The sequence below is a fragment of the Motacilla alba genome, chromosome 2, assembly GCF_015832195.1.
Source record: "Motacilla alba alba isolate MOTALB_02 chromosome 2, Motacilla_alba_V1.0_pri, whole genome shotgun sequence".
Taxonomy (NCBI): Eukaryota; Metazoa; Chordata; class Aves; order Passeriformes; family Motacillidae; genus Motacilla; species Motacilla alba.
The window spans coordinates 81,803,454-81,875,542 of NC_052017.1; the positions used below are offsets into that span (position 1 = coordinate 81,803,454).

Here is a 72,089-nt window from a genome sequence, read left to right on the forward strand (position 1 = left end):
TGGATATAGTACTCCAGATGTCAACTTACAAGTGAGTGAAAAAATCCTGCACTGCACTGCAATACCTTTGCCAGTGCAGCCCAGTGTGTGGCTGGTCTTCCCTGAGCCCTTGAGACAGGGGTGCAGTGCTGATCCCTTGTAAATCCTGTCTTCCCAGGACTCCAAGCTCTTTCCTGCAGTGCTGCCAGACAGCCCCAGCCTGTCCTGGTCAGTTGGGTGGCTCCATTTGAATACAGGGTCTAATGCCTGTCACTGTCAAACTTCATGAAGTTCCTGTTGGCCCATTCCTTCAGCTTCTCCAGGTCCCTCTGAATGCGAGCCCTGCCTTCCAGGATATCAATCACTCCTCCCAGTTTGCTGGGATTATCATAAATTCTATTAATACATTGCAAAAGTATGTTTATGTAATAATCAAATAATTAAAACCTCATCCACTATAAGGCATTACCTGTGTTGTATTGTTACCCTGCATTTTCAGAACTAAATGATCCTGGCATAAATGGTTTAAATTTCTTGTAAGGATGGTCTGCTTTCATTCCTGAGACACATGATAATCCATGTCAGCATGGATTTTGTGCTGAAACTGAAGTCTTGGTTTTGTTGAGGAATATTTAGTAAAAGTCTGCAGATCTTGCTAATGCAAATGGCAGGAGTGAAGTACGCTTCTAGATCACCCAGACAACTAGAATTGGTTCAGTTACATTTCACTGATTTGTGCCAAGAGGACCTGCAACATACTTCACATATTTCTGTTAGTGAACCACAAATAATTTAAAACACAGAAGGTCACTGAATAAGAAAATACAAGAATATTTGACAGGAGAAGATAATGAATGCTATGTGTGGTGGTATAAAATGCAAAGTTTTCCGAGTTTGAGGACTTATCTCTGAATTCCCGTTTGGTGAAGCACAACTGCAATGAATATTTATTGCCACCTTATTTAGCAGCATGAACAAAAGGAACTGTTATAAATAAACAAACGCTATGACAGTTCCACTGCTGTTAGCTTGACGTTCTCGTCTGCAGTCAGTCAAACCGAAAGACAAAGCAATCAGCGAAAAGACAAAGTCAAACATCCAAATTGCAGAGGTTCTATTTTTGTGTTAACTACCGTCATCGCTGATTTGTCCATGACTTGTGCGAGGAAGCTGCTGGTGAAATTTGACAGGCGTCAGCATGGCATTTGCGTGTTTCCAAATTGAAACGAAGGCTTTTAATGTAAATTTACACAACTTGCTTAATGTTTCCTTAGCATATGAGTAAAACTTTGAAGAGGCTAAAATTTACAAAGCAGAGCAATGTACACTGAAGAGGATGCAATTAAGTAGTCAGTAATGTGGGACACACACACATGACAGAGGAAGGCTGTCTTTATAACGTCTTGCAATGTTCTACAGTGACTCTCCCTACAGTACCTCACCTCCACCCTTTCATGTAAGGACGAAACCACCTCTACAGTGCAACTGTTCTGATAACAGCAGGTGACTCACTTCCAACCTATTTGTGCTCAGACCTAGTTTGAAAGCCACTTTATTCTTCAGAGCCAACATAGCAAACTTTAACTGTGTTGCTATCTCACATGAAAACCCACAGTGTGTATTTAGTAACCCATCTGCTCTGCCAGCAGGAACTTGGGTCAGACGGGTACTGAACCCTTCGATTCAATCCAAGTAATATGCATGCTTGTGAAGTGCTTGCAAGGTCAGTATTTGACAACAAGACAGGATGCACATTGCCCAGGTAAGCTCAGAGGCTTTCTGCCCCCCTCATCCCACAGCTGGCACTTTGTAGGGCAGTGCATGGTCTCAGTGCATGTGCACAGTCCTCTCTGTCTCTCTTGTTCACTTAGATCAGGGCTACATTTTCGCCTCTGGAATGCACTGGGAAGGCTGGAGGAGATAATATCCAGGAGTTTTACTTCAGCATTGCTACTAATTGTCATCCTCTGAAATGTGTTGTCTGTAGCAGACTGTTTGAGTTGGTGCTTTTCAGGGAGGGAAAACATAACTGGAAAATTATATTGTGCCAGAGGGTTGGTCTACTTAATTCTATTGTATAGATCATAGCACAGTTTCAGAGGAACTTCTTTGCCAGAAGTTAAGTCCTGCATGGAAGAGACAAACTTTTCACTCTGGCTCTATGCAAATGCTTCCTCATGATTTCAGCTAAGCTTTGGGATGCCTATGCATGCATCACATCTGCCTACGTAACACTGACAAGTAAATCCTCAGTGCGTCTGCCAAGCTCCACACCCAGGCATTCAGCTGGAAGTCAGTTATCCTCTAAAAACTTCTCCAACAAAAAGTGTGTTCATAATCAACCACCTCACCGGAGTCATGTAAATTACCACGCTGATCATACTGCCAGTGTAAGATGAAGACACCTGTGGCTCCATGAGGGTGCCTGAAAATCCTGAAAGAAAAATAAATTAAAAGTGGAGAAGAAAAACCATTTACTTTAAATTAATTCTTTAAACCTGAAAGCTGGTTAATTCTACACTATTTTTCTCTGTACAGTCAGCCTATCAAGAAGCTATTTCTCTCTACTGCAAGTTCCTGTGGAATGGAAATTGCAAGCACATCAGAGCAATGGCCATCACAGCCATTACTGAGTTTTCTAAAAGTATATATAAAAGTATGTGTGTATATATATATATATATATATATATATATATATATATATATATATATATATGTTACATTGTCATATCATGTGTATTTTTTGTTCCAACCCTGCTGTTCACTAAAGAAGTTTAATTTTAGGATCTTATGCACTGCTTTCGACAAGGATAATGAAATGAGTCTCTTTTTTTAACATACTACAGTATCAAAGCACCAAAAAAACCAGACCATTCCTATGACCTTTCTCTGGGCTCAGGACTGAAGTTTAGGCTGGAATGAAGGAGACACGCTCTGTTTGGGACAGAAAACAACTAAGTTCAAGAGGTTTTTGACTGCTGAGGCTTCGATTGTTGAATTTTTAGGACTGATTTCAAACAACACAGAAATACATTCCCATACATAAATCATCAACTCTGTTCTTTGTAGAAATATTTCAGCATTTAGCTACTCAAGGACAGCTTTCTTCCCTTATCATAAGCTTGCTTTTCTCAATGCCTGTATCCATTCAAATAGCTTCCTCAGTCTCAAAGAAGATCCCCCAAAAGGATATATTCTAAAGAAGCCAGGAAGTAACTTCCCAATACAGCTTCACACCTCCCCAGATGATAGGTTCAAATTAATCATCTGTTCTGGGGACAGCAGATGGAAAATAATGTTCCTGATAAAATGGGTCTAATGAGAGCCGGAGGACCTGTGCTGACTGCTAATTTTACAAGAAATCCTAAGGAGACTTTTGATTGGATAAATGGGGAATATTGAGGTTTGCTGTCTGCACAAGAAATCCTCCCACTTTGCTGATTTTGAGGAACTTTGACCAAGCAGATGACTGTCCAATCTGTTTTCATTTTGGCCTCCTGGAATTTAGAATCTGGGAATGACACTTGGGTTTATTTCTCAGTCACAGAAGAGACGTGACGGCCTGATTTGAGTTCCACAACACAGCTCCAAATACTAACATCCTTCTTCTCAGCTGTCAGAAGGATAGAACATGGAAGAAACTCTCACTTTGTGGGATACAATCAAAAACAACATTATTGGATCTTAGGTACCTGGAGCAGCTCTGCAATAAGTTCCTGCAGTATGTCCTACCTAAAATGCTTTTTCTGATGCTGTGCTGCCTCCCTCATTTTATACCCTTCCATTATCAGCCTTTTTTTAATTGTCACGTGTTTTACTTGCCCAGTTATATTTTCTCCAGACCACACTTTCTTCTCAGGTCTTCCTCATTTCCTTCCTCTCAAACATCTTTCCCAATTTCTCCTTCACTTTTCTTTAAGGCTTGAGTGTAGCAGAGAAAGAACTTGTCTAGCATACAGCTAGACAAAAACCATGAACTAATTTTCCCTAAAATAGATAAACTGTCTTTATAGATCTCTTAATTAACCACTCTCCTAGCCATCTCCCTCCCTCCTTCCCTGCTCAGAAGCACAAAGCTTCTGCACTCCCTGCTGTCCCCTTTTTCCTGCATGCCCCCAGCACAGGCTGCTCCTGCCATACGCCATTGTCTCTTTAATAGCAGCAGGATTATTTTTGGTGCAGCAGGGACTTCATCCTGCCCTAGTTCATGCAGTGTACTTTGCCTTCTTTCCTCCTCGCACGAGTTGTTGCCGCAGCTTATCATCACACGCACTCTGCTCCCCTTCTGCTACAGCTTCAAAGCACTCCAGATTTTTTGATTTGCCTCTCCTACTGCTCCAAGACACTGAGTGATGCAGAGAACCTCCTACAGCCAGAAAGTAACTGTGATTTTTAGCGATGATGTTTGCTCTAACTATTTAAAGCACACTTAAGAAGACACATAATAAGTAGGTTTGAGGGAAGTGGTAGCAATCCACCCACTACGTTCCTTTTAGCTAACCCTTTAATTAAATATTAAAGATACGGTTCTCAGGAAGATTTAAAATAACCCACTGACAGAAAAAAAAGAGACAGGTTAAAAAACAGAAAAAATGAAATAATCCCCCCCCCAAAGACTTACCACACCTTTATGCTGTTTTTAACATTATTTTACTGTGCTGATGAGGGAAGAGCTTTTCTGAAGGGAAATAACAAACCTTATGATTTCCAGTGCTAGATCACTCTCTATGTTCTCAGGGAGTCCTGCTAGGAATTACAAATAATTTGATGCTTAACTAAACATACAAGTTTCCTCTTTCACAAGGGAAAGCAAAGAAAGTTTATAAAAATTGAGAAAGTTAATACTTGAAAATGTTATTCCTCACTCAAAAGACACATTCTGCTGCTGGATGCACAGAACTGATATACAGTTTGAGAGGAAAAGTACATGTATACACTGCTTATAGCCTTGTCTCCAAGTATAAAGCAGAGTGAGATAAATGGCAGCAAGATCTGGGCAGATTTGTGGTACGAAGCATTTCTCTTTGTAGCTGAGTTAAGGCACACCACAAGTGATCAGAGGAGAAAGAGAAGTGACTACTGATGGAGATCAGAAGTGCAAGAAACCAGGTTCTTGCAGTGCCCACAAAACTGAGTGGCTCTGACCTGCATATTCCTTTTGGTGAAGGCTTTGATTATTTTTCTCTCTATCTAGCTGACAAAGCTCAACAGCCTCACTGAACAGAGTTTTTGCACCAGCACCGCAAGAATATCTGCTCTGCTGCTTCTTCTCTTGTGTTTGAACTCCATTGTACTCCTTCTGTTCTTCTATGCTGCATGTAGTTTTAAATCAAACTCCAGACCCCCAAGCTCTCTGTATAGTCTCCAATGTTGCTGTAATACAAACAGAAACTGGTCAGCCATTTCGATTTGTTCTTGTGTTAGCCGTATAATGGAAAGTGCTTCCAAACACACACTGCTTTCCCCCTCCAAATCAGTCTTACAATCGATACTGTCCTACTTTCAATTAAAATACCACCACAACAGATACATCTACATGGTGCTTAGAATCTCACAACAGAAAACCCATTACTTTGAATACAAAAGCTGGCCAAAATGATTGAATTCCTGAGGCAACAGAAACGATACTGGTGATTTTATTCAGCACGTGTCCAATACGATTTTCCATTCGGAATTCACATTTTTTAATGCTTTTCTATACCATTCTTAACATTACCTTCAGCTTTTATGGAGTCCCTTAGAAAGTTGTTTTTTTCAATTTGTTTACCAGAAAACTTAAATTTTAATGATTAAATAATAGGACATTTATATACATCAGTGGGTTTTCTCAGATACTGGGCTCTAAGTACATACAATGTCTATTGAGTAAAAATAAAAAAGAAAAATTCCAGTCATGCAAATCATCTTACAAACCATGTTCCATTTGACTTGAAAATTTTTACTCTGTTACTGGCATATAATTTCAAAATTAAACAGATAAAATTTTAAGGTTGCTTTGTCCATTTCCACTTGTTTGTTTTGCTGTTTTGAAGAACTGACTGGCCACATGCTTACTGCAGAAGGTACTGCCAGGGTAATAATTTTTCTGCTACCACCAACCAACCCCTCTGAGCCCTGGTGTGGACGTGTTTTAAAAAACCACCTAACCTTCAGCTAACTGCACTGGTTTATTTCTGAACAGCACATCACAATATCAGCACAGAAAGCACATTGTAACCGGTTGGGTGATTCCACTTAATAATTTTTCAACACTAGGACCTTTCAGCGTTTTAATTCTGGTTTCATTTATGAATTAAAGGTCATATATAGAGCACAAATGAGGTCTAAATTTAGTCACAGCAGACCACAGTTCCACATAAAGACAAATCTTCAAGTTATGTTGACCTGCTAGGAGACAAAGATAAACAGCACAGCAAACATGTACCTGCAATGCACTGCTTCCCTATTAAATATTAACGGTTTCATTTACATTTAAATGAACTGAGCAGTAATGGATAGACTTTCCAGTACTGCTGTTTGGTGCTGCTGTCATGGAAAGAAGCTGAAGACAATGTGGGCTGTATGGGGGCAAATGACGCAATCTCAGCATCCGCTCAAGTGACTTCATAGATGACCATTCTCCAGTCTTGAAATATAATCCTACACAGCATTTTTTTTCTCTCCCTCTGTAAACACATCTGTTCATAAATAACTTAGATGTCTCCTTGACATTCATGGTATGTAACTGAAGCTGAAGTAGAAAAGGATGGGCGGTGTACAGCACTGAGGAGATGTCACAGTACTTTTGTTCAGCATTTTTGTCAAGTGCAGGTTGCTAACATCAGCCATCAGAGACGGGCGGGGTGACCCACCCATATTTTTCATGGGTCTTCACCAAACTCTTAAATGTTGCTTCAGCTTCCTTTCGACTGAATGACTTTTTTGATTTGCCAGCTTTTCTGCAGATACGGCCCTGCGCCAAACACAGAAAGAAAACCTTCATTAAAGATGTGAACACGCATCTGGAAACCACAGCTTAACTTTTCAACTCATCAGGATGAGAGGCATTCACTTACGGGTTTCAGCAAGCATGGTTCCCAAACCTGAGCAGACAAATGCATTATCAGAGATGATTTTAAATTATATTCAGTGAACGGGTAAAAAGAAGGGGAAAAGAGAAAAGAAAAGAAAAAAAAAAAAGAAGGCATCTGCGGGGCTGTTTTTCCCGGCGAGCCCCTGTGCTGGCACGCTGCCCCGCTTGCAGCAACCCGTGGCTGCTGCCGCGGCCGCGCCTCGGGCTCGCCTCCCTCTCGGCTGCTCCCGGACAGCCCCGGCATTCCGTGCTTGGCCTGAGGCCCCTCATGGCCACCCCTCCTGCCCCGCCGGGGCAGCCCTGGCAGACAGCGACTGCCCGGGCAGGGCTGCGCTCAGGGCTGCCCGTGCCTCACCCCCGCAGGGACACCAACGATGACCTCCATCCCGCGGGACACACTCCATCCCTCTTCCTGCCACCTTCCCGTGAGAAACGAACAGCTCTGCCCTTTCTAAGAGGAGTGCCTTAAACCAACTTGCTTCCATCTTAAATCGAAAGTTCTAATTCGTTTATTACTCCTTCATGCCAAGTTTGATAATGAATGAAAATATACCCATTTGCATATACCGTATTTTTATTACCTGGCTATTATTACATTACCTCTAACTGTACAGCTGTGTGAAAATTCAAATCCTTATTTGGCAGTAGAGACTTTTACTGAGTTATCAATATCTTACCTTACTTTTCACACTGGTCTGTGTCAATTACCAACCAACAGAGATAAAAGAAAGAATTACAGCTGCAGATTAATACCACTCTACAACAACGGATACCTTTAAACAAAATAATTAAAATAAAATAAATACCTTTAAAGTATTTATGCCTACTGGATTTGTTACAAAATAGACGTTTATTAAAGTCACTAGTCTAGTAATTTTAGTAATTGTTTGATAGATTGCACTGAAAGCCTTTTTAACAATAAATTGTATTTGATGAGTGGATACCATATTACAGTGTTACAATTACTAAGAACTAAGTTAGTATGTTATAATTTTTTATGTTCAACTTAGTATGTTCTCATTTTTTTCTGTTCTTTAGCTCAAAAACCATCTTTTCCTTCCCTGATTTTACTGTCAATTTGGAATTTAAACCAAAAACTGGCATTTGCAATAGCATGCAACAAATACTGAGAAAATAGTCAGGTATATCGAGGGAAGAAAAGGGAGGAAATGGGAAAAAAGAAAACAAAATCTGTCCTCAGAGTATCGAATTTACTTTTACAGACTAAAATGAGTAAGATTAGTCTGCAGTGTGGACAAACAATTTCTTTGTAGAAAGCTGTCACAATATTGCAGACGCTCTTTTGTGTTCAGTACTGCTCCTGTTACAGCAAAACTACGGACACATGAAAGAAAAAGCTGTTTCCTACTCCCGTTTTAACCAATAATTTTTCGGTGCAGTTTAAGCAGTCTGTCAGGGCACACCTTAACTAAAGATTACGAACACCCTCCAATTCCCACCTCGATTTACTCACAGTCAATTTAAACCCCTTTTGTTTTTCCCCAAAACAGCTGTTTTACCTGTTGATGCTTTTCCTCACCTTTCTCCCTAGCTGCCATTTACAAAATTGAAATCTATTTCCTCTTTAAACCCCCTTGACAGACCAAACAGCAAGACACCTTCTACATCTCCACACAAATTAGGCAATTAAAATGTCCCAAATAAGGATGATCTGAATGGTTCTCAATTGAGTCCTGATCATAAATTTTCTAAGAAAATGCTCATTTCTAGTTGTGACAGATGGAATAATTAAATAAAGCCGGGTAACATATTTTTAAAATCTTACTCAATAATTATAATACATAATTATATAATATATAATTATCAATCATAATTATTCTGCAGGAGTACTTTTGTTGTTACAAAACATTGTGTAATTTCTTCCTAATCTGAGGTTTTGTTAGAAGCACACCCAGAGAAACATAGGAATAGAAAAAACAAAATGCAACAGAAGATTAAATCAGCACAGAAAATGCTGTCCTCAAAATCTCACTGATTAAATACTTTTGAAAGTAAATATAAACTTACTCTGCTGCTTAATATCTGGATTAGATCCATTTGTCATCTCCTGTGTTTTGCACATTATTTTTTATCCTTTAAGGCTTTGATACCTTTCTGAATGGCACCTATGTATGATTCACATCTTGCCCAGCTTTTACAAAGTGTTAATACTAAGCTGTACCTAGAAATAGGACCTTTGCATTGTGAACAGCTCATGTTTGGTGTCGACTATGTACAGCTTTCAAAGCAGGAACGTAAGAATTCTCTGGTGTCGTAATGATGTGGTAAAGATCATCACATCATGTAAAATGTTACTGGAGCCACATCAGATGAAAGGAGCACCATTTCATGAGTTTATTCTGAAACCTTTCTGTTGTTAATGCAACAGATTATTAAATCCACTTCCACTCTGGTACCATATACAGGTTGTATGTGAACTGCCCCATCAAAGGCCAGCTAATTCTACCCTGCTGCAGTCCATGTATTTCTATGCTTATACAGGAACTATGGGTGGCATGGTCGGCACTGTCTCTTATTAACCAATATCCTGTCAGCTGTTTATAATTTGGATAAAATTTAACCTCCTAGGCTGAAGGTTTCCCTATTTGGTGCCTCAAGTAAACCTGGGGTAAAAAGAAAGAAGGCTGGAATTTCAGCTGACCAACTTCAGATGTTTTCAAGCCTATACTTGGGTGGTATCTACTGCCTAACTGATTTTTTAGTTTTTTGCCATTCCCAAGAAATTCTTCCCAAATTTAAGTAAAAAATGTCATTTTGGATGCAATTACAGAAGAAAGTGTCAAATGTTTTACCAGGCACTGCTACCAGCCCTGACTACAGTTTATTTTCAGCCCGCTATTTAAACATGCAGTCATTTTAACTCTGAGCAGGAGCCTGTGAGCTGCTGCATTCTGTAAACATGACAGTGATGGTAAATACAGTATGTAAATATGTGCTGTCCACAGCTCTGTCAGGCACAACTGCATTTTGACCAATGCCCAAACCACATGTGTCACTACTGCCAGGGTAAGGAATACAGATCAATTGCATGGCCGACGTTTTGATGTGTCCAGCACCACATCAAGGAAAGATATCAAACTGGTATCTGAACAAGATCAAAACATTCCACAGGAGGTTAAAAACAACAGCAAAAACTCAAGAAAGTCTTTCATAAAGATATCACTGTCGACTTCAGCTCTGAGAAGTCGCACCAGGAGCTTATTTAAATACTTGCAATACTTTCAGACACTCGCAGAGCGCCTTTCATAAAGGGATAACTGAAAACCTAATTAAAGAGTTGGAGAGAATGTTTCAGATTTTGCCATCTGCTGTGACTTCATGCACTTATCAAGATATAATTTTAACAAGCTAGAAACATATGAAAGGTGAAAGCAATGCCACAGCACCCAACTGGTTTTTATGCAGCCGTGCTGAAGCTCAGGGGGATATGCGCTGCGCTCAGCCTCCTCCCTCGCTCGTGCTCCTGCTGCAGCCAGTCTGCGTGGCACAGCGAGCAATCGCGTGCCACTCATCCAGGCTTTGCCCAAACTAATGAGCCTGCACAAACAGCTGATAAGCATCCAGTCTATAACCCTGATCATGGTGGGCACAAAGACCTGGAACACGATCTGCTGTGGGTAGCCTTCTCAGGACCCCGGCTGTACCGAGGGACCAACCACTCCCTCCTGCCATGCTCAGCAAAAGACCCAAGGTGAATCTCATGTATGATTTGACCCCTGTCCTGGTTTCAGTTGTAATACAGTTCATTTTCTTTCTAGTAGAAATGGTGGCTTGAATTCAGCATGAGAATGATGTTGATAACATGCTAATGTTTTAGTTGATGCTGAGCAATGCTCACACTAAGCCAAGGATTTTTCACAGTGCCTTGTGCTCTACCAGTGAGCAGGCGCACTAGAAGCCAAGAGGGAATATGGCCAGGACAGCGAGCTGAACTGGCCAAAGGGATGTTCCACATCATCAAACATCATGCCCAGTATATTAACTGGGGAGAGTTGGCAGGGAGGGGCCAATCACTGCTTGGGGATGGGGCTGGACATCCGTCAGTGGGTGGCGAGTAATGGTATTGTGCATCACTTGGTTTTCTTGTGGTTTTTTTGTCTCTTTATCTTTAATTACAATTGGGGTTTTTGTTATTATTAGTAGTATTGTCTTTTACTTAGTTTCAATTATCAAACTCCTTATCTCAACCCACAAGTTTTAACCCTTTTTTTCTTATTCTCCTCCCCAGCTAGGGGATGAGGTGAGGGAGTGACTGTGTAGTATTTGGTTGGCAGCTGAGGTTAAAATATGACACATTCACATCTGTGGACCTCTGTGGGCAAATCTGGCAGCTTCTCTACTTCCAAGTGATGCCACAGTAGACTCTGTAAACACATCTCCCCTTCATACTGCTCTGTGACACTGAAGCATATCCTCAAAAATATACAACTCAACAACTATTAGCTCTTTAAAATCTGTCAGTACCACTGTCAGCAATGTGCCATGCCAATTCTTCCCCAGCATGACCAGACCACAAAGTAGTCCAAAGACAGAGTTATGTCCTGTACAGAAACCAAATATAAAGCCTGAAACTCTTGAGCCCACTATGACCATATATTTACCCATGGCTGGCCTATGGTGTCATGAAAAGCAGTCTTGCCATTTCTTCTGGTCCTTCCAGAGCCAGGACAGCCTCAAGAGGATTTCTCTGGACAAACAGAGCTCCCTCTCTTGTCAAATAAATGATAGTAGCTCCTAGATCCAAACCAAATTATTTTAGGACAGTACCGGGTGTGCTTCCATGTGTGTCCTGTTTGCACTCCCTAGAAGGACAGGACTATGTAACAGAGGTCAGCCTTCCACAGGATCATACAATCACCAAAAGTACTGGCTGAAAGGGACCTGTGATGGTCTCCAAGTCCAGCTTAGACACCTGGAGATGAACTGCCCACACAGGCCAGCTGTGGCACTGCACAGCCAGGTCCTGAACCCTTCAAGGTTGTGCTCAATCCACTTCTGATGCTACTCCCTGCTTTTTTAGGTTCCAAATTTTCAGAGATTTAGTGTACACAGCCATGAGCCCTTACAGGGCTGATGTTATTGTGGAAACAATGTAAGCTCCTGTGCTGTGGATCTCTGAGGTGTCACAGCAAACTTTCAGTCACATCCAGGTGTTTTACCTGGACCAGCTAACAAAAAGCTGTGTACATTTCCAGTAGTGCACAGCTAACACAATCTCCTCAGCCCTGTGTACTTTCATTAGTCCTGGCAATGCAAATAACTCCAGGTTGGTCTCCCAAGGGCAAATTGCAGAAGCCTTCTGCACGTGGGGCTAACCTTGGCCCATCATGTAAGCCAGCACAAGGACACAGAGATGGCTGCAGTTTCCTTTTCTGCCCCCATCTCTTAACAGATCTCTACAGCAGGTTCTGCTGACCCAACCCTAGGTAAATGTCAAGAGATGGAAAACAAGCAGAGAGAGAGAAGCACACAAAAGACTGCAGAGAGTCACTATGCCAGACACGGCATCTATGGCGATCCCTCCATGGGCAGGAAGATGATCCACGATGATATGCCCATTTTCCAAGTCTGTTGTGCCAGGTTTCTCCATGTATGACAGAAAATCCATGGATTTCCTAAAACTGAAGCATGCTATGAGTTTCCAGTATAAAAAATGTTCCATAATGTGCCAGTGACTAATTGCTTTGGGGCTCAACTATTCTATGCAAACATGCTCAAACATTTTCTGATAAGGAACAGAGGCACTCAGCGCTCAAGCCTGAAACAGCCATATCCTAGAATATTTAAACAAGCTTTCAGAGGAAAATATTTCCACTGGCTTTAGAGACACATTCAAAAGCAGAGTGATGCTGAAGTGAGCACTGTCATGCTCTCAGTGCAGTGATTGCAATGTGTCACAACATCACTGTTAGAGCGCAGTATACACAGTCTCTCCCCCCAATTATATGGTTTATAATTTTTTTCCTTCATGTACTGATGAGGCACAGTTAATCATGTCTCGAAAACTGCACACAATTTATATTGCACTGTATATGATTATTAGCTATAGCTAAAAAAGGGGTATAGAAAGTGATACAGACAAATACTCATAATGCTGCAGCATAAGTGAATTAAAACAAGGAGGTTTTCCTGCAAATGTGTAATTTCCAAAGCAGTACTTCCATGTCTTTTTCGGTCTCCTTTTTAAGAATAATCCATAAGAGAAGAGAAAACATAGCAAGTTCTGGCTTTAAAGCATCCTATAAATTGTGCCTTCTGGGAGCATAACTGTTCTTTGTCCAGGAAAAAGAAATCTGAGTTGCAGCTGAGTAATTATTCATACTCATTTGTCTGTGCCAGTAGCCTGGTGCCAGTAGCTCTTAATCGATACAAACGCTTACAGCCCCAATCTCTGTCTGACAGCTACAGAGCACTGTGCTGCTCTCCCTCGCCTCTCCCTAAGTCAGCACTGAGCTGGCAGCATGATCTCAGCACAGATGAGGGTTAAGAAACTCCCTCCCTGCATTTTATGGATGGGTCAAACTCTGTGCTGGCAAAAGAATAAGAAAATTTGAGTGGCTGGCTACATCATTGGTGACTCAAGCATCTCCATGGCTGAAGGTATGACAACATGGTGGGCTTCTTCCAAGAGTCCCTGTTCCCTGCCACCTTGCTAGTCTAGGTGACAGAGGGATGTTTTCTCTGCTATGTATTCTCAGTCTTTTGCTGAGCTCCCTGGACTATCTATATGTGGAATCAGGCACTGGCAGAGTTCCTGAGGGCCAGTCCAGGTGAGAAGGCTTGGAACATGACAGCAACTCTGCATAAGCCCACAGGTCCTCCACATCAGGAACCTGAAGCTACCCAAGTCAAACATAGTCATGGGTGTGAACCCAACCAAAGCAAAGCCAACCCAACCATCCTTTGAGACAGGCTGTAAAGACAAAGGCACCACAACAATGCCTATCTTCAAATCCCCCTAAGTTTTACAATGCTAAAACAAAAAAGAAACAAGAACAAAACAGTAGTAAAAAACAGGTTGCCTCTGGGAACATCTAATCAAGTTAAACCCAAATTTAGTAAGATCAGAGTCACAAGTGGATGTGCTTTTCTACTGCTATTTATATGGATGTGCCAATCTCTTGACTGCAGTATGTATCATACTGATGCACATGGACATCTACTCAGAGAGCCCTCTGAGCGCTTCAAGCACATATCCTCAAATGACCTTTGGGTCATTTATAAATTTGTCTGTACTTTACGTGTGGGAAAGAGGAATATAGTGAAGTTATATGACTGCACCTGAAGTCAGTGGCAAAACCTGGAAGCTAAACTCAGATCACCTTTTCTCAGGCTAACTGTTCCAACCTCCTCCCACAAATAATTATAGAACACTTCAATGCCAGGTATATTTTAATGGAAATAATATTATCAGATTCACAGAAAATTTATTATTTGTAGAAATTAACAGAAAATTTGAAAAACTAATAATATCAATTTCTTCTGTTTCATGATGCTTTGGTTTTTTCGTGGACATGTATTACGGAAACAAGTCCTTCCTACTGCAGCTGGGGGCTTGTTACCATTTGTAGCACAAGCCTAGAAACAGGAGAAATACCAAGTCATTCCACAGCTCATAAAGCCTGACTATGACAAGCATCTGAGCTCCGGGCCATTTCATAACACAGGCTTATGTCTTCCTTCCTCGGGTTTATTTTCACTCATCTTTGAATGCAGGTTTGGGATTATAGCTGACTTGTAACTCTATCAAGGAGTCACTGCGGAAGTTCCATGGGTTTTGGAGAGCCTGTGCAGCAAAGGATTAAATCAATGAGGATCATTGATTTTAACAAAGCAAACTCACAAGATCGTGAAGCAGATAAAAAGACATTTTCCAAGGACAGACTCTGCACGTGCACGAGGCAGGCACGCATCTGCCACATGGGGCTGAGGACGGACATGCCTGATGTATCCTTCCTCAGCGTGACTTTTAATGGGAATAGGGCAAATTAGACTGGCACCTTGATCCTGCTTCAGAAGAGGAATCACCTGAACAACTGAAGTATGGCGCCCACTTACCTGTTCTGTGCACACTGGAAAGGACTACAATTTCACTTTCATCAAAACACACCTACACTTCTCCCTAGCTCAGGTACTTTCTGTTCCCAGTGCAGAGCTCATTTCACTGTGAGCCACATTAGGTAACAGTATCACATCCTTCCTGTAAAGCTTGTCCTGAGACTTTCAGGATCTACTCAGTTACTGCTGTTTCCAGATGGAGTTAAAGGCCAACACTGCGTAATGCTCAGCAGCCTTCAGAAATGACTTGTGGAGTACAACACAGACCAGACCCCGCACTTTCAAAAAATACAGTGATATCCAAGAGAAACCTGCTATTTCATTTACAAGTGCAAAAACTGGATCCTGTGCTCCTTACAATTAAGACACATTTTGAGCCATTCAGCCAGCATAACTACCACAGCATCTGAGGTTCTCCCTGTTTAACTGCAGAGGAATTGCACCCAGCAATCCTCCCACCGCCCATCTCCCTTTGCACTTAATGTCAGCATTACCTTTTTAGGCATTTACAGGGGAAAACTGGAAACTGCATGTGAAGGACTGAATGCGTCAAGGAAAAGAAGAGCCCTTCACTGACTCTCTCACCAGCCCAAAGGAGCTGAGATGGGAAAAAGAAACGCAGTAAATGTTATGTTACTTAACCACCGTCCCACTTTGTGAGAGCAGATGCCCACAGGGGGACATGGCACAGATCATGCCTGGCAATCAGACTCCTAGGATATGAGGAGATGAACTGCTGTGGAGTTACAAATCTTCAATCTGGAAGTATCCAGTCATGCATGGAAATCCCTGGGCATTGTGTGGATGGTAGGAAAGCTGCATATTTTCGAGGCTAGCCTGTAAAAGGAAGAGTAAATCTTCCTCACAATAGAAAGTGGGTTATTTAGGTTAGTCCTTCAGGACATCACCCTTCGTGACTAGGCTTTCTGTATTTGAAAAAATACAATTTTCAATGAAGTATCTGACAAAGCACCCCAATGCTCCATGGTTCTCTCTGCCTGAACACTCACACTGAAGAAAATGAGCACTTGTTATATAATTCAGGGAAGAAGACTCTTGCTCTTTTCAGCAAATTCAATTTTCTCTCAAAATCCAAAGCCACAATTCTTTCAAATTTTTATTTAGGAGATCAGCTAAGTATTGCCAAGAAGAATAAAAGCGTGTTTTAAAATTAGTAATTTGGCTTAATTTAGGGATTTCCTTTATTTGATAACTATTTTAACAGTAATAAGGATAGTTGAAAGTATTTTAAAATTTTCATTTTTATGCTTTGAAGGAGAAAAATGGAGCTTATGTTCCCTCTGCTTTTTAAAAGAATTAAACCAACCTCCTATTTCAATGAGCTGGAATCCCTGTGTCTTCATTCCTCTCAGCAGAATATATTTGCATAATAATAGTGGATGGTCAGAACACCAATATATCAGAGTACATATGAACAATTATTTTTTCCAGCCCGTTTATCAGGCCCAGCATCTCAATACATATGCTCCTACTTAAACTTCAGCTTCCAATCCTACGTTTCTCAAATGAAATGAAGGAGACATCTTAGAAGGCCAACAGATCTGGTTTTTCACTGTAGACAAACAATATTCTGTTATCTCTTTGGCCCAGCATTTATACTTTTTTATGGGAAACAAGTCCCCTAACACAGTCTGGGTCTCCTCTGTCATCCTCGTATAGGAGTCGATGTTTTTCACCCGTGGACCTAAAGCAACATTTCCCCTCTTGAGGATAACCATAATCACTTGCTCAGGCAACTAATCAAAAGCAAAAAGTAAAACAATTCAATTTTTTAAGGGCCTAATAGGGTACAATGGCTCCAAATAATTCAGAGACCACTGTGCTCTCTGCACATTTCTGCAGCCTTTGAGATTAGCTGATTTATTCATGGCTACACTCCTCAAACCCAGCATCTGGAGTATGAAAACCCATGGATCTGCAATTAATTTCTGCTATACATATTTGAAAGACCTGGAGTCTGCTGACCTCCTGGACACTGTGCAAGTCCCATCTGCTATCTGCTCGCTCACACTTTTGTTTGAAAGGATGAAGAGGGAGTAATTTAGACTATGATTAACAGCTACCTTCTGTAGCTGTTTGTCATAAAACAAGCCCATTTCTGCTGTTTCAATCTGGTAAAACTCAGCTGAGAAATTTGAATCTTTAAAATGGAAAGATAAATCCATTCAATAGTTATATGAGGCAGACAGCATTTGAAGCAAACAAACAGGGCTCCACTGAGGTATTTCTAATGTTGCAATGTGAGGGATCAGAGACATCAACATATTTTATTTCAATTCAGGAACTTTTCTGACACAAAGTTAAAGCTTAACTATAAACTGTCTTTTGATTCTTATTTAAATTATTATATAAAAGCCCACAACAGCAACAATACTCAGAATTAGGGGTACTCTCTTCCTATTGTAATATGTCCTGTCAAATTTTCTGTGGTTTTTTTCATTCTCTGCAAGAATCCTGGAAATTTTTTTATGTTCCTTCTCTTCACTGGAAGAACAAGGGAGTACTTCCCTCAAACGAAGACCTTTTTTCATGACAATCTGCAGAGCTGACAGTTACCTGACAGCTGCCTTTGTCTGGCAGTCCGGTCCCCAGCCTCCATGGACAGAACAAGGGACTTGCAAAAAAGAGGACAAGGCATCTACTGGTCAGCACTACTGCAAGCTCACATCTTAAGTCCCCAAGGCATCAGGTGCAGCTGTTTGTTGCTCTCAAAAAAGGAAAAAAACCAAAACCCTGATGCATTACTTGGACACTGGTGTATATAGCTTTGTCCTCTTTTAAGCACCCACCAAACCATTCTGTCCAGTGAGAAACAACATATCTATTAGAAGACACAAAACCCTCTCTTACTTTTGGACAAAGTCCACCCCTTTTCCTTTGGGACCACATAATCTACCATGTTTTCAAAGGAGAGAGACAACTCCTGTCTGAAACATGGGCATTGGTCTCATCTGTGTGCACTATCCCTCAAGGAGAGCCATGATGACCCTCCTGCTGTGACCCGGTACCATTCCTCCTGCTTTCCTTCCTTCCATTATTGATATTATTGTGACAATGACACCATTATCTGGAAGTGGAGAGCAACTGACTAATTTTTAAACCTCTCTCTGAAATTATCAATAAATCACTTTAAAGGGCTAAGAAGAAGTAACACTCCATGGCCCACCTCCACGGCCTGGACAGACACAGAGAGACAGGCAAGGGAAGCTCTGCCTAGACAGACACGTCTAACAGTTGCCTCCAGGACGATAAACAACTGGTATTTAAATTATTTCATTAGCATCACCCCACCTCCCTGGCTGGCACCCCAGCTCCACGGCGGCTCACGGCGACTGTTTCGCTGGTTCAGCAGGGCCAAGCTCTTGCCTGTGATGACAGGAGCCAGAGAGCAGCTGACTGTGCAGGAAGCAAGTACAAAGTCATCCCTTTAAAAGCAAGGCTACAGTTGAGTTAAGGACAACACCAAGTTTTTTAAAATAGGATTCTGGATCCCAGACAGATAAACAGTCTTTGGCCTTTGATGTACTGAGAATTCCCCTCAAGATACTGACTAGAGCTGTGTGAATAATTGATTTTCTCAGTTGAATAGCTGAAGCAACCAACCAAACAAACCCCAACTTGTTTGTTAATTAACATTTTTTCCTTGAAAACTGAGGAAAAAGAAAGTTAAATTTGGGGCTGTTGAATTGTTATATTCAAACAAAAGTCATCTCTCTTCCATTTGGAACGTTTTGGTTTTTTTTTTTACAGACAAAAAAATTCTAAAAATACAATGCTAGATTCATTATGAGAAGCTAGGGTGTGCATCCCATAAGGCAGGGCATCTCTCAAGCAAGGTCACCTGAGGTGTATGGTTCCTACTTGGTGAAATCTAGAGAAACAGCCACCCTGCTTAAAAATCCAAGCCCCGGGAGATATGCTCAGGTCTGGGAACTTGGGACACAGGTTTTGCCACTTACAAGTGCAATGCTGAAAAGCAACAGAAAAGTGCTAACTCTTAATTTCTCTGTTACACATTTAAGTTTCCATACAGACACAACTCCTGAGTGACATCCCATGAGATGTCAGAATGACTTATCTCAATTTCTCTTCTACTCTGCGAAAAAGTCTGTGAAATCCATGAAAAAACTTTTGAGTTTGTCAAGAATCTTCACTGTCTGAAAATGTATTTTCAATGTTACTTTTATCTGCTTTTGGAACGCTTTGTCAAAAAACAGAAGATCATACATGCTCACAGCTACTACTAGTTCTACCAAGAGATGAAGAAGTGCTGTTTCTCTTCGAAGAACCAGCAGAGAATGACAGTGCCACAGCTGGCTCAGCAAAATGGGACTGACGAGAAATGTCCAACGAAATGAGCCACTTTGGTTCGGTCCCCTGAACTGCCCCAAGGAGGAAGGTGTGCCAGCAGAATGCTCAGCCCTGCCCACTCACACCGGCACCCGTGCCAGCCAGGCGCACTCTTGGATGCGTCACAGGCGGGAGTAATCATGGTGATTTCATGCTAAATCACTGCTGGGAAGCAGTGACATTTCTCTGGAAGGTCCCTTTGACTCACTGGTGGCAGCAGTGCCCCATCGCGCCCTCAGCGCAATGGCTGCTGCCATTTGCTCAGGCAGGTTCATTCTGACACGATGGAGAATGGCCCTCACCCTTCCAGCCTTGCTGATGAACTGCATCTTGAATATTTCATGCTATTGAAGGTTGCAGGCTGCTTACAGAAATTACACAATTAGCTGTGGCTGTCACCAGGTTATTTGTTTGGGACAGCTCCTTGCAGGCACCAAGACTGCCCACGGCACGGCAGGAGTCACCCAAACCTGGCCACACAGCACTGGGGAATGCAGCACCTCAGCCCTCGATGCTCTGTCGGCTCCATTTTTATTTCTAAGAACTAAGTGGTCTAAAGTGGATCACCTGTAAAATGAAACAGGGATAGGGGAGCGCCAGTCGTATTTTGAGCCCTATTATGCAATGGAGTGGGGATTACATAACAAGGAGAGTGCAATTACAGAAACGTGGCTCCCATGACACAGAGCCCATCTACGGTGACAGCCCAGCAAACACATCCCAGGCAACATCTCTCTAACCCAGAAAATAAATGTATTGACTGTACTGCCTAATAACCTTTCCACTTGGATTGAACAATCTGAGAGGTTGACACATGCCATGTTATATCAATTTAACTACTAAGTTACTGTCAGCAGTTTATTTCTGCCTTTTTTTTTTTTTAATCCCAGTTCTCCTTCTGTCATAACTGACTTTGCAAACTTCTGGAAGAATGTTATTGAAACTCTTGCTTTTTAAATGCATTTATTAATGATGCACACATAAACATCCTCTGGTAATCAAAAATTGCTACTACTTTCTGGAAATCTCTTAAGTGGTTTAGGGAAGAAAATGGTCAGATTATATAGCTGAGAATTTATTACTAATAAAACAATACAGTGCTTCTCTTCACTGAGCCATTTTATGATCCCAGTAAATATTCATTGAACCCCTTTAACATTCAACAGCGCAGAAAGAGGTTGAATTGTTAAAAAATGAGAGAATTTAGCATTGTCCTTCTAAATTCTTGTAAAAAATAACAAGAACTATGACCTCTCTAAAAAGTGACAGGTTAACAAACAGTATAATGCAGTAAGAGGAGCAGCTACAGAATTTCAACGTACCTCAGCCTCTGTGTTAATTAAAACTCTTTTTTTTTCTTCTTGGTAGATGTTTTTTTATATCCCAAGGTGACCTAGGAAACTTGACCTCTTGAAATGAAGTGCAGAGAAAAATATTATCTGATTTTAAAAAAAGCAGCAGTAGGCCCAAAACAAATAGGTTAAAGGGAGGACATGCCACTTACAAAAGAGCCTGTTGAAAAATCAAAATTCATTTCAGTCTTAAGAAGAAATAAACCTTTACTTCCGCTCAGGCAAGCAGTTCTACAGAAGCAACAGGAGTAACCTCATTTTTAAGCAAACAAAAAGTAAGTTATTATTTACTCTTTCCCCATCTCCTTGCCAAGATAGAAATTTTAGAAGTTACTTAGTATAATTTACTGACAGACACGGAACTGTGCAGGTCCCCCTGGTTCAAGGGCATTCACGAACAGGAAAACCACCCTGTCACAGCCAAGTGTGCACTGCCCACTATAATACAAAGGGTAATATAACGCATAAAGAACTACTGCCTACCAGCAATATTCACCCATTTATTAAACGCGGCTTATGAAGTATTTGTCTTCTACGGATATTCTGCAGGAGAAAAAGGGGGGAAAAAAAAGCAGCATAAAATGCACCGATTCACATCAGACGAGATCCTCTGTCGGGAGAACCGATCACCTCGTTAGAAGAGGAGAGCTGGCAGGAACCGTCTGGCTGCTGCAGCTGCAGCACCTAGCCCAAATGAGTTGTTCCTTTCGGGCCGAACGATTTGAAACCTGTACAAGTTTGCCAGCAGCTCGGGCAGCGACTCCCGGCATGACCCCGCGGTACACCTCAGCGGAGTGTGCCAAGCCCCAAAGCCGGGGTCACCCCTCGTCCCCGGAGGGATGCTATGCGGGACAGCACAGACAAAGACCTGGGGGCAGCAGCTCCAGCGTCGCGCCCTCCGCCAGCGGCAGCAAGGCACGCAAGGGACCAGCGAGTATGGCCGACTGCTTGGTGAAGGACAGGAGGCACCAATCCCCAACCCCACCGGAGCCCGGAGAGCCCCCTTTTGCTGTGGGGCGAAGGAGGAGCCCATCAAGGGTAACGAGCATGCTATCTTGGAGTGCCACAGGCGGCAGAGCCAGGCACAGGGACAAAAGCCGGGCGGGAGGACACGATGGATGCATGTGCTCCTCGTCCCTCCAAGCTACCCCGCACCTCTGCCGCACCTGCCGGAGAAAGGACCTCGGAACCAAACACGTGTGTCCCTGCCTTCGCCCCACCGGTGACACCAGATACTCGGGGAGGACCGGGCCTGGTGGCGCACAGCCGCGGGCTGGCCGCCTTTGGGGTTCCCACCCGAACACTGCTCAGCCCCGCACCCCGAGCGATGGATGCGTGTGCTCCTCCCCGAGCAGGGAGCCCTACCTGCCCCTTGACTAGGCTGGCGGCGAACTGCCTCATGACGGCCTCCACGGTGTAGGCGCTGGACCAGCCGCGGGGGGTGAGCAGCTCCATGCAGATGGCCCCGCCATCCAGGACGTAGCCGTTCTCCAGGCGGGGGCTAAGCACCCTCATGAAGGGCGGCGAGAAGGGGAAGTTGTCGGGGAAGGTGAGGTTGAGCAGGATGTACTCCGTGTTGGTCTCCTTCATGTCCTGCCACAGCACCGAGTCCTTGTCCACCTGGTGCAGCTTCACGTTCCAGTCGAAGAGGCTCTCGTCCACCAGCTCCACCGAGATGAAGCGGTCGCTGAGCCGCGCGATGTCCTGCAGCTCCTTCATCAGCCGCCGGGTCCGCACCTGCGTGCAGTGCTGCTGCCGGCCCGCGGGCACCAGCGCCGTCGGCCCGGACCCGCACCCGGGGCCGGAGCCGGGGCCGGGCCGCTGCGCCGCCTCCTTGCCGGCGCCGGGCTCCCTGCCCAGCTCCCGCGGCTTCTCCCGGCCGGCTCCCGAGCGCGGCTGCTGCGGGGGCTGCTTGGCCGGCTCCGGCGCCTTCTTGTTCTTGTGGCCCCCGGGGCTGCCCTCGCTGCTGCTGCTGCTGCAGCCACCCCCGGGGGGGCCCTGCGGCTGCGGCTTGTTGCTGCTGTTCTTCTGGTTGCCTCTCCCGCGGAGTGAGGAGCCCTGCTGGCTGCTGCTGCGGTGGTGGTGGTGCTTGGGGTCCTCCGTGTCCCGGCTGTGCAGCCGGATCAGCCCGATTTTCCGCAGCAGAGTGGCCATGTTGTGCGCGGCTCTGCGATCCCTCCTGCCTCTGAGCACCGGTGGGGCTCTAGTGTGGTTATTATCAATTTTAAGCCCGGCTCGGCGGGTGTGCCGTTGGCGGGCGGGCGGCGAAGCGCCTCTCCGCCGGTCCGGGGCGCGGAGAGGCGGCGGTGCCGCCGCGGTGCCGGAGGATCTGCGGCCGCCGCTCAAACGCCTCCCCTGCCTAGAGCTGCGGCGGGGAGCATTGCCGCAGCGGGGCTGCTCCCGCGGACATCACGGCCCCGCCGCCGTGGCCATGATCCCGTGAAAAGGAAGGAGGAGGAGGGTGGGGGGGTGAAAGGTAGGAAGGGAAAAAAAAAAAAAAAATCCCCCAGTCTCCCGCACGGGAGAGCCCCCTCCCTCCCCCCGCACAGCGGCGGCGAAACCGCCTGCGCTGCAGATGGCTTCCCCGGCACCTTCGGATCGCGCTCGGCCGAGCCAATCCCCGGCGGCTCCCGGCGGGCCGGGCCCCGCGCCGCTCCGGGCGCCTCCCCCCGAGGCGGGCGGGGGGGTCGGAGCCCGCCCGCGCAGCCCCCGCTGTGCCCGCGCCGGCCCGCGGCGCGCTCGGCCCTTTGTTCGGGGAGAGGGGCCGCCCGCCCGCCCGGGCAGCGCCGCCACAGCCCCGCCGCGCCCCCCGCGCCTGGCGGCACCGCCGCTGCGGGGCTCGGCGGGGCGGCGGCCGGCGGGCAGCGCGGGGACCGTCCCGTTCCGCTCCGCCCCGCGCTGCGGCAGCGGCCCCGCCGGCCGGGCGGGCCGGGGGCGGTGACGGCGGGGAGGGGCGCCGGGACAGACCCGCGGGTGCGGGGGCAGGTGTTGCACACTCGCGTGTGTGTGTGCGCGCGTGTCGGCGCCCGCACGGCCGGGAAAGGACACCGCGGCAGCTCCGCGCACGTGTGTGCGCACGGACAGAGCCCGCACCTAACGCAGAGACACATCAGCTCTGTGGTCATGTGTAAGGACACATGCATGGACGATGGCATATACGTGCGTGTGCGTATATAGTTACATCTACCTGCCTAAACACGTATAATCACATATGTAATTTCTACAAAAATAGATATATAAACATGGTTAAAAACACTTGTAAGTGCATAACATGAACATGTATATATATGTGTGTGTGTGCGTGTGTGTGTGCACGTGCATTTTGGTATTTGTTGTGTTGGGAATGATGGGACAATCTTGCTTTCTTCAGTACAGCAGATATACATACCCCCTCCCTCCCCTCCAGACCAAGCAGGTCTGTCCTCCTGGAACTCTGTGTAGCATAGGAAGGAGCAGCTGATTCCCAAAATCTCTGATCGCATCATCTTCTTTACCTTCAGAGACTGGAAAGGAAAAAAAAAAAAATTACAAGAAACGCTTTGAATTGAGGAATAGTGAATGCAGGGCCCAAAGTGTGATTATATCAGTTGTGCGGAGGATGTAAAGCAATAAGCAGTGTGTGCACAGAGCAGTATTATGTTCCATAACACATTTCCCAGTGGAGGATCTGGAGGTGGATCTCCTCTTGCTCCCTGAGGACTCCGTAGAGCAATGTCAGGAGATACTGGCAGAGTTGACCTGTGTGTGATGGCCAGTGCTTCTCCATCAGTCTGCTTTGAACAGAGAGAAGATGAAGCGCAGTGAGCAAACTGTCAGTGATGGCCTGGGAGGCCCAGGTGTCACAACACTGTCCTTGTTTGCTCCTGCCCTCAGTCCTGTTGACCTTGCTGATCCAACAGTGTGATAACCTTTTGAGTTGCTCTGATCTTTTCCTGTGTGCCCATACCCAGCTGGGTCTGTTGCAGGAGAGGTGTTTGCTAAATCTCCTACCCCTGAGATCTGTATTGTGAAGTAATGTTGATGGAGTGTTTCCCTGGAGGTCAGACATCCAGGTTAACGTGAAGTGGGTGGAGGCTGAAGTGTCAAAGATTGTTCTGTTCATCCAATATTCATCTTCTACCTCCTGTATTTGCCTGAGCAGTTGAAGAACCTCCAGTTTATAGGTTATTGGAAGCTGTGTCCAAGCCTTCCCTTAGCAGCTTTCTGGTGTGGCAGAAATGCCACTCCCCTGAACTATTGATGGCCCATCTGTGGAGCTGGGAAATTTCTGAAATGCAGACAAACTGCACCCAGACACCTCGTGGTGTGTGACGCTTCCAGGAAACAAAGTAATCTGTGCTTCATCAGGAAAGTGACCCCAGCAGGACTTGCAGGGGGAGAAGCTAAGGCAGACATGGAAAATTCTTATCAGCATATGAAGCAGGGCACTGAGAACCTGATGGGAAGACTGTTCCTGCTCTGGTGCAAAAACTGGTAGTCACAGAATGTTCACCTGCAGCTTCAATCCCCACAGGCAGTCAGGTGGAACAAGGCGCTCAGTGGTCACCTCTGGATGAATACCTAGGGTCAGGCAGGGTGGTGCGGCACAGACACAGAACTGAAGCACACTGCCAACCAGCAACGTGAGCCTTTGTGTTGGCTACATTAATATTTTACTGAGAGGTAACTGAAAGGTCTCTGCATGGTGTTCCATGTGGCAGCAGGAGCTGTGATCATTAATTTAACATTATGAAAGTTATTTACCTGTCTTACATAACTCAAGTGTCTACCTGGTGGTGAAGCCAAAAGAAAAGAGCAAGGTCTCTGCAAAGGTGGGCCAGAGGCAAGCATTCCCTCTCTCATCCCCACTGCTCTCTGAAATGGTACAAGATTAATGAAGAAGTGATGAGAATGTTTCAGCGATGAGGAAGGTGTAATAGGTGTGCCTGGCCAAACAGGGCTCTGCTGCCGCAGGGTGCTGCTCTGGTGGTACTGAAAGTAGAGAAATTTTTCACAGTCCGTACCCATACTGTCTGCAGGGCCAAAAAGCTGAAGTGATGGAGCGAACTCTTCTTTTTCATACCCAGGCTTCCTCAGCAAGCAAGTTACTTGGTTAGTCCAGTATGGACTCTGGATGCCTTAAAGTCAAATCTGTTGTAATAAATCAGCTGAGACTCCATTTTCTTCATGCAGGAAAAAGCCGAATCTTTACTGTATGGGTCGAATTTTATAGGATTATCAGAAGGCTCTGTGTCAGATCCAGTTGGTTAACAATGCATTCACATTGGTTGCGACATGACATTTTGCACATCTATAGCTTACATACTTTTTCTACTGATTGTCCTGGGACATATCTTATTGTTTATATAGGTGCACTTGTTTTTCACCCAAGGGACAGACTGTTGTGTTAACGAATTCTCATTCCAAGATTGTTTTTGCATGGCAACTTGCAAAGTACTTAGCTGCACTTAGAAGCAGAGCAGGCCTGATTTTATTGAGGCCTTTCTTTTATAATTTCTCTACCTGTCTGCAAAAAAGTCTTGAGGGAAAACAGGTAGTAAAACATCTTGCAGGGGAGCCTTCCCCTGTATCTAGACTGTCCTTATCCACATATTCCCTGAATGACAAAAAAAAAAAAAAAAAAGATCAGATCTCTCTTTACACATTCCTAATACATTTCTGTTCCTTAGTATTTTAAACAGTAGAAACATATCTATTAACTTTGTTCATTATTATACCTTCTCACCAGTTTGCCAAGTGCAGGAGTCAAACTGAACTCACCTGCCATCTCCCAGACAAGGCTGTCCTGTCCTTGTCTTGGAGCAGGACTGCTTGATCCACTCACAGTGCATAAAGACATCCTAGACTGATGCAATGACTTGCAAATCAGAGAGGCATCTGGGTATGCAAAACAGACTGACTTCTGGCAGATATTTCTCCTATATATTTAGCTGGAGAGCTGCTTTCAGGCTTCGCCGTTTATTAGTGGCACAGGAGAGCATTCAAAGCTCAGGTCTGGCAGCAGCCCTCAGCTCCATGCAGAGCAGGGTGCAGCTGATGAAGGGCATCTCAGACTCTTCTTGTGGTGAAGCATCTGCTGGAGAGCTGGAGATTGAACTCCCATTCCAGTACCAAATTGATATTGGGGCTGGCAGGAAGGTTTTTGTTTGGTTGGTTTTTGTTTGTTTGTTTGGGTTTGTTGGTTTTTGGTTTTGTTTCCTAGTAGGATAATATTGGCCAGTGGTTTTCTTGTTTTTGCTGAGTTTACAAAAAACGAGTTACCTGTGGTTCAGCAAAAAGTTTATATGTGTATTGTTTACTTCCATTTAAATGCAGCACAATTTTAATGCCAAGTGATAGAAAATGTTAAATTGAACAAGTGAACAGAAGCATTTCTAGAATGATTAGAGGAACACAAGTCCTGTCTTTGTAGGAGAATTAAAATATTTTTTCTTGTTTAGTATGGCTCAGCAAAGACTGAATAGGGCTGTGATAACACTTAATAAATATATTTGAGAAGTAAATGTCAGAGAGGGATATTGACTTCATCAAATGATCAAATGGCAGTACAGTGAGTAACCCTGAATACATCTGCACTGGAAATCTAAAGGCTTCCAGGTATTTGATGAAGGAAGCTTTTGAATACTCTCCTGAGCACTGGAAGGAGTGGCTTGCAGTCTGGTAGCAAGGACTCTGAGAAGTTTATGGGCATAATTGTACAACACAATAGAATAGGAAAATGCCTGAAGAGAGAAAATTAAGCTTATATTATGAGTCCCTGGGCATCTGGTGTGTCAGTATCCCCAAGTGTGTGAGAAAATAGATTAGATCACTGTCAATTTGCATTATAATAATTCCATGCCTCAGGGCTTCCACTGGAGTTGGGAAAGATTTTATTTTATTCTTCCTGATAAATGATTTGTCCTCTACTTCTCTTTTTTGCCTTCTTCTGTAGGTCTGAAGATAAATTGTTATAGGTGGCATTAGAATCTTAGGGTTCATTTATCCTGCTGGTATACTCAGGATTAGGTCAGCCTCTAGGCCTGGAATTCCTTTGAAGGAGTTATTTACCTAGGTTGCCTTGGTAGGCTCCATTGATTTCATTTACAGCATGGGACACAGCCTCCTTCCTAGAATCAAATGGACTTATATTTAGCTAATTCTTTGCCAGCTTGCAAACACACACTTTTTCAGCAGGCAAACTATTTATTAATCTCTCTCTCTTTTGCCTGAGTTGCCCTGATGCTTACTAGTATCTCACTGGGCACCTTTGACTGTTCATTTTCTGTTTGCCTCCTTTCATCCTCCAAAGTCACAACACCATTTATTTTTAGAAGGATATTCAGAAGAAAGGCATTTTCAGCAACAAACAGCAAGAATGAAGAAAGACATAAAATTGTTCACTCCTGAAATATTAAAACTTATAAAGTATATGTGTGATTCCTATGTTTCTGTCAACACATCCTTTGAAATTACCTTCTCCTTGGTGTTGGAAGTCCATCTGGCAATGCTAATCTCTTTTACTGACTTAGATAAACAACATTCTTGAGGTGACCTCCACTCAACAGACAAGATAAGCCCAGCTAAATGCAAAGGATACATGGGTAAATGAATAGCCATTGTATCACAGTGATAGCTTTTGAGAATGAGTGAGGTAAACAATATCCATGAAGAATGTGGTTGGCTGTCTGATTTTTAAGTCTGCACAGCATTGGAAATGCTCAGGAGAAGCTATTTATGTTCAGGGTGTTCATGTCCATGTATTGCTACTTACTGACTAAAATACATTTGCATCCGGCAATTCCGAATCACAGACCTCTGTGTCAGAGGTGACCTTCTCACATACACACACAAGTATTTTTAAATTCTTGCACTCATACACAAATTCAAGATGTGGCTAGTACAGGGCAGAAGTCACAAATTTCTCCCCAAATAAAGGTACAATGCCTACTTTACCTTGTTCCACCTTCAGCCTGGACATCTGGCCACATTTTTGTCCTACAGTATCATCTTTGAAGTAAATCTGTAGCTGCTTAGTGAGGAAGCTGTATTCCTTGGAGAAATGGCAACTATTTGATGGCAACACTTTGGATACAAAAATTTTTGTTTGTGTGACTCTGTCAATTATGACTAGAATTTTTAAAGGCCTGAGATCATGAACTTTTCTAAGCTCCTACATATGACCCAAGAGCCAGAGGCATTGGTGAGGCCTTGCAATAGTCCTGCTTTTAACTGGGGGCAAACAATATGAATCTAAGCCCTAGGTAGCCCCTTTTTTGCAGAGTATCTAGTTCATGGATGGCTCTTTACCCCAAGAAGAGTCTGAGGGTCTCTGAAGAGTCTCCTGCCTCAGCTAAAGTCCATCCCTCATGAAGCTGAGGGCTGCTGCCAGACCTGTCTCACTTGTCAGTGCCCAGCAGCTGAGCCTGAAAGCATCATGCCAGGTGTTGCAGTACTCTGGTTCACAGCACCAAAAGGACACACAAAATGTCTCTTATTACCTGCTCAGAGCACCAGATTAACCTCTAGATCAGCAAAAGCACTGTAGATCATCCGTAAGCAACAGATGGATGTTGGTGTAAACCACACAAAATTAACATAGAGATGCCAACTTTAGTTAAATCTAAAGGCAGAATTGCTGGAATTTAGTCTCAAAGACCTTATGGTGCCATGAAATAATTTTTGGATCCTGAAGTTTTTAAATGGCATCACAGACCTTTTGCTCTCCTGAAGTGATAGGAACACAATAAAGTTCCATAGTACAATGTAAAAAGTGCTGAGGGGCCAATGATAAGGAGTTTTTACATAAATCCAGAGAAGCAGACAAAGAAGGAGGAGATAAAAAAAGAAAGATGTGCTGGTAGAAGGGATTAAAAAGATGTGCTGCCAGAGTGATGCAGCTTTAAAAGAACAGGTTGATGTGACTGAAGATGGCAGTCAGTGACATATTTTGAGTAAAGATGGGGAAGTATTAGAACATTTGTGTAAGATTATATAAGATCACATTTGGATCTCAGAACAACACACACTCTTCTTTGATGCCAGCTCAACAATTTTTCTTTGACCCCAGTCAATCCTTTACCTTCATATTCCCTTAAATTTCATCATATTATCTCATTTGCCTCTTTACAGCACACAGCCATAAGAAAGATCACTTGCAATGCATTTATGGGCAATGAACTCTTCCTCCTTTATCCTAAGACCTTAACATCAGCCTGGTCATCACAACAGTGAGAGACACGTTTTAGCTTCTTGTTTCTCACTGTCAATTACAACCCCCAAACTACTAAGCAAAAAATTCAAAAGGCATCAAAGGATTAGAAAAGAAAAGTTCTTTTAAAAATAGTTAGATTAATTGCAAGGTTACTGATAATGGCTCAGTTTCCTAAGAATGAGGAGTGTTGCTTACTTTCATACAGTGTCACAAGGAACTGAGATGAAGTCCTCACACTCTGATCTTGGAGAAGCTGCTGCTGCCACCAGCTGGTAGTTCCCTGGTCCTTGGCTGGAGAGATGAATACATAACTTACACAAAGAACTCTCAGGGAGACAGGTGGACCCTGAAGGAGGTCACATCTACAGAATGTTACAGAAATGTTGATCCAGTCCAAAATACATTTTGGAATATGAAAAAATACCCATATTATGTGTAGATGTGGTGCTTAGGGACATAGTTTCGTGGTGGACTTGGCAGTGCTGGGTTAATGGTTGAACTCAACCACGTTAGAGATTTTTTCCAACTTGATTCTGTGGTTCTACATTAACAGGGTCAACAGATGATAACATTCCCAGTCAGCAGTTATCCACAGGCATGGCTGCAACAGCAAGCCTGCTGAATTCACAGCATCAGGCATGCAAAACTGGTTCTTTCTATGATTAAATGACATCATGTGCTTCACCACTGAGATTCAAGAAATAAATTTTTTGGGTGGCAGCTCCATTTGAAGTAGAAATGACAGTTCCTTGCATGATTCATTGCTGCTTCTGCAAAACCAATAAAAGGAGGAATACAGTGAGCACTGAGTATACCATGTGAAGAACAAATGGTTTGTCACCCTGGGGCTGCAGTCATAGATGTAAAAGAAGGGATGTTGCCACACGTGTGGGATCAGTGCAGGTCAGGGGTCCTTTGTACACACTGAAGGAGGCACATGAGAATGAGATGGTGGATTATCAGAATCTGCACACAGATGTAGATCAGCTGTTGGGTTTATCATTAACAAGCCAAAAAGATGGAGTCTTTTCTCTGTTAGATTTAGGAACAACAGGCACTTCCTCCTGCAATATCATCCACAAAAGAATGGCAGGAGCAAACCTGTGCTTGAATCAGGAAGCACTGGAAGGTACCCCAGCTGCTGGCTTGCTGTGCACTTTAGAGGGGGTTTGCCAGGGCTGGGATGGTTGTACTGTAGAGCAAACCTCAGCTGGCTGCTTCATATCTGGTTGTTACTATGAAAACAAATTTGTTGCAATTAATTAAATTAGAAGAAATCAGTAACTTCTTTTGTTTCCAAAGAATACTGCTTTATCTGGATTGATGATACAAGATCACCCCGGACATCCTTGTTTCTAGACTGAAATATGGGAAATAGAAACAAAAAATCTTCTTGGGTCTAAGACATGCATCCAAAGTAGGTTAAATTAGGTCTGTTGTAGACCTGGACCACAACTACAGTAGTGGTGATGAGTAGAGCTAGACACAACCTCTCAGCCATAGCTGGCTATTGCAGCAGAATCCCATGCAACAAGATTCATACATATTCTTGAACTCTTAGCCAGCGGTGGCATTTGAAACACATTTGGTGGCATTTGGTGGTATATGAAATGTGACAGCACAAAAATATGCGAAAACTGGAAAAGGAGGATCTATCCAAGCTTCTAGGTAGGGTGTGTTTGTTTTCAGAAGTGTCTCATGAGGCTTGTGCAAGGACTCATCCCTCTACCTGTGGTACTCATCCAAGGAGGCTGTAACCAGGTCTGAGATTATGGTTCCGGTGGCAAAGGGAAGACAGAGAGTGGAAGGGCTGCTGTCAACCCAGTAGCACCAGGGCCTTCAGCAGGAAGGGGACCAAACACCTCTTGAATCAGTTCAACTTATTTGATTTCCTCCCGTTCTGAGAACAGATAGTCCCTTCCTCTTCCATCAGCCTTTCTCTGGCATCAGGGCGCGCTGTTCCCTACCTATGCATGATCAGTCTTGTCTGCCTTGGTCCCTAGGACACACAGTGTCTTCTGTTTCTTCAGTAGATGCCTGCTAAGGTGAACATCAGGGAAGATACAAGAGGCCCCCAACACCATGGTGAACTGTGCTCATATGGATTTTTTTACCACCATCTCTAGTCATGTTTTGTCCCATTCCAGAAGAACTGCCAGGGCAGGAGGGCCAACTGGCATTCCCTAGACATGTGCTCTGAGGTTCTGTCTGAAGACCTGTGCTGAGGAGCAGAAAGGAGGCAGGAGGCACGGAAAAGAGCCAAACTATGGGGTTTGTGAGGTGATCATTGTGAGAATGGGCTTTTTCTGCTCTAGCTTTTCAACCTTCACAGTACAGAAAGCAGTCTGATAGCCCGTGTTACTGTTTTGGAAAGTCAGGGACACCGAAGGACCATGAAAATAGAAGTTTTATTATATGATGATAATGTTTTATTATATGATGATATTATATGGCACAGCCTGAGCCAGGGCTTGTGGAGACATGATGCCTGTTGGAATAGCATTGGAATAATGGCCTGAGCAAAGGCAAATTTGAGAAAACTCATCCATACAGATTGTAAAAAGAGGACCCTCGGGCAGTCCCTTATGTTAGACTTAACCTGGAGTTTGCCTCACATTAGGCTGTTCTAATCATTCCAAATTCAGTTTTGGAAGCCATATGACAGACCAGGTGATCTGTTTACAAGTGGGACTTTATCTGCCAATATTGCCAGCAGAATTCCCAGGGGACTGCTACTGCCATAATTTAATAGTTGTATTGATGGTCTGGAGGTAAATAAAATTTGCAAATAAAAGAAAAGCATACAGAAAGGTCAGCAAAGTGATAGAGTGTGGAGGCAGACTGAATTGAATAGCTGTGTTTGTGAAATAAATGGGTTTTAATAAAAATAATTTGTGAAGTCATCCTACTAGGAGCAAATAATGAAGTTTATGTAACTGCGGACCATATTCCCTGTAAAAGGAAACATTAAAGGAAATTAGAGGTCACTATGTACCAGATCATCACAATCTGGTGGCATAGAGGAATCTTGTTGAATAGAGAAATTCTGCAGCCCTGCAGTGCATAAATAGGAAGGGATAGGGAAGAGGCACAAGGCATGGGGGAGCAGGGACCCACACCATTGTGGGGACCAATACTAGATTGAAATGTGCAGGTAACCTTCCCTTTTCTGCTGATATTGAAAAAAATGAAACACTGAAAATGCTGAAATTCATTAAAGAAAAAGGTGTGAAGAATTCAGTGTGTTCCTTTTATCATATAGAAGTCTGAGAGATGATTCAATTATTTGATTAAAGCACAGAATAGATATGTACACTATCTATATCTAAACTAACTGGGGAATAAAGCATTTCTTCATCAGTTAGACAGAGGTGTGGAAAGAATCAATAGCTATAAATTAGAGTCTTCCTCAGGCAACTTCTGTAAATAAAACCTGTTTGAAGGCTGGATGCTGGGTATAAATAGTAAAGTATCTTTCACAGTGATGCAGGCAGATGGAAGTTGGAACTAGATGATCTTTAAAGTCCCTTCCAAACCCTTCTATCCTTTTACAGTCTATCATTCTATGATACTCTAGCCCCAAGTAAGTGGTGCCAGTAGCTCCATACCATCTGTGACCATGGCCATGCTCAACTTGCTTATCTAAACCTTTTTCAGGGGCATAACCCTGCATGCTAATTTTTCTGATTTGCTGATTTGTCCCCTGGTTTGAACCCATGTGGCCATTACTTCCTTTTACCTGTACACTGTGACTAACAGCTCTTCCTTAGAAAAATGAGAAGGGACAGGGAAGGACACAAGCACAGGAGCACAGGCACCCACACTGTAGAACAGTGACAAAAGTCAGCTTTTTCATCTGGACCACCCATATTCTTCCAGAACTGCTTTCAGGCACATTTCAGGATTTCAAATACAAATAAGGGCTGTTCCATGGCAGCTGGACTCAGTGCTGGAAAAAGGTCCAAGGTCTTTTTCATTTGCTAGCACACATGTTGTCTGGGAGTCTTAGAAATTGTCTCTACCCAGGATATTCCAATACCTTCTTTCCTGTATCATAGGTAATGAAAAAAGTATCAGTTTTAAATACAGGATGCTACTTATTCTGAGTTACAGGGGAAAAATCGAAAATCAGCAATAGGCAAATCAACCTTACTTGTTAGTATTGCATAATCAGAGGAGCGTTTTTTCTAGGAGTATGATTATATATACATATACGTATAAGTATACATATATAAATATTTATATACATGTCTTTCTCACACATGTGGTAAAAAAAACCTACTCGATAACTGTTGAAAGCAGCTCTGCATTTCAGAAGAGTAGACCTTAATTTTGCTTTAAATGACATATGGCAGCAATATGAATGTAACATAAACTGAGTCTGATGAATAAGTTTAATATCCTAGGGGGGGAAAAACAAAGATAATTCCACTGATTTCTCAGCATATTTTTTGAAAAACAAAATTAAGAATTAATTCTTTATGGGATATTAAGGGCACTATGAAATAAAAGGTTTCAGTATTGCAGATCTAGATGAATTATCACCCCACTATGAAAATAATATTCCTGTCCTGAAACATATATGTAAGTCCTTTGCTGTGTCTTGCTGACCTCCTCAGAGGCAGTGTTGTGAGAACAGACTGTCATCCAATGTCCTTTGCCATCAATAGAAAGAACCTCATGGGTCTCAGTTATCTTTGGATCAGGTCCCAGAACATTCCCAGATCTGCAGGACTTGGAAGACCACAAAATTATTGTATGAACAAAATCCTGATTCTGCTATTTCTTAGATAAATAAATTTACATGATCTCAGTAAGACTGAGATCCATCCATGATGCATAAATGCATCATCCTGCTAATTTGTGGTAAGGCATGTATTATTTCAAGTCATTAATGAACACATTACTAAACACAAAATCTGTATGGAAATTATAATTACAGCTCTTATTCAGCTGCATAATTGATTTTTAAAATTTGTTTATTTTATTTTATTGTACCAAATCATTTTTATGCAGTAAAATGTGACAGTATCACATGCTTCTGAGTCAGCTGAAAAACATCCTAAACAAAATTGCCATCAGCCTGACCTATCAGGAGCAGGTGATTGGTATCCTCTGTGCTGTTCACATCTATCTCCCCTGCTTCTCTTCTGCTTATTTATTACCTGTTGTAATTAAAACAATGGAGGGTAGATGGCTCATACAATGGAATTCTTAGCAGGTGATGCTCCCAGTTAATGACCTGAAATTTCAACCTCCTGTTTCTTTGTCTGCAGAATGAAGAAGTGATATAATCATGCAGAAGAAAAGAGAGAAAGACAGGAGAGAAAACATGATCTACTTTACTTGCTTTATTAATTTTCCACCCCTTTAGTGGCCAGCAGCATGAGCTGGGAGGAGAGTTATAGTTCTAGAGATGGACAAACAGATGAATTATAAGTTGCTTTTTGTATTCATGAGAAGTTGACTGTCTCAGCAATTTCAGTAATGAATCTTAAACACCACATTGTGTCGTATTATATTGGACAAGTTATTTATCTGGAGTACATGTAAGACTAAATAAGAAAACAGCAAGCTGAGCTTTTTTCCAGACCCAAGGGCTGTATAAAGTCTCAAATCAATCTTTTTATATTCTGCTTGGTAAGAAATCATTATGCAATCTGTCTGCATCCTTTAAAGCACAGGTCATCATTTGACATTCCAAGCAAGGAGGGCCTCGTAACAGTAACCCCCCCAGATTCAGATGAAGGCTCCATCTGAGCCAGTATCCTGTGCTCAGCGCTAACCAAAAATAAATGCTGAAGAGCAAAGATGGGAGAAGCATCTATGAGGCTTCTCCTGACTACCCTCCTAGGCCTGGGGCTACCTTCAGTTCCTGGGATTTCCTGAGCCAGGCGTGGTTTACCTATGTCTCCCTGGCTGTCTAGCAAGCATTTGTGCCATATTCCCTTCAACACAGCTAAGCATTTTCTGTCCGTAACATCCATTGGCAAATAGTCCCACAGGGCTTATCAACTTTATATGACAAAAATCACTGCTTTTTGAGCGTTCTGAAGCTGTCACTTCTTGGCTTTACTTTGATGGTCCCCGGTTTTTGCGCTGAAAGACAGCCTAGGCTCCAGACCACGCATGGCTCTGTAAACACAGTGATGTGTTGGCCATAAGTCTTATTAGTGGGCTCTCTCTCTCAAGCTGAAGGGTCCCTGTCTGTTCCTGTTTTCCTACTACAGAAGCCATTTCATATCTACAGTTATCTTGGCAGCCTTGCTCTGACTCCTTTCCAGATCCACTCCAGGGAATGAGAACTGCACACAGTATTCAAGGTTAGGGCAGATTGTGGATTTATGCAGTAGCACGACATTTTCTGTTTAGTTCTCACATTCCTTTCCTGACAATTCCTAACTCTCCACATGACTTCTGAACACTGCTGAGTGCTGACCTGATGTTTTCAAAGAACTTTCTATTCTGATCCTCAGGTCTTGCTCCTGTATGGTAATGGTCAAAAGGTCATGAATCTTCATGTGAAACTAGGGGATTTTTGCTTGCTCTGTGCATCGCCTTACATGATCCATCTTAAAGTCTTTTCAGTTCCTTCTCCAGTTTCCTACTAACTGCATTCATCTTTAGTCTGCCAAATAATTTTCTCATAAGCCAACTTACTCATTGTACCATCTGATCTCTTTTCTGGGTCATTATGAACATACTAAATGTCAGAATTTTCAGCTTAGTTCCCCATTGAACTCTTTTGGGACCAGTTCTCCCCTTGCAAGAATTAAATGTTTGCCTCTGTCCTGCATTTTCTATCTGGAATTCAGTTCTTTATTCAGTCCAGGATTTCTCTCTTCATTCCATTCCTTTATTTCCCTAAAAGATTTATTTTAAGGATTTCTCTAAGAGCTGATGGGAAATCACATAGATTGTATCATTTAGATCACTTTTATCTACATGCTTGCTGACCCCTTGAAAAACTCATTAGGGGTTTGCAAAACAGGATTTTCTTTCATGTAATCTGTGCTACTCTTCCCAAATGGGTCATATTGATCCATATGGCCTCTCATTCCATCCTGTATTACAAACCCTACTTAACTGCCAGTGCAGATGTCCAGCTTACAAGTCTGCAATTGCCCACTCCCTGTATGAAAATCGGGGTACAAGTGCAATACAGTTACTTACGTCATGACCATGACATTTTCTTTCTAAATCTTTCTGTCTCTACATACCTATCGATCAATTCAGTTATTTGTCAGACTGACTTTCTTTCTGTTTCTCTCTCTCTCTCACTGGGACACAAGTTTCTCATCTTTACATTTTACCCCTGAACATGAAAACTATGCCCAAGCTGGTGATCATGAGAAAAATTTGACAACTGGTAATATATTTATAGCAAGTTTTAACCTTAAAAGCACTGTATACATTTATCTTACATCATTCATTAATCTAACCTAAACAGGCTAGTAAATACAGATTTACAGTGAGCTGGATGTCCATATATTTGATATTAAACTTCCATTATGTTTTTTCTGTTGAATACATTCCCTGAGTTAGATGTGATCATGGATGTCTCTAGGATTTATCCCAAGCAAGCTAGAAGTCATATTTGCTCAGTTCCAATAATCAAAGCCTTTCCCCAAACTGGAAGGAGAGGAAGTTTTAACAGTACCTCAAAGCCCTTGTTTGTTACTGAATTTAGTGGAAGTGGTTCTGCTCCGTACTTCCACTGGATGTGGCTGCCCATATGGAAAAATAGACATAAAGCAATTCTTCTGTTTGAATCCTAGTCCCTTGTGCCTGCAGAGCCACATCTGACACAATCGTTTGTATTTATACTGTTCTTTCAAAACTTGATGCCCCCGTTCCTCATGTTCATATCTAACTTGCTAAGTGCACCCTATTCTACATTCCTCCTTCCAAATATTAGAAAATTCTTTTCCTCAGACCAAGACCTCTCATGTGTGAAGTACTCATCTTAAAATCTCATAATCCTGGGACTTCCGCTGTCCAGAAAACATTCTGCCAATGGTAGATACAGGATGGTCAGCAACTGCTGCTCAATAGACAGTGGGATTACTTTATCATAAGATGACAGTACTTGTCAAGGCCTGGAATTGACAAATTGTTTTCTGCATCCTAGGATTATTTCTTAATTTCACATAGCCCTATACCTTCCTTAATATTCAGTGCTCTCTACAGTTGCTTGCTTTTTAGTTTTAGGTTAGCATACTTAATCCTATGAACTCCCAAACAGTGCTTTATACTTCGCAAAAACCCAACTTCCTGCTAGTGGTCTAGCATGGTAAGCCAGAACAGAAACTGACCATTTGATGATTTTATTGTCATGAATAGAAAACGGAAAAAATAAGATGCATCCAAGAAACTAAGAATTGCGGATTTTGATGGTTCTCATCGTGCAGCAGAAATCACGGCAAGTTATAGCTACAAAATGCATAAAATACATTAAATCCCAGTTTGGGATGGAAGGTATAATCCAGTTACAACCCCGTGTCATGCGCAGGGACACCTTCTGCTCAGAGCCCCATCCAGCCTGGTCTTGAACACATTAAGGGATGGGACATCCACAGCTTGTCTGGGCAACCTCTCCTAGTGTCTCACTATGCCTACAGTAAAGAATTTATTTCTAATATCTAATCTAATCCTACTGCCTTTCAGTTTGAAGCCACTGCATGCTCTTGTAAAAAGTCCCTCTCCGTCTCCATCTTTTTTGTAGATTCCCAACAACTACTGGAAGGCTGTAATTAGGTCTCCCCTTCTCTTTTCTAGGCTGAAAAATCCCAAGTCTCTCAGCCTTTCTTCACAGAAGAGGTGCTCCATCCCTCCGATCAGCGTGGTGGCCTCCTCTGGATTCTCTCCAAGGGTCCATGTCCTTCCCATACTGGGGACCCCAGAGCTGGATGAGTTATCTCCTGACATTACTGGACTGCTCTGCTCAGGTTCAACCCAAAGCAGACATACTGAAAACAAGCTATTTGTAAAATATAGTTATGGTGATGTGCTGTGGGGGTCTGAGCATGTCAGACAACCTTCCCACAGAGATGACTGATAGCTGGATTATTTAATATAGACTGATTCATAACAGAAGAAGCAGTGGGCTCAAGCTGAGAGAGAGTGCATTTAGATTGGATACTAGGAATAAATTCTTCACTGTGAGGGTAGTGAGGCCCTGAACAGGCTGCCCAGAGAAGCTGTGGATGCCCCATCTCCGAACATGTTCAAGCCCAGGTTGGAAGGGGCTTTGAGCCACCTGGTCTAGTGGGAGGTTCTCTGCCTATGGCAGAGAACTTGAACAAGATGGTCCTTTCCAGCCCAAACCACTCTGCGATTCTCTGTTCCTACGTTTTGCTATTCCACAGATGATTCCAGTGTGGGGTTTATTATGAAGCAGAACCTGTCACCGCTTCCATTTCTTACACAGGCCCGAAGACGGCTCAGAGCTGGCAGACACAGGACAAGTTCGAACACACAACGCCGGGCTGCGGCGCCGGACCCGGCGCTGTCCCGGTTTTCCCTCACGCCACAGCGGCGGGAGCCGGGACCAGCCGCCCGTGAGGGGAGGGGGCGTGGCCTGAGCCAAGGGGCGTGGCTTTGACCGGGGGCGTGGCTTGGCCGGGGCGCGGCCGCCCCGCCTCGCGCCTCCCTCCCTCCCTGCTGCGCAGGCGCCGCGGAGCGGAAGTGTCGCGGCGCGGGGGAGGCGGCGGTGGCGATGGCGGAGAAGTTCGACTCCCTGGAGGAGCACCTGGAGAAGTTCGTGGAGAACATCAGGCAGCTCGGCATCATCGTCAGCGACTTCCAGCCCAGCAGCCAGACGGGGCTCAATCAGAAATTGTGAGGGGCCGTTGTCAGGGGCGGGCCGGGCCGGGCTGCGGGGCTTTTCCCCCTCCAGGCCCAGGGTGGTGCCTCAGGGCTCTCTCGCTCTCTGCCTGGGTATCGCTGGCCTCGCACCCACCCCGAAACCGGCTGAACCTGACCCGTTTTTCTTCCCAACAGGAATTTCATGGTGACGGGCTTGCAGGATATCGATAAATGCCGGCAGCAGCTTCACGATATCAGCGTGCCCTTGGAGGTTTTTGAGTAAGTCTGTGTGTGCCTGGAAAGGGAGGTGCTGCACTCGGTGACTGGAGGTAGCCTGGCTTCGCAGCGCGGGTATTTTGGCTGAGGGCTGCGTGTCCCAAACCCGGTCCTTCTGAATGCCTCGTGAGAACGTGGGCAGGCAGAAGGAGGTCAGAAGTACCTGCTGCCTGTGAGAAGGCAGAAAGGTAGGAGAAGTGTTAAAATATACACCTGTCTTCATAGAGCCACGGGATGCTTTGGAATGGACCTTAAAGCTCATCTAGTTTCAACTGCCCCACCGTGGGCAGGGATGTCACCTACTAGATCAGCTGCTCAGAGTCCTGTCCAGCTTGGCCTTTCAGATTTTTCTTTGACTTTTGCATTTGTAGGCAGTAACATGAATTCTGCCGAACTTAGTGATTTCATAACATCACAGAATGGGTTAGGTTAGAAGGGACCTTCAAGAACATCTGGTTCTAAAACCCCTGCTCTGGGCAGAGACACTCATTTAGTAAGTCAATGTGCATTTTTAAAAATAAACTTTTACACTAGATTAGGATCTGGATTTAAAGTTGCAAGGGAAAATAAAGTAAGTCAGTACTCAGGTGTTTAGTTTCAGGAGTGGCAGTCTGGCAGAGAATTGCAACATTAAAAGAAGAATCAACTTAGAGGAAGAGTTGTACTAGAGAGCTTTTGTCATGTAGCTGACACGTTAATTTACTGGTGTTTCTTCCAGGTCCAGATGTTACAGGTCTGCTGTTACTGGCTGTACCCGGCTTTTTTCAGTTGGGCTTTTACTCCAGCTGTAAATTTGTGATGACTCTTAAATGTTCTCTCTAGCGAGTTTCCCTTTGCCAGGAATTGTATTGCAAAACAAAATTGCAGATGAGCTTGCTGATGCAGTAGCGTTAATTTTTTACTCTTTACTGTGGTGTGTGCAGCTCCTCCTCGTCCTTGATTTGCTGGGTGCCATATTCCCGTGTGCTTAATGCTCACCATGTCCTAACTAACCCACTTCCTGGTTAGTGGCCTTCCCAGAGGACCATCTTCCTCTGATCATCTGTGCTTATTGCCTGTGAGGAGCTGGTAGATATATGGGGGGGGTTTTTGTGTGTGTGCGCCTTTAATACTTCATTCAAAGCTCTCTTGGCTTTCTGGAAACACAAGTTTGCTGGCCATGGCCTTGTCCTTGAGCTGCCTTTTGGAAATGGCTAGGTTTAACTGCGGTGGTTTTTAAAATGCACATTTCAGATAATAGTAGAAAGACAAAGACAGCAAGATGAGTAATTCTGTACCTTGGAGAGCATCCTAGTAGGAATGTGATCATTTAGCAGTGTCTTTTCTGTTTTCAGATACATCGATCAAGGGCGCAACCCTCAGCTTTACACTAAAGAGTGTCTGGAGCGAGCTTTGGCTAAAAATGAGCAAGTGAAAGGAAAAATTGACACTATGAAGGTAAACCAGAATTAATGGAAGTATAATGCAATAATGTATTTGATAAGTTTTTACTTTCCTGTAAATATGTGGGTATTTTTCACTTGTGCAGTTATTAACTTCTGTTATTATGTCATTTGTCTTACAAGTTGCTCTGCATCCCTGTATCTTAATTGATGCTGATACAGCCTGTTCAGGAAAGGAAACCTGTAATTTATCCCACAGTTGGGGGATGCAGTTTTCACTGTGATTTTATATTGATTAAAGCTATTTGTAGCAGTAGGGATATTTTACTTGGGTTTTTTGCAGTTGTGGAATTTTGCTGTGTGCAAATTTAAAAATAAACAAAACAGAAGGGGTATTTTTTCAGTCTGGAATGGATAGTAGAGGTTTAAAATGTCAAATATGCTCTATAATCATCAGTCAATCTTTATAAAATTAGTGAAAATGCATGCCAGCGCTTAGGGGTTACTGAATTTGTACTTTTATTTAGCATGAACCTAAGCATTCTGTGATACTGTTTAACTCCTGGAACTACTGCAGAAAAACACAATCAGAACAGGAAGTTTAGTGAGTTCTGAGAATGTTCTTTGGCTGAACTTGGTGTGGAGGATGACAAGTTGTACTGCAGAATGTAGACTTATGGAGATAAGTCCTGAGCTTCTTTTTCTTTTCTCTGTGCTTGTGAAATTGTGTACTTGTAAGGCAGGTGTAAGTTGCTTTTTGGAGTGGATTCCATATCAAATCAAGAGGACATGTCCTTAATCAGCTTTCCTTAATAAGGTCAGGCAGATATGAGTGCACCAGAGAGGTCCAACTGCTTTGTATTTCTTAGGAGAAAATGCAGGTGAATTTCTGGGAATTCACAGACATTTTAGTTTGCCTGGTGCATTCCTCATGGATTTCACTTGGGCATTTTATGTGGATTTTGTAAATATAACTTACTTTGTTTGTGTGGTTTTGGGGGTTTTTGGGTACTTCAGTTCACTGAGAGGTGTGTTGGGTACAGACATTTCTGTTAATATTAATACAAAATTCAGGTAATATTGCTTGATGAAATCTAAATAAATTGTTCAGATGATGTATATACATTTTTTTTTCTCTTTCCAGAAATTTAAAAGCCTGTTAATTCAAGAACTGACCAAGGTATTCCCAGAAGATATGGCAAAGTACAAAGCTATTAGAGGAGAAGATCCTCCTCCTTAAGTTGGCCTTTGATAGCTCTAAAAACATCTCATAAACTGACACCATGTTATAAAAACATTGATTGGCGAGAGAGAGAATCTAAGCCCTCCTAACAACCGTACTAAAAATGGCAGTGGTGACTGTAAAGGAGCTTGATTGTTGTTCATGGTTCTGGTCTGAAGCTGCTGAATCTTTCTGAAGACTTCTACTCAGTGATTGTGGTTGAAACTTCCTATGGTAATCTGCTTTTCTTTCCTGGAGGGTTTGAGAAATGTAGTTGCTACAGGTCATCAATGCAGAGCATTTCCCACAAAGTGCATTTCCATAACAGAAAAAGGTTTTTTGTTTTCTTAAAAGTGTGCCTCAGGATTGTGGGCTCATCTGTTTTTTAAGAGAAATGCATCTATTACACTTGATTATTTTTCATTTGTAAACTTCAGGGTTTTTTTACTGCAGTACAAACAGTTGACTGCTTTTGTCATGCCAAATTCTGCTGAGCAGGAGCCTGTCAAGGGCTGCAGTTCTCATGTGTCATAATTAGTTGCAGCCAGGAAAACCTTCAGATCTTTTGTTCTGGGAGGTGCAGTGCAGATGGCTAAGGATATAAAAAGTGAGCATACCTGGGGACTAGCTCCTCTGCAACTTCAATATTTTGTACAGTATTTAATGTAAGCTTTTGTTTATTCATTTTCTGCAAGCAAGTTGTTGAATAAAAATTTGAAAAAAATTTAAATCCCGACATTTTTCTTTTGTATGTTTCTCTTTGGAGTGTGAACTGAAAGCTGTGAAAAAATAGCATATTTCTCAGTTCCACACTGATAGAAATAAAATGTTCAAAACTTGGCTCTTAAAATTTTACATCTGAAGGTGGTGTAAGCTTGGTTATTTGGTTTTATGATGAAAGCTTCTGTTTTAGTACCTGAAACAGGAGATTTTGGGGATCAGCAATTGTCGCCTGAAGTCTTGGTTAGCTGTGATCTCATCTGTGGGATCTGTAACTGTTCATGCATAAGGGAGCCCCAGTATGGAACAGGATGGTGGCTCCTCACCCAGGGGTCAGAGGCTTGTGGGATAGATTGGGTTTGCAGTGGAAGTAAGAGGAGCCCTTTTAGTCATGGGTATTTGTGAAGCTGCAGCCCTTTGTGCTTATGTTTCTGCCAGATCTATCTTGACTTTTTGCATCAGCAAATTATTTTATTGCTTTAACTTCTGGTTCTCTAAATGGAGTGGTTTTGGGCAGGAGCTCCAAAATAGCACTATATGCATGTGCCTCCATAGCAGGCTTGCATGATTGGCTAAGACTTAACAGGGATTTAGGCATGTTTGGAGTTACTGGTGGCATAGTTTGCACATCCGAAGCAAGTCTGTGCTCAGTTACCTGCCTGAAGCACAGCCCATCCGTGATGCCAGGTACCACCAAACTTTGACATAGCAAGAGGAAAAACAAAACCAGAAAACTAGGTGTTCCTTTTAAACTTTGTTACCTATCAGTCTAAGTTAATCTAATTGCTGCCTGATATTACCCTACCCTGCACACTTGCTTTTCCTTGCATTTGTTCCACCTCTAATCACTTTCACCTTCACAATTTTACTGTATGAACTTGGAAGAGAAAGGTGGCAAGGAAAAGGCGCTCCATGTTTGTGTTTGGCTCAGCCTGGATTGCCCTGGCTCCCTAGGAGCTGCTGGAGCAAGGGCTGTGACTGCTAAGTGGGATGTATATAGGACACAGGTAAAGAGGATTTTTCATGTGTGTATAATGCAGTCGGGAAAGGAGCTTAAGAGCAAAATTGTAGACAGCAGGCAGGGGAAACGGCATTTAAATGACAGTTGAGATAACATTTAGGAGGCAAGAGGCCTGTAGATACTGGTCTGGATAAGGGAGTGTTCTGTCACTTGGCACTGACACCAGCTTGTGTGTCAGATTTGGTGGAGTAGGACTCTTTAAGACTGGTGCTTCCAATAAGTCTTACTTATATCTCATGCATTCATAGAACCACAGAATAGTTTGCATTGGAAGGGATCTTAAAGGTTATCTAGTTTCAACTCCCCTACCACTGGGGAGTTGCTCAAAGCCCTCTCCAGCCTGGCCTTCAGCACTTCCAGATATGGGCATTCACAGCTTCTCAGGACAACCCATTCTAGTGTTTCACCACCCTCACAGTGAAGAATTTCTTTCTAATACCTCACCTAAACCTGCCCGCTTTCAGTTTGAAGCCATCACCCCTTGTCCTGGGATTAGCTTGAAGTTAGAGGGATAAGCAGCTCCACAGCCCAGAGGCCCTGAAAATGTGTGAAATGTCTGCTCTGTAAGTGTATTGATTTATTGTTTCCATTAGTTAATGAATTAAGTGCCCGAGGCTGGCCACAGTGACATGGCTATGGGACATACCCCCATAACACTGACACCCATGCCTGCTGATGAGAAGAAGGTTTCAGGCTTCCCTGGCTCAGAGAGGTCATTTACACCTAAAGTGTGGATTACATGCTTTCCCTAGATATCTAGGTAGTCGTGGTAAACTTGGTGGCTGGGCTAGTTAGTGGAGATAGAGGGTTAGGGTATAACATTAGGTCACATCATCATGAAATCTCAGTTGCCTGTGTTTTGTTAGGAATCTAAGAGAACTTTTTTTTGGGTGGTGGATATATACATTAGGAGTAAAAATAAACGAACCAGGAAAAAACTCTCAGTTAAGTAATCAGGTTTCGTGTTCTGCCCATCTTCTGTTCCAACTTTTTGATACTTACTTATTCTTTTCTGCTTGCTTCACTTACGGTTTCTGGGCTAGTGATTCAAAATATTGCTATTGCTGTAACTGCCCATATTTAGCATGATATTGAGGAGAGGTAACTGTTGTAAATTATGTTTGTTTCAGACAAGAAAAGGTCGCCTGAATGAGTTTATATGAGTTTATAATGTAGAATGAGAATTGCTAGAAACAAAGGTGTTTTCCATTTCCAGTTGCAAATGGAACAGAAAAATCCAACCTAATTTTTCTCATTTGTTAATTGGTTCTCTGAAAAGGAGCATATGTCTGAATTATCCTGATGTCTGCTTTGTTTGATGATAACCTTCAAGGCATTTGGTGAAGGAGACTGTTAGATCTTTCCTCTTTCCCACTCTCTTACCTGCATGGTTGGAGGTGAGATGGAATTTTTTTAAGGGTAACATTAAAACAACATCAGCCAGGGAGCAAAGCTTCTAAAATAGATTTTTGTATCGCTTTAATTACCTGAAAGGAAAGTTTGAAGCCATTCAGGTTTCAAGTGCATCTTTGATTTTTTAGTAAGATTAATAAGATTTTGGAAATTAAACTGAATATGTAATTACAGGTAATTATTTTTTAAGCAATTATCTTTATTGCATACATTGTGAGATGAGAAGATGCTGGATAATGCTGCTCAGTACACAGTTCTTTAAAACAGAGTGCGTGCTCCTATACTCCATTTAGGATAAAGTCAGTGTAAAATTCTTTTTCTCAGGCAGAGAAAGAAACGGATCAAGAAGGTGCTAAGGATTTTGCTGGAACCTGTTAAGGCTCAGCATCCTCTATGTCACCTCTACCGGAAGGAGAAACAGTTGGGTGCCCAGCCTTCCCCTGTCCTTGAAACATTTTTTGCTTAAACTTCCTCGTGAAGAGCAAGTAATGAAGAGCTGTTCAGTCTGACAGAGGCAGACATAGGTGCTACAGGAGTTGGATGCTGCTCAGCTGTTGGCTTATCCAACCTATAGCTCTTGTTAATTTGTTTTTTTTTTTCATGCAGATCAAGGCACTGTCATTGTTAGCCAGTTCTCAACGTAAGATGAATCACCAGTGTGCCTGAGACAATCTGTTTCTCTCATATCACTCAGAAAAGAGTCTCTTGATGGTAAAAAAGTTGTCCTAGGCAGAACAGTTTGGGTTTCAGTGATTGACCTTTCTAATTTGGTTGGATGAACTGCTAAGTGGTGGGAATGGTTTGACAATTTCCCAGATATTTCATATTATGATGATTTTATAAATTGCTTTCTTGATGAGTGCAGTTCCCAAGTGATTGAAATTGCTTATTGTGTGATTCTAGCAGTTACCCCAGGTACTCTATAATCTCATCTTTGGCTCTCCTCTGACCACAGAAATAGAGCAGATAAACCCTGCAATCCACTTCTTTTTGTCCTAAGTGATCTTTGAGATTTTAACTAGATCAGTTAGAAACTACTCACCAAACTTGTAGTTTTACTGAAACCTTGCTAAAGAAATGTATTTAAAAGGTGAATTCTATAAACAAAGACTTAAAAATGTGTAAGAAGCATTCCAAACACTCAGTTTAACAGCAAGTTCATAATAGAGAAATATCCCTGCCAAGAATATTTCTGGATACTCATGTTTCAACACAAAGTCATTTCTTACTCTACTATGATTAATAGCTGCAGCGTTTCTGGGCAGGTGCCAGATGTCCTTCCAGCTCTGCAGAGCAGAGAGCCAAGGTGACACCAATATCTGCCCTGCTCTGTGAAAACTGTGCTTGCTGCATGTATTTCAATTACTTCCATATGCTTAAGATCCTTCTCTATATTTTCTTAATTAAAGTAATGGAGAAGTGAGCACACAATAAAGGTTACTTCTGTAACAGCTCTTGCAATTATCTTAAGTCAGGAATCTGTATTTTCTGTATTGTGACATACTTCATACTGAGAACTAGATTGTATTTAGTCTCAACAAGATGTAATGCAGACAGTGAAAATGAAACATCTTTCTGCACAGTATGAAAATTTTCAAAACAATTCTTTCTTCTCTCCTGGATGAAAACTCTCTTCATGTGCTAAGGAATGGCACTTAAAATTTCTTTTCCTACAGACCTAACCTGAATCTACTTCACTTGCTGTTTGCAATTTCATTACATTAGACAAATTTTTTCCAAATATTCCTCAAAGGAAGACAAAGCGACTTTTATATATAATCTGGGAACAGATAATTCAAATTAGTGTGATGCTACATTATTTAATAAGTTACTTGGGTGGTATTTATATCATTTCTGCAGCAAAGAAATAGCATGCTAATTATTGACATTCATAAACTTTTATTTGGAGTGTTACTAGGGATTCAAAATTCTTGTGTCTATATAAATGTAATGGCACATACCAAGCCACTTCTGTACCATCATGGAAATTCAGTCCTTGTCAGTAAACAAACAGAAGCTTGTAATTGTCTCTGAAATCATGGGTAGGTCCCATTTTTGTAGAGAAAATATTTTACCCTGAGCCACCTTACAAACACACTCCTAAAGTAAGAGATTTTCATTTAAATAGATGAGAAATTGCATTTTCAAGCTTATTATTTGTCTTAAAGTATTACTATATTTTCAATAATAGACTATTAACTACTATTTTATTACATTTGACCTATACTTTTTGAGACATTCTCTGATTTGGTCAAAGCATAAGACCCAAGAAGTTCCAACAGATAAAAATGGCTTTGAATAGATCTCTGATCAAACACCAGATGTCATTCGGTCTAAGATTATTTAATAAAATTTGCACTTATCACTTATTAGGTTACAGTACTTAAATGAATAATTGAATAGGCATCTGCTACTCAATAAAACAAAAGATGGATTCAGTGACACAGCACATCCTGTTTAAGAGAAGTGTGTGAGAGAAACTCGACAATGTTTCTTCTTTCAGAGACCTTAGGCATAAACAATGTGACATAGCTTTTTACCCAGCCTGGGAATTTCTCCGCTTAGGCAGCACACTGCAGCAGACACATAGCTTCACAGATACACTATTTCCTTGGACAGACTTTCTGCTTTTATATAAATGGACTTCCTAAAGTTGCTCTGCTGTGGAGATGACACATAATCTCTGTCATCTCTAGAGGTTGATACTCATGGTTGCAGAGCATTATGTTTCCAAGAAAAATTTAACTTGCTGCTCAGCTTAGACGCTCTACTTAGATTGAGTGGAGGGGAAAGAACCCTTAGGAGTATGTGTTGTAACTCACTGAGAGCACAGTGAAAGCAAAAGAAAGGAAGTCATTAGTAAACATCTTTTTTTTGTCTCATCTTTTTGGCTCCAAAATTTATCATAGAATCAGTTACAAAGCTTGCCATGCAAATATTGGTGTTGCTGTTACCTTATATCATTATCTGAGGAAAACAAATGGCCTAAGGAAACATTGCGGGCATGTGAAGAGAGGATTTGCAGGCAGAGAAAATTGTGCCTCAGAACAATGTAGCAGTACACAGCTGACTGACTGGTTATGCTTCCCTAGTCTCCACTGATTTAGGATGCGTAGATGCAGCACTTGGGGATGTGGTTTTGTGGCGAACTTGGCAGCGCTGGGTTAATGGCTGGGATCAATGATCTTGAGGGTCTTTTCCAACCTTAACAATTCTATGATTCTGTGACATCATCACCTTGATGTATATTACCTTTGAGCTTTACAAGTCTCAATTTTTTTCCTCCATGAATTTTTCGGGCTGCCCTCTGAATGCATTTAAACTGCAACATCTACAAAATCTCAGAACAAGGAGTTCCATGTTTCGTATTTGCATTATGTGAAGAAGTCTTTCATTTGTTTTGATTCAGTAATCCACCAATTTAATTCTAAGTGCTTACATTGGAAGATGTATGGAGAACATGTCTCTCTCTCCACTTGTGGTTGTACAGAATACTGCAATATTCCCTTCCCAATCATATTTTTTCCAGGTTTCAGGCTACTCTGTTTAGCTGTTGTGATTACCAAAACCTTTGTGTGCTTCAGATCATACTTGCCACTCTTCTCTGAACTGTTTCCAATATTCACTTCAGTCTTTTTAAAACCTGAGATACTCTAAGATTCTTTATAAAATATCTTGTTGAAGACCATCAGGAACCCAACAGAGCCTGACGATGCATCTTTGATGTCCGACATTCACACACACTTTTAGTTCCAACAGCCCTCCCTGTATCTATGTAAAGCCTTCCCTGCACCAAAAGCTGTGTTAGCTTATTTCTAATACATACTTTCCTTAATATATAATCTTGCTTTTGCTGTTCCTCTATGATTGTTCTTCCTTATTTCAGGATTACAAATGTAGTTGGCAAGTCAGATTCCTGACCTACAAAGGTATCTGCACCCACTGTATTTATCCAGAACCATGCCATTTAAGGCAATTTACACAGCTTTTAAGCAAACATTTGCATAAAGTATATGTCAATTTCGATTCACATATAAAACCCTCCAGTATTTTTTCAGAGGATTTGTCAACATTGATAGAATGTTTAGAAATCCTCTTTTCTAAATGATGGCAAAGGAAAAGGACCTTAGCCACATGTGCATTTGCTGGATCAGGTACATGGGCTTTTCAAGAGTAAATATTAAACTGGGAGTTATAGAGACATTCTGCTCTGCACAAAGATCCTCTAGCATAAAACCATATTGCTGTGCCTAAGACCTCTTGCCACTGATATAATATTAAGTTTAATTTCAAAACAGCTTAATAGACTGAGTTTTAATATTGTAGCTTGTTAACTCACCCCTGTAAGCCATCTGGGAACTACATCAGATGCATTTTGAAAAGTACAGAAAAAAAGAATTTCTGTCTCACAGCTTTGGCATTTCCTTTTCTTATCTTCTTATCTGCACTCTGGGGCTGGTCAAGAAAACACAGACACATTTGAATGAATATGTAAAAGTTCAAACTATCATAGCCTGTGGTTGTACAATCATTTAAACAGCCACAGCCACATGTTAGTGATTATGTGTAAACAGATTTAAAAATGGTATTTAAATGTACAGGTATGCAGTCATCCAGCCCTACACAACTTGGAATTATGCATCTGTCAGGTTATAATGGTCTCACACCACACTGTGCATATCATGCAGTACCGACATTTTCTCATGTAAGAATCTGTGAGTCCTTTTTTTTAAACTATAATTCTATATTCTCTACTAACTTATATTTTTATAAGTGACTATATGTACTATGTGTAGCAGTATTGAACATTCTCCAGGAAGCCATGGCCATATTGTAGCTCCATGAGCTGTAACAGCTGCTTTATTTACTCAGTGCTTCAGCAATTTCATACAGATTAAAGCCCCAGCACAAGAGAGCTATTAAAAATTGAAAGGAATTATAGCAATTTTGCTGCTCTGTTTTCTCTAAGTGATCTGGTAAACTGCAGAGCTAGAAAACTGCAGAACAATTTTCACACAATTTTGTCCAGTTGTCAGTAGAAAAGAGGGGGTTGAAGTGGGTCCTAATAATCAAATACATAGTTAATGGGATATGTATTCCCTTCAAAGGCAACCTGAAGACTCATCAATAATTATAAATTGCTGCAAATTATTGAAGCTGGTTTGTCTCCTGGGAATAGCAACAGAAAAAAAGTATTGCAGAGGCAGCAGTATTTGGGGAGATGTGATGATGAGGCAAAAGGCTGTTCTGGTCCATTTTTATAGTAGCTGTCTTTGCAACAGTCCTGAGGCAGCCCTAGTTGGGCAGGATGAACAATTTAGATTTGCCTGAGGAATAGACAATATTCTCCTGTTCTTCCATTGGTCTGAATTGACTCTGTTCACTAGAATGAAAATCTTGTTTAATTTTGCATCTTTTGTAATTACTGTGGAACCGAGGGACCCAAGGGCAGGGATCGATTTACTGCTTCTTTGGTGTTTAGTTGCACTGACCAACAAATTGCTTGCTCATTTCAAAGGACTGACGTATTTTAAAGGAAGATGCTGTCCTATTGTTGCAGAGAGAATATGCAAAATTGACTGGATTTTTTTCATACAGTTGAAGCTCTTATGCAACAGCAACCTTTAGTATTACTGCAACTAAGATTAAAAAAAAAAAGCATAACCAGAGTGATTTTAAATATTAAACACAGAGAATTCAAAAGAAGATAAAGAACTTAATAAAATGCTTATGTATAAGGCTAGAAGAGACAAGATTATCTTACCAACCGTACTACATTCCTGAGAAATTCTTATAATTGGAGAACATAAGGTTTCGCTCAGGCATTCTTTGACTTAGTTATAAAAGTTGAGCTAGGCTAAAATATTTCACCAAAAAGCAGGCAGAGTACAAAAGTAGGTTTTAGACATGATGGCTCTGATGTAAGCTAAACCTTGTGACCCCCAAATTTATGAGCAAGCTCTAGCAGTTATGTGCCTGATCTGAGCTATCAAAGTGATGACTCATTGTATCCCTTGTTTTTCTCTCTGCAAGTGACTTATCCGTGTTGCTCAAGGCAGACAGGAAGAAAGCCAAAACCCTAAGAGAGTAAGTTTTGTTAATGGTGTGCTGGGAATAGTCTGTGAGAGGCAGACTGGGAATAGTGAGGGACAGAAGTCCATCCTGTTGATGAGGTGTCCTCATCAACACCTCAGATAAACACCGTCATAGAATTGTTCAGATTGGAAAAGGCCTTTAAGGCCATTGAGTCCAACCATTAACCCAGCACTGCCAAGTCCAATATTAAACCATGTCCTAATTTCCACATCTACATAGCTTTTAAAAAGCCCCAGGGCTGCAAATATTCAGCAGCAAGGTCCTCTCCTTGCAGAGCTGCACGGGTAAAGCTGAGGTGCAGTGTGCAGGATGCAATTCCCTGAGGGGCCCTTAAAGTACTCTTACAGTCCTGTCTGCAATTTCATGTCCCTACAACATCCACACCCTGTATCAGGCATCAGCCCTGGTATGGTCTGATTCTAACACATATACACCCTGTACAGTGTTTTAAGAGTGAAAGTGCCCTTGGTGCTCATTTATATGAAGCAGCATTTGAAAACAGAACCCTACTGTGTAAATAAACAACCAGCCCACTGTCATCCAGAAAATAGCAGGAGTGAGGGTGAGGCATCACCAAAGAACAGTGAAAATACTAATTTTCACAATATTCCTTTGGCAAATGTGGTTCAAGTTGCAGAATTATAAGGTGAATGAAAAACATAAGCACAGGCCACAGGCAGAGGAGATGTAGGAACCAGACTCCAGCTGCCTTTAGATCTGTTCCTCAGATGCCCTAGAAATGTTTTACATGTGCAGTGCAGATAATCAGAAATCATGCCAGCCTTAAACTGAAGGAGTGCTAAACTGATCAATATGACAAAATGTTTTGAAGCAGCATTAGCTTGCAAAGCTGCTCAAATCTGTTTCGTTGAGGCTGTGTTAAAATTAATTTTAATGCATTTTAGCAAGTGTGTCAAAAGAATTCTGAGGAAAGAAGTTTATTGATACAGATCACTCAGCAGACCCAGAGTGAACAGTTTTACAGCCTGGCATATAAAAACAACTTTTGTCTATTTAGCAAGATGCCCTAGGAACCAATTTTCTAGAGCCATTGTAATTGCTCACCATGAAAATTGCAGGTTGTGTTCAAGAAAGGCTAAACACCAGCAGAACCTTTGTGGCTGTGCTCCACTTTCTGCCGAGCAGCTTTGGCTGCAGCTTTCTGAGCATCGTATCTCATTTACAAGGTGACCCAGAACACAAAACCTTGTAATTAGCCTGAAAACCCAACCTGCTTTCTCTCCCTGCCTGCCAGCCCCCTCCCTCGCCTTCTGCTGCCCTCGGTAGCGATGGCAGCATTTTCCCAACAAAGGGGGGTCTCGTGCAGAAGGAGAACAGTGGAGCCAAGATATTCAGAGCTTTTGCATGCAGCCAGATAAATATTCATGATGCAACTGTGTGCTTAAGAGCTGCTTTTTGAATTAAGTTCTGAGGCTATTGTTCACCCTCAAATAATACCCAGAAGAAACTTCTCCTTATTTAAAAATAAACAAATTCCTAGATAGACTGCAAATGTGAAATTACCTTCCTTCCCCAAAGAAGCAATAAGGAAGTGCCAGGAGAGGAGGAAGAAGGATGAATCAGGTGCTTGACCAGTGTAAATCAGTCTGTTGAGATCTGTAAAACCTCCTCAGCTTTCACTAGGTGACAATTATTATTTGGCCCATCATATTCATGGTACAATCAAAAGCAGAATTATTCTAACTGATGAGAAGTTATGCAATGATCTATGTGTTACTTCTAAGTATGTGGTATGAATTTCTTACATGGTACAAATCACAAAAGGTCATAAGTAAATACTTACATCTGCAAATATATTAAGCTACTGACCTTCTATTAAACGATTTCACATCTTATCCTCTGTGGCTTTCTTTTTTTTCATGTCAATGGATTTTTTTCTTTACCATGAGATGGTACAATAACCAAAATGTCTGAATATGCTTTGGCATCTATTTCAGCACAAAAAAAGAGTAAAAAAAAACCAAAAACAACATACTCAAGGATGATTTTAACAGCATTTTTTGAAGTAGTTAACATCTATGCTGACTAGCGCTTGTTTTAGCTCATAAATCTTATAAGCATCAAAAAAGATGCTGTACCTTCAGAAGAACACTGATTACTATAATACATCTTTCTGCCATAAACTGACAGAGATGCAGATACAAAAAAATAGAAGGACTTGAGTGATAGAGATCAACTTCAGGTTTGCTGACATTAAAACATCTCAAGGAAAGGGGAAAAACTGAGGAAAGAAGTCTGCTTCTATCTGGGTATCCGCATTTGGATTAAGAATTTTGTATTTTTTAACCAGTGTATGAGTTTTATATGTTATGGCAGGCTGCTGTAAAGTGAAAGATTGAAAACTGCTTTATCACTACAAAGTACATTTTGGTTTCTTCTAAATAATACAATGTAAACTGTAATTCATTATTGAAATAACAGAATTTACTTAATGTTGAAATTAATAACTTATGTAGTTGCTTAGCAACTCAGACAATACTAACATCCTTAGCCAGGTATAGAGTTCCTTTCCTGAATTTCTGACAGTATCTTTCCTTTCATTTAAAGCTTTGGAATAGCTTCCCTGCCTGTTCTGCTCTAAACCCAAGGCTCTCCCTTTCCTTTTCTCTCTGTACAAGAGGTAGCCTTGATTTAAAGGAAGTGATTCCACAGAATTGAAAACTGTGATGTGGCCATTGAACCATTTATGATGAAAGGCAGCTGACTTTTGTTTTCATTAAGTAATTTGGTTAATTTTAATTGATTTTTTAACCTCTTCTTTGTCCTGAACCACACGTGTTGCTGTTGTGATAGGATAAGCAGAAAAGTGGACTTCATAGGATATGGGAAGAAACCTTCCTTTCATGCTGTAAAAGAGAACTTTGCACCAGACTTGGATCAGATGTGCACAGTGAAATGACAAGAGGAGCATTTTTCAGCAGCAAGGCAGAGCAATAGGACTGCCAGTGATGCGTAAGGAAGGAATTCTTCCATGGTGGGAGTAGTTAAGCACTGAAACAGGTTGACCAAAGAGGTGGTGAATTTCCTGCCTTGGCAATTCTCAAGGCTCACCTGGATGACTTCCAAAAATCCTTCCAAATCATGTTTTCTGTGATTCCATCTACGGGACAAGTTATTTGTATTTTTCTGTGATTTCTGCACCGGGACACATTATGGATTACTTTCCCCACTGAAATACATTATGAAGATGACTAGGCCCCATGGTGAGGTTTAGGTAATGGAACAGAACACGAGAAAATAGGGAACATAACAAGAGAAACTGCCAAACATAACAAACAGCAAAGTGAGCAGCTGGCAAACATTACAGTGTAACACCACGAAAAACGACTGGATTTCACAGCTGGTTATGGGGAACTGTGTGAGAGAAGCACAAGCTTCCCAGGTAACTGGAACTGGAAGGCAATATTGGAGTCTTTTTGGGGAGTGAAATCTTGGGAAAAAACCCTCAGCGTCCACGTTACCATATCAATTAAACCTTGCAAAGGTTTGGGAAAACTTCTTCACAGAAAGGGTTGTCAAGCATTGGAACAGGCTGCCCAGGGAAGTGATAGAGTCACTATCCATGAAAGTATTTAAAAATGCATAAATGTGGCACTTGGGAACATGACTTAAATGTGGATTTGGCAGTGCTGGGTTAACAGTTGGACTGGATAATCTTAGAGGTCTTTTCCAGCCTTAATGGCTCTGTATCATGTAAGGTTGAGATGTAATAGCTAAAGATATCAGAAATGCCAAATAGGGTTATGGATGTAGCAAAACTGGAACCAATGGGGAAAAAGTAACTACAGTTGTATATTTAGGAGGAGACAAGGGTGGGAAAAAAGATGAATCAAGGCGGGGGTAGGAATTAGAAGCATGGGAAAATGGAGAAAAGTATGGATAAATGAGGACAGCCACGTATAAGCATGCTGCTGGTTGATATGGCTGGCTGATGAAGTCCTGCTTCAACTGCAGTTTCTCTTACCTTCTTCCTAAAATATTCTTTATTCTATTTTTCCTGTGCAGTCTCACTCTCTAGCCTGTGCTTGTGTGGAGAAAGGGGCCACGGGTGACAAGGGTTGACAGTGCCAACAATAGGACAGCACAGGATGTAGACATCCCTCTGTGTTGACAGAAAGGAGCTTAGGGCTGGGGCCTATGAGTTGCCAATGTGAAGTGTAAGACTTGGCAGAGCTGCTTCTGGATAGCTGATTCCCAGTCATTACAGCACTCATTCCTTCGTCCCTCCTTGTTCCAGGTGGGACAGGATGAGGCTGAATACCTTCAGCAGGAAGAGAACTTTGAAGGCTGGATATAAAATGTTTTGCCCTGTTCAGTAACATGACTCTTTTAACCTTGATGTTTCTGATCCAAACATCATAGTACATATTGCTGGCAAATAACAAAAAAACAGGAAGAGGGCTGAGGGAAAGAGTATGCAGCAGTACATGTTTGCTTATTCTTAATTGCTTGGCTTCCATGGAGATAAGTGTAGTGCATAGTTCTAGCAGGAGCTACTGTTATTCTTGCACATGCAATTCTACAGCTCCGTGCATGTCTCTCAGACCTTAAAAATAAAGTATTTCAGGAGAGATTGCCTTTAGGAATTCCAAACCTCACATGTACAAACTGTACTGGCTTTCAATGGTCTCTCAAAGACTTGAGACTAAGAACTGTCTCTCCATATATGAGGTTCTGACATGAGTTTTGAAGAACAAGAATTTTGTCTGTGAGTTGTTATAATAATTTATTTAACTCTATGAGTTTTGTTCTGTGTTTTTTTTTTTTTCTTGTATTTCAGTAAAGCTTAAGCAGCTGAGCAAAAAGGGGGAGATGGTAGCAAGCTATTGACATTTAATTTGATATTTGATTCCTCTTTCCATAGGGAACTCTTCCAGAAGGAGAATTTCTACACTTGACATCTCTGGTCTGGTTCTACAGCTGGGAGGCGTACATCTGCATGTATAGACTGCTGTTCTTGTTTAAGTTAGTGCCTCTGGAAGGCTTAATAGGAATATACTCATTCTTTCCATGTATTCTGATGCCTACTGACAAGACAGAAGAAGGCCCAGCAGCTTGAGAGTCTCTCCAGCTCATAGGAGAGTTGAGGCAAGGCACGTTCTTTAAGCCCCGCTCTCAAAGTCTGTCATGCCTTCACCCAGGCTGAAGGAAAAGAACATAAATACACAGACTGAGATGGCAGCATGAACAGAAACTGATCTACATGAAAGCACCCCAAAAAGCACTAGAGCACAGGCTGGAAGAATGGCCAGTATCAATGGTCGATGATGTGTGGGACAGAAATAAAATCAGTAGCAGCTGAGGAAGGTGCTGCTTGCAGCAAGGCAGCAGGACAGCTGCTTCAGCAGTGGAGAACCAGCACTCTGACAACAAGAGAATGGCTGCATGGCTATAACATGTGGGTTGTGCCCCTGTCATCCTGGAATTCCAGCAGGAAGACAGACTGCAGCCACAAGACACCCAAAATGAGGAGACAACAGAAAATGGGCAGCTGCCTTGCCTAACATTTTTGGAGGATGTTGTAAGTGAATTCCTGAGCCAAAAGATTATGATTCAGTAACTGGGGACTCCTGAGGGGTACAAAAGAAGTGGCCCAAGACAGCTACCAGCAAAGAGATTTCAGAATACATAGCAAGGATTCAGCGGCTGGCACATCTCATTCTTCATGATAAGCAGAAGTGATCTATCCCATAGTACTAGTGTATATGTTTATACGATTAAAAATGAGGAAAGAATGATAGGATGGGTGGAGAATAAATTTTGTTTAAAATTAATATCACTTTTCTCACAGGGTTTTGTATTGATTTTGATTAATTTGAAAGGGTTACAGTCCTTGTTTTTTGAATATATCACTGTCATATTGGGTATTCAACAGCTTCCAGGCAAGTGTTCTAAAACTTGAGCTATAGTTGCCTAAGTCTCTGATTCAATAATCAATAATTATTCCATACAAAGTAGGACAGGTTGGGATGCTGAGGGCTTTTCATCTCAGGCTTCCTGGTATCAAGAATGTTCCACCCTTTTATTTGTGGGGGTAAGGTCTGACCAATTAAAGGAAGGTGAATATGCACATGCAAAGGGTTGGATTGAGGGAGCAAGGACTGAGCAGTAGTATGCCAGTTCTGTTCACTCTAGTCTTACTGCAAAAGCCTAAAAGCGATCTCTGGCCCTTCCCTCACTCACACACATTTATCACATCCTGTGAAGTTTGGTGCGGAGAAATACTTCTGCTATCAGCAGGATACTTGTTGGGTGCTTGCAGTTCAAATTAGCCTGTGAGGTGTCACTTGAGAAACTGCAATGAAGTTTCATGGAGTGAGTGTTCAAAAAGAGCTTTAGATTTTGATTTCCACAGGCAGAGAAACACTGTCTCTGCAGCATTGTCTCTGATGTCAACCTCAGGGCTCTTTTATAAAAGAGATGACAGAACTGCTTTCTCTGCTCACTGTGTTCTCTTTCCTCCTTAGCTCCTGTCTGTGTACTGGGTGAGACAACATCCCCTACAGGACTTTAAGAATGTGAATTGTTAGCATATAAACACTGACACTTCTAGCCAGATTTTTTTACGGCTTAGGCATCAAGCAAAATAGAGCTTTTGAGAATATAAAATTTGAATCTAGGCACCAGGAGGGATAACTGGGCAACACCTGAGTGCATAACTCCTTGTCTTGCTAGAATTATTAATACCACTTCTTCCTTTCTGCACTTTGACCTTCTCAGAAGGTCATCTGGGTATTCCCAGACCAGTTCCACTTCTGAAACAAAGAGAAGCCAAGGTGGTACATATGTTCATGCTTAACACAAATGCAGTGCTACTAACCCTGTAAATCAGAATACAGGTGGAAATTATTTGATTCCCTCCTTCTAATGAAATAACTCATTCTTACTTTTACCTGAACACAGAGAAGCTTAAAGAGCAGCTGTAGCTCCAATGATCACCTATTTAATTACGCTTTCACTATGTTAGTCAGCATGCAAAGGGGGCACCATAGGCTGCAGCTGTACAAATCACTGAATGGAACACAGTAACTTATTCCACTACCAATTATATATAACTTTATGAATCCCTAGCTCACCTTTGTGACATTCACCACTTTTGTTGTAAATGATAATTTGCTGGGAGCATGTCTCTGCTTTGTGATAGAAGCCAAATGTGGATTATAATCATAAGAATTGTAATTAAATGTGTATAGAAACAGTAAAACAATCCAAGCAGGGAATATTATGTACAGACAAGCAAATACAAAAGCAAAAATATAAACATGTAACAAGAAACACATGGACAAATATCAGTGATTGCAATGGAAACTGGTAAAGATCCCAGATAAAAACTGTCAGTGGAGGCTCTCAATACAGACAGATTCAAAGCCACTCCTGTGATGTTGCATTCAAGTCTATGTGCAAAGAGGAAGCACACCTTGTGTATAAAGTCCAAGAAGTTATTGTTAGCAAAAGTAAAACCTTAAGTCTAATTCAGGAATCATTATTGGTCTAGATGTAATTATTACAGAAAAAAGCTGATACAGAAATAGGTCAGCTTCAACATACAGAGGTGGTAGAGCTAAAAGGCAAAGGTGTGGATGGACTGCCAGCATGGGGAGAAGGCTGCTCTATGGTTGTGCTCTTGCTGTTGTCTTCAGGAGTTGGAAAGCTGCGGAACTTTTTCCCAGATAAGGGAATGTTTTCCATACGCTGATGAAGGCGTAGGTCTTCTCACACAGAAAGCAAGTACCAGTGTCCTATTTCTACATCCAGCGTCTCACTGCTGTCAAAAAGCACTCTGAAATTTGGGGCTGTTTCTGGAAGAAACTACTTGACAGAAACAGGAATGGTCTGTTCAGACCCATGTGAATGTGCCTATGGGCAGAGTGGAGTGGCTTTAGTGCCCTTTAGGGATAAGCATGTTGCATCACCTATAGAGATATGCAGCAGGCGGCTTTGGATGAGTTGGCCTAGAAAGGGAAGACCTTAAAAGCAGTGGTGGACGTCAAGAAGACTGATAAGTGTTGATGGCACTGAAAAGACAGAGAAGGTTCTCAAGATGTCAGCGGATCTCCATGCAATGCCTTTACTTAGCCAGATGGGAAAAGTACAGGAAGGACAAAGGGGAGGTTAGCCTGCTCTTGGCCGAAGAACAAGGAAATACTTCAGTCTCCATACAATGCTTTAAACCTACAGGTGCAATTTTGCTGGTGATTCCAGAAATGTGACTGGTTATTGTCAGGGTGAACAGAGGCTCAGAAAGTTTCTTCCACAACTACTGCACTGATATCTTCAGTTTCATGTCCTGTTGTTGACACTTTATTTGTTTTTCCTCTCCTCATTTGTGGCATTCCCCAGGTGTTCTACACGCACATATCCACTCAACTGGACTGCGGACCTCCACCAAAAGTTCTGGGTGTGCACCATTACTTACATGTGAGAGAAGAATCCGTCAATACAATGTAAATCTGTATTGCTTTTTCATGGAAATAAATATGAGACTATCTTCCCTCTTCCCTGTATCTGTGGCATGGCAAAGCCATAAGTTGACTCACATAACTATTTGTATGAGTTCTTCTTCCATGCCAACTCACTGTAGTCAGAAGCTGCTAAGGACCCATGTGCTAACTGGTAGAAATACTACAGAACTTTATTGGTTGTAATTTTTATTTTTTTAAGTCGAGAGAAGAAAGAGTGTTTTAAAAAGGGATGACAAGTGCTAAAGACAGGGTCAAAGTCATCCACTGCTCTCCCTTTGTCCACAAGTCCAGTCATTTTATCATAGGCAGCAATCAGACTGTTCAGGCATGACTGATGCTTGGTAAACCCATGGTGATTCTTCCTAATTACTTTCTTCTGCATAGGCCGAGAAATATGCTCCAAGGAGACTTGGTCCAGGAGTTTTGCAGGCCAGGCAGCCTATAATCCCTGATCCTTGCTCTCAGATCCTTTTAGGCACTCTTGACCCCACTGATCTCCTCTGGCAGTGTTATTGGCACCCATGTGGATAAGCAGCAGGGAGTGATAGCCCAAGATCCGTGGTAGTTCCTCTACTACATCTTGGATCTGTGCCCCTGGCAAGCCATGGATTGATCTAGATAGCAAGCCAAGGAGGCAGATGGGGGCTTCTGTCCACCACAAATGGAAACCTACATACTGTCCCCTGCCATTGCCTCCTGTCAATAATATGTGGTTTATGCATGGACAGCTTGGATGTTTCCACAGGTGCAACATTCTGCTTCTCTCCTGCTACCAGGTCATCAAACCTGTTATGCAACTGTCCTGGAAGTGGAGAAGGAGCCACCTTCCACATGCCATCAGTAAGGTTAGGCAAATCAATTGTATTTAATTCAGTCAAAATTATTTCTTAATTATCTTTTCCTTTGATGTTTCAAATCACAAAGACTAAGCTCATGCATTAATGCCTCACTGCTACTTGTGGCCAGTCTTGATTCTTTGGTTAAATGATAACAGGGAAGTCAGTCTACAGTTTCCAAAAATGCATGCAAATCCTTGAATACCTGAATGGTTTACTGTCTCCAGCATTAAAATGGAAGAGGAGGAGGGTTATTCCAGATAACACCATCAGACCATCTCCTTCAGTAAGAAGGCTCTGAATAGTTGTCAGAATGCAGGGTTAGTAAACAGCATATGCTAAGGATACTGCAGAGCATGTTTCAAATTTGGATACTCTTGCAACTGTACTTTTTCCATTCAAATGAGTTTGTGAAGTTTGGGGATTATTTTTGTTGCTTACCTGCTTCTAATTTAGCTGCTATATGCTAACTGCATAATATTCTTCATATTGAAATATTTGTGGATTATTGTATTTATTTTCTAGGTTATACCTGCTTTTAGGGACTTTTCACGCATCTATGTTCTTCCCTAAATGAATAAGATGGGATCCCATTTGGGTACCAGGATGTGGGATGGGCCATGAAGAAGTCTTGCAAGAAAATATTTTGAAACTGTAAAAACAAGAGAGAAACTTGCAGCAAATAGATTTGTTCTTGAAATTTCCTGGCTTGTTACACAAGCCTTGTCTTCCCATTTTGTAATACCTCTTGCACAAAAACCCCCAACCCCATGCTGCATAGCTTATACAGAGTGTTTTACTATTTTTAAAACCACAAGACCAGATTCATATACCTTAAGCATAACTAATGTCTGATTGTGAAAACAAAGCATACAAAAATCCAAACACTCTCTCCCCCCTGGAGCAGGCAGGCTTTTTTGTGAAGGGAGTGGGGCTGGTGCAGTCATGCCTCATGCACAGCAGCCACATCCAGCTCTGTTCCTGGCAACCTACAGATGCAGCAGCTAGCACTTTAATTACTTTTTTTTTTTTTTTCAAGAGACCTGAGCTAGAGAGCAAAGGTTTTGTGAAAAAGCCATGACCAGTGCCTCACTAGTGCAGTCCATCCTGTCTTCCCCTGAAATTCCATTTCTCTTCTCCTGGTTGTGGGGCTCCCTGTTCCCTGTGTGTTTGTGGGGTTCTGTGTGCAGCAGCTGGGAAACAGCCGTGGGTCACAGGGGCCCCTGCATGCTTGAGGCAGTCTCCAGAGCAAGTGAGAGCATGTGTTGGTGTTCTCCCTTTCAGCTGCCTTCCAGGCAGTCTGCAGTTCCATTGCAAACAGCTCATGGTGCCAAAAGGTAAAGAGAGGATGTGGCTCTTCTAATCCAAACCTGCTCTCTTTGTCGTTGTCTCCCAGCTGCTGTGTCCCAAAGAGCCTGTGGCCTAATGACTAGGAAACTTTTTGAGGAGACAAGAAGATACAGTCCCCAGTCTTGCACACTAAGGCAGCAGAAAGAATGAGCCTGAGTGCTGAATTCTGAGGCAGATTTTCTACCCACTGTTACAAAAGGATGATGGAACACTTTTCAGCAGCTGAAGATCTGCCCTGGAAGCTGCCAGAGAAAACTCAGATTTAAGAGTCATATGTGTACTGAATATTCTCCATCAGCTTACTTTAGTCATGCTGTAGCTGTTCCAGGTAACATTCATTTGACTAAAAGAAAAGGTTTACAATTTACATATTTACACCCAAGCAAATCACATCTGGCTCCATGTGGAACCAGCAGAGAGATGGGTTCATGTTAGCTTGAAGCAAATATTCACAACAGGTTGTCTGTCTGAGTTGTCTCTTTAGAGTCAGCATTTGTATGCGCCTTAACTCTCTTCATGTTCTGTGTAGGGAACTCATACAGCTCAAAACATGCTCCTCAGCTCTGCTCTGGAAATTAGATAGTTTTGCTTGACTGACTCAACTACTTTGGGGAGTTTACCCATGCTTTCGTGTTCTGAAATCAGGCTGGTGTCACTTGTGGTCTCTTTGGGAAGATGAAATGTGTGAAAATATTCAGGGCTGTGAGGAACTCAAATGTTACAGTTGTGTTTTAAATAGCAGACTAGAGAATCACTCTTTGGCCTGTAAAATTAAAGTAATTCTTGTCTAACAACTAGAAAAATGTAACATCTTGCTGCTGTAGCAATTTTTCTTCTATCTCCTCTTTCCCTATTGCCTCCTCCCCCTGTCCACCCCCGAAATAATTCAATTTCTAACTGCAAATTCTTTTCAGTATTGAAGGAGGCGAATAGATCAAATTTATATATGTCTGTGTTGTTTCCTGGTATATATGTAGCTGTGGAAGAAGCTGTTCTGCTGCTTCTTCAGAAATGTCCTTGTCTTTATGATTTATCTACTTCTACATTGGAAGGCGAGAAAACATTTTTTTTTTTAAACTAAGGTTTCAAAATATTATGCCATAAGATTGTTTGCAACAGGGTGAGTAATCAGACTATGAGACCCTGTATCTTTAACCTTGTGTTTCAAGAGAATGCAATGATTCAGAAGTATGAAAAAAATGTAAATATAAAGATTATGAACAACTTCAAATTTTTAATAACAGATGTGGAACAGAGGCATTGCCTGAGAGGGTTGCATCTAAAATCATAATGAAGTATAAAATTGGCTTCTTTCCTTACAGTTCAGGTTCCTGTCTTCTTGCATCCATCTCCATCTCTGTGCTGTGGTTGCACATTGCTGTAACTTTCACACTCTACAAATTCTATATGCTCTTCCAAGAAGACGTCACCCCCAATTGCTTGAGCAATAAAAGTTCTTAAATAATGCTGCTCTGCTGAAGAAGATTTGCATTTCTGGAGAAAGCTAATTCTGCAGTGAATTAATTCTTTTTGAATTGCTGCTGAGAGGAAATGAACCTGCAGGGAGACAGCTGAGTTGTAAATTTCTTGTCTAAGGTTACTTAAGGTCTCAATATTCATTCCATACAACTCGCTTGTATTGGACACATCCAAATTTACTTAACTGAGAACACACTAAGCTAAGTTAATATGATTTTACTAAACTGGCAATGCATTAATATGCATAGTAACCAAATTCAGGTGAAAATTTAATTTGATCCACAAATCAGCAGTTTCAGTTAACAAAAAATGATACAAATGCAGTAAACTCAACCTCTGAACCACAGAGACTGCAGTGTGCAGACTTGCCTTGGGTAATTGTAGATAGATTTGTTTCAGCACCGAGACACAGGGTCTTGGTTGACTTCTGTCAGTAAATAGCTGTGCTACTGTGAAAATTGTGTGGCTCACCTCTGAAATAATGCTATGTATAGACTTTAATCACAAAGCAGCATCACGGAATGATTTAGGTTGGAAGGGACCTTTTGAGCTCATCTAGTTCAACATTCCTGCAATGAGCAGGAATACCTGCCACTGTAACAGGTTTCTCAAAGCTCCATCCAACCTGGCCTTGGCTGTTTCCAGAGATGAGGCATCTACCATCTCTCTGGGCAATCTGTTCCATTGCCTCACTATCCTTATTGTTAAAAATGTCACCCTTACAGCTCACCTAAATCTCCCCTCTTCTAGTTTAAAGCCACTGACCTTCATCCTACTGCTACATGTGCTTGTAAAAAGTGTGTTTCCATCCTTCTTATAGGCCCCCTTTAAGTACTGAAAAACTGCTCTAAGGTCTCTCTAGAGCCTTCTCTTCTCCAGGCTGAACAGCCCCCTCTCTCTCTGCCTGTAGGAGAGTGCTCCAGCCCTCTGATCTTCTTCACGTCTTTATCATCACGGCCCTGCACTTTTAGCTCTAACCTTCAAGAAATGTTAATTTCTTCACACATGACCTAGGTATAATCTACTGAAACAGCTTTCAAATAGAACTGCTTTTGAATCAATGGCTACATTGACTTTTTAAACACCTTTAGACTCATCTTTAGAAAATTGCTAAATCCTATGCCATTCCTCTGCTTTTAGTTCATTACTTCAGCAGGTAAAAAGTGTTTTACCACAGCCTGTAAGGGTATCAGGGTGCTCTGCCCCGCTAAGCTTCTGTCGGTTGAAGTGGGTGTCTCCAATAAATCAAGTCTTTCATCTCATCTTTCTTCTCCAGACTTTCCCAGGCAGGGAAAGATTTGGGACTTCATAGGTCTATGCAGAAGGGGAAGAAAGCTATTTCTTTTCTGCAGGATCTTTGTTTCTTCTTTGAGTGCCAATGTTTATTTTCATAAAGGAGTGATGCCTCTGTGCAAATGGTATTAGAAATGTAACTTTTTATTTCGATGCTGCAGTATTCTACCTCACCTTTTTAACCTTAAAAAAATGGGCTTAGAGTACTCTTACTTCTCAACACTTAGCTTGAGTTCTGTTTGTCTCAGATTGCCTTTTCTCAGAGTTTTAATTTGTTTTCTGCACTCTCTCTCTCTGGATGCCTTTGCAAGCAATCTCTATGAATCCTTTACTGCAGTTTTAAGGCAGCCTTTTAACTTGTGTGTTGCTGATGTGACTTCAGCCTTCCCACCTGCTTTTCAGACTGTTTAGAACTAGATGATGTGGGGCAGGTTGGATAAGAAAACCATCTGTGCTGATTTGGGCTGGGGTTGAGTTGATTTTCTTCACAGCGGCTGTTATAGGGCTGTGTTTTGGATTTGGGCTGAACACAGGGTTGATTAATATGGAGATGTTTTTGTTATTGCTAAGCAGGGCTCACACAGAGCCTTTTCTGCTTCTTATACTGGCACGGTGGTGAGAGGGGTGGGGGCACATGGGACGATGGAAGAAGACACAGCCAGGATAGCTGACCACAGCTGATGAAAGGGATGTTGCAGACCATATGACATCATGCTCAGTACATAAAGCTGGGGAAAGAAGAACAATAGAGAGATATTTGGAATTATGGCATTTGTCTTCCCGAATCAGTGTATAAGCATCCCCTGCTTTTCTGGGGATGGCTGAACCCCTGGCTGACCACAGGAGGGGATGAATGAATTCCTTGTTTTGCTTTACTTGTGTGTGTGTAGCTTTTACTTTATCTTTAAAACAGTCTTTACCCCATTAGTTTTCTCACTTTTGCCCCTCCAATTATTTCTCTGATCTTGCTCACTTCTCTCTGGGGAAGTGAGCAAGTGGATGTGTGGTACTTGGTTGCCAGCTGGTTTTAAACCCTGAGACTATCCTAAAACTGTAAAAAATATTGTTTGGGAGGGAATTCTTGGGATCTCTACTCCAACCTTCTGGTTGAAACAAGGCTGTTGCTGCAGCAGATTAAGTAAGTCATGTTTATGTTTAAGGAGTCTTGAAAACCTCCAAAATCATAGACTCTGGCTGCCCCATAAATAACCCATTTCAGTGCTGCACTACCTTCCTGGTGAATATATCCTTTCTTAATATCTGCCTTAAGCCTACCAAACTGCAACTCAAGTCCATCTTAAGCTTCTGCAGAGATGAGTGACACCATCAGCTTTTAGCTGCCATTTGCAGAGACTTAGGCTGATCACCCCTCTGATAGCCAAGCTCCTCTGATCACCTCTTCACAAGACTGAAGTTCAGCTCCTCACATACATTCTGTGTCCCATCCTAGCTTTTATCTGCTAGACCCTCTCCAGTTTCTCCATGACCCTATTAAGCTATCTGCACGTACCTGGGAATTCATCAATAATACTGAGAGAAGGAAGCTAAGAACTTCTCTCAGTCTGCTTGCCATGATCCTAACATGGGGCAGTCCATTACCTGCCCTATTTACCACACTTTCAGCTTGTACTCAGCCTGCCATTCCCTGTTGTCTCTGGGTTCTCCTCAGCAGGACTGCTGTTCAGGCAGTCAGTTTCAACGCTGATTCAGTGTTTTGCACTTCTTATTGAACTTCCTGTCTCTGTTCTCCCTAATGATTAGCTCAGCTTCAGATTGCTGGACATTTGTCATGGTCAGCAAAAGTGTGCTTTTATAAGAATATCTAATGACTTGCTGAACACATTCACTTTATTATGTTCTCTTTCATAACATGCATATAAGCATTGCTCAGCTTTCTGGACTCCTAGCAATACAGCTTTTGGGATGCTAACAGAAATTCATGACTTGTCCTATTGGCTTGTACCTAAGAGACCCTGGACAGCCCAACTTTTATATTCTGTCAGAATAACTCCTATGTACAATAACATCACCGTTTGTCTTGATCTACCTCAAGTCTGTGTTCCTGACTGAACACAGTCTTCTCTGCTTTATTTTATTCCCATGAAATACAGTGTTTTTGTTCATCTCAAGAACTAGTGGGCTACACAGAAAAAACTGTCATGTACTGTACCTTTACTGATACACTCCCAAAGAACCAACTAAATGGCTCCCTATTGACCCCTGTAGACAGGAGCATTTTTCTGATGGTTACCAAAGACTTTCTGTCCTCGGCTCCAAGTGTGTCTTTGTGACACAACTGCATTTCAAACACATTAAGTTTATTTTAAGCCCCATCTGCTGCTTGGTTAGATGTGTCTGTAGGGGTTGCAGAAGTGTCTCCCTGTGACAGTTTAGGAATATCTGCTCTGCTCTCTTTAGCAGATGGTCATGTGAGTGTCAAAAGTTTTATTAAACTGGTGTCACATAAACTACTCACTTCATCATAGCAAATTGGTATGAAAGTTTTCATTTAGTAGAGATGAAGAAAACCTGCTCTTCAGAAGTCCAGCAATTATGCAAGAATTCTGGTTTGTAAAAGCAGTTATGAATGTAAATACGTTAATAAACTCTGATTGTGACTATTTAATGAATTGCAAATATTTAGCGACGGCATAAACAGAAAACAGGTGTTCTCTGCTGCCAAGACTTCATTTCCCACTTTCCTGAATCCTGTTTTATTTGCTTTATGGTTATTATAATGGCTGCCACCAAGCGCTGCCACTTCAGTGTGCTAACCGTGACTCACAGAAGTGCCTCATAAATTACATCAATGGGAAAGCAGATGAGCACATGAAGAGGAGGTGCAAAACTCATTAGTCATGCAGTCTCCTTTTCTGGGGACTGAATTGCCTGACAGAAAAGCATTGTGAGTGCCTCGTGCATCTGTCAAGTCCACCAGATGCCAATCTTACTCTTGCAGTTTTTTTTGAAAGCTATGAATCGATATGCATTATTCAGTATTGTAAAACAGGACCTCAATTAAGCGGCCGACTAAAGCAGAAGGAAAGAGGTAATCACCCGATACACTGTGACTTTCTTCAGACAAAGGGAATAACATAGACTATTGCTGCTTGAAGCAATATCTAGATCACAGTCCTTTTATTTCTTTTTCATATATTATCTTGCACAGTGATTCAGTGAGGACAGGTATTCTGGAACAACAGAATGAAATGAAGAATGTGTGAGCTGGACATTGATTTTGATCAATCTGCATGAAATGAAGTGCATCAGTGTACTAGATCAAAATCTGAAAAGGACACAATATCACACTCTGTCTGTATTTTTGGGGATGAGACACATCTTCATTATAACCTGTGTGATTTTGGGGATTTATAGCATACCTATAATACTTCACCTAAGGCTGAAACTGTGCACGACCTTCAAAAGCTTTCCAGGACTTTTTTTTTCTTGGTTTATTTTCACAGAAGGATCCTAGTGCATTAACACAGGAGCATAACATGTTAAAAAAAAAAAAAAAAAAAAAAAGGTACAGTTTTTTTAAATCTCAGCAGCTGCAAAGGTTTTTTTTTTCTTTGTGAAAGGGTCTCACTAAGCTTGACAGCAGAAAGGACTGCAATCTACTACAGCCATTTTCATGGACTGATCTGTCGGTCAGATCAAGCTCCCATTTTGTGATCAAGTAAAAATGAAACTTGAAGGGTTTACCAACAGTAACAAATGTCAAAATGAATCCACACAATCCCTTAGCCTGAAAAAAGGGCTTAAGAGACCACTTACAACAACCTGAAGAAATAAAATAATGACCATGAAAGCTTTAAAAGAGCAGTAGAATACAGAAAAAAACCTCACAAACAGAGCTGAGCCCCATGAGGAGGCACAACACAGAGGTTTGTCAGTCCTGAAAATGTTTGTCTCTCCAAACAGAGTGCAGTGCAGGATTTCCATCCCAGAAAAAGACTAAAAATTATGACCTTTTTTTTCTATATGAGGATGCATTGAGTCAGAACTGTGCTTAATATGTCCAAATCATCTTATAATATAACCCAATATAAACCTGCCTCTCCTTTTCCTGTTTCTTCTCTGCATTCAGAACAAACACAAAATAAACATGCTGAATCTGGTACCTGCAGCAGGTCCCTGAATCCGGTCCCTGAAGAAGCTTCAGGACTTCTCTGGTGCCAATTTATCTAGTTATCTGACTCCATTGTGTGGCTGGCAAGTTTGTCTTGCTTACAGCTAACAGGCATATGTCAGTATTTCCTGGCAATAGGGCAGATGTACCCAAAAGGACAAAGCCATTTGAGTCTACTTTTAAGCACTCATTGTTTAGGTGAAGCTCTAGCCAGCTTTAATGGACTGCAGCACTTGGGCAGAGCAAGAAAAGAGGGAAATAATAAGTGGTGTTTGCTTCTGTCACTTTTTGATTCTCCCCAGTTTTTACTTTACTTTGTTTTTGCCTCTTGTGCACTAATATACTCTTCAGTTTGTTTCTGTAACTCAAGAACAGAATGTGCACCTAAACTTTTGCATGTCAATATGTCTCTATGTAAACCAACCTATTCTTGCATTCATTCCACTTTTTTTTTTCTCCAATGAGGATAGCAATTTATCTCCAAGAATTTGCCACAATTTTACTCTTCATTGTAAGAAATGTTATATAAAAAAAAAATAAAATCAGTGGTTCACCTGAACACATCTGACTGTACCATTAGCAGCACTCAAGAGAAACGTACCAGTAAAATAGAGCATTGCTCAAGGTAATTTTACAATCACAATAATAATGATACTAAGAAAAATCCTCTTCACCAGCAGGGGACTTCCTTATTAATAGTCCACATGCTATATGCATGTTCTGCATTATGAGACTGCTTTTGCCAAATTGGTATGTTGACTGCTTTATATGCCACAACAATTAATAATATACAGATTTACAACTGCCATCTTTAGGAGCTAAAATTGTAAAGTAAACTTAGCTGCCAGCTAAAATGCTGTCTTGGGAGGTGGGATGTGTTGCTGTGAAAATGTTCACATTATATGTTGTTTACAGCCCTTTTATGAAAAATACTCCTCCTCATGGTAACTGAAACTTGTAAGGAATTTTCAATGACTAAAGCAAGCTGCAGAAGGAGCATTGCTGTGAATGGACAACTTTCTGCTTTCAAAGTGTTAAACAATGTCAAAGCTTGATAAACACATGCACTTTAGGAGAGCTCAAATCTGGGGGAGCTGGGAGAGAAGTGAGGAGCTGGGGCCTGCCAGGTCCAAAAGCATCTTGGACTGCTTTAGGAGAAGCAGTCAAGAGAGATGACCCTTCGCCTCTGCTTGGCACTGATGAGATATATTTGGACTGCTGTGTTCAGCTCCAGGCTCCTGAGGACAAAAAAAGATGTGAAGTTATTGGAGAAAGTCCAGCACGAGGTCACGGAAATGATGAAACATCTTCAGCATGAGAGAAGGCTGAGAGAGCTGGGGCTGTTCATCCTGGAGAAGAGAAGCCTCTGGGGAGTCCTTATAGCAGCCTCCCAGTAGCTGGAACTGCTTAAATGACTTGGGGTTCATCCATGACATTGTCCTTCATGTGTGCTTCAAATTTCCATTCACTTCCCCTCCCTGCCTGACCTGGCTTGGGAAAGTGCAGCTGAGCAAGGCCAGCTCCATGCAGCTGAGAGCAAGAGGACTGGTCACCTGAAGCACACAGTCTTTGCAGACCAAAGGCCAAGCCCATGGCCCCAAGATACAGCTATTATGTGTTGTGGGTTTTTCATTCAAAGCCTTTGGGACACCCTGAAGGACTCTGAAGGTCACAGCCCACCAGAATGGGTGTTTCTGTAACATTGGTATAATGTGTGCCCATGTGCTCTGTCCCATGGGTCCTTGTGTCAAGATGGTTGAGTTTGGCAGAAAGAGCCAGTTCTGCCATGCACTTACCCAGATTTCCCATTTCAATTGGTGATGCAGTGGAACTGCATTTGTATTTTTTTGCAGAGTAAACTAGTTGGACTTACTCTGAGGCGGTGCTCAGAAACAAATAAACCTACATGTGCATATGTATTTTGAACAACCAGGGAACTGGCGTGTAACATGAACAAGTAACTTAAATTACTTGATAGAACAGATGTTGCCAGATAATACTTTGGATTATCTAGAGTCATAATTTGACATATGCTGGATCAGAGATTTGGATTCAGGAACAAAAGAAATTCCTGAAACACCATGAAAGTGGTTGATAATTTTGCTGATAGAGCAAATCTATTTAGCACACTGTATTTGAGCAATGGTAGCACATTTGCCTCAGTGAAGTTGTCATTTCTGATAGTCTTTCAATGGGTGATGTATAGAGAGAAGCAGCAAAGTAAATATTTAAAAGCACGTAAGAAGTCAGCCACTTTTTATACCAAATGTGAAAGAAAACCTCAGACTATGCCCTGCAAGTCAAGCATAGGCTCACTCAGATCTATTAAGTAAAGCACAAACTAAGTCTAAAGCTGTTCAGATTTCTCTTTGGCTATAGACTTCTGTCTCCATGCTGTCACTTATTTCTCCTGCATGCCACACCATAAGCACACCCAGTTCTTCCCTAGGGAAGTAACAATCTCCACTTCCTACCAGGAGATCCTTGCACTATAAGAAGATAGCCAAAAACCAAGGTCATACTAAAAATCTAG

At 42.0% G+C, this 72,089-nt stretch overlaps 2 protein-coding genes across 2 annotated transcripts; one reads left to right on the forward strand and one right to left on the reverse strand.

Annotated features, from left to right (window-relative positions):
* Positions 1-5,597: 5,597 nt before the first annotated feature.
* On the reverse strand, positions 5,598-23,749 carry UBE2QL1 (ubiquitin conjugating enzyme E2 Q family like 1). The gene is made up of 2 exons (XM_038128527.1): positions 22,219-23,749; positions 5,598-6,931 (listed from the first exon to the last, which is right to left on the reverse strand). The coding sequence occupies exons 1-2, from the start codon at positions 23,005-23,007 to the stop codon at positions 6,800-6,802; spliced, it is 921 nt and encodes a 306-aa protein (XP_037984455.1). The 5' UTR covers positions 23,008-23,749; the 3' UTR covers positions 5,598-6,799.
* Positions 23,750-39,710: 15,961 nt separating this feature from the next.
* On the forward strand, positions 39,711-43,588 carry MED10 (mediator complex subunit 10). Its single transcript, XM_038129509.1, has 4 exons — positions 39,711-39,886; positions 40,049-40,132; positions 41,464-41,566; positions 42,656-43,588. Exons 1-4 carry the CDS (start codon positions 39,765-39,767, stop codon positions 42,749-42,751), a joined length of 405 nt encoding a protein of 134 aa, XP_037985437.1. The 5' UTR covers positions 39,711-39,764; the 3' UTR covers positions 42,752-43,588.
* Positions 43,589-72,089: the final 28,501 nt, after the last annotated feature.

Bases quoted from the DNA above. Each gene is read 5' to 3' on its own strand.
- UBE2QL1 (XM_038128527.1), bottom strand. From the start codon at position 23,007: ATGGCCACTCTGCTGCGGAAAATCGGGCTGATCCGGCTGCACAGCCGG. The intron at 6,932-22,218 runs GTAGGGCTCCCT...TGTTTGGCGCAG, and splicing joins CCAGCCTAGTCAAGGGGCAG to GGCCGTATCTGCAGAAAAGC.
- MED10 (XM_038129509.1), top strand. From the start codon at position 39,765: ATGGCGGAGAAGTTCGACTCCCTGGAGGAGCACCTGGAGAAGTTCGTG. The intron at 39,887-40,048 runs GTGAGGGGCCGT...TCTTCCCAACAG, and splicing joins ACGGGGCTCAATCAGAAATT to GAATTTCATGGTGACGGGCT. The intron at 40,133-41,463 runs GTAAGTCTGTGT...TTCTGTTTTCAG, and splicing joins GTGCCCTTGGAGGTTTTTGA to ATACATCGATCAAGGGCGCA.